Source organism: Lepisma saccharinum, chromosome 15 (genome assembly GCF_977018435.1).
Source record: "Lepisma saccharinum chromosome 15, izLepSacc3.1, whole genome shotgun sequence".
Taxonomy (NCBI): Eukaryota; Metazoa; Arthropoda; class Insecta; order Zygentoma; family Lepismatidae; genus Lepisma; species Lepisma saccharinum.
In genome coordinates, this window is record NC_139243.1 from 21,083,254 (window position 1) to 21,155,342 (window position 72,089).

General features: G+C 38.1%; 1 protein-coding gene across 1 annotated transcript; it reads left to right on the forward strand.

The window, feature by feature from the left end:
- The first annotated feature begins 9,831 nt into the window (after nt 1-9,831).
- Syx8 (syntaxin 8) lies at nt 9,832-39,122 on the forward strand. The gene is made up of 7 exons (XM_083136375.1): nt 9,832-9,899; nt 13,719-13,913; nt 18,749-18,835; nt 24,234-24,388; nt 30,375-30,467; nt 33,092-33,193; nt 38,762-39,122. Exons 1-7 carry the CDS (start codon nt 9,868-9,870, stop codon nt 38,818-38,820), a joined length of 723 nt encoding a protein of 240 aa, XP_082992501.1. The 5' UTR covers nt 9,832-9,867; the 3' UTR covers nt 38,821-39,122.
- The last annotated feature ends 32,967 nt before the right edge of the window (nt 39,123-72,089 follow it).

The window sequence follows — 72,089 nt, forward strand, 5'->3', positions numbered from 1 at the left end:
CTACTACTACTGCTGCTGCTACTACTGCTGCTACTGCTCCTACTACTACTGCTGCTGCTACTACTGCTGCTACTGCTACTACTACTGCTACTAATAATAATAATGTTGGTCCCGGGTTTGAATCCCGGCTTGGGCATCGATGATTGTGAGTGTTCATTCATCATATCATCACTCATCCCCATCTTCTCAAATTAACCAAAAGTGGCGCAATAAGCGAAGTAAAATAAATCAAATCAATAGTAACATTAATAATAATGTTATTATAATAACATTATTATTATTTGCATTATTATTATTATTATTACTGGTAAGTTTATACTGGTACTTCCCCCCCCCCAGACAAAAATACGTGGTTGCGCCTCTGGTCAGGCTGTGTCCGAAAGGTACAAAGTGCAGACTTGAAGTACAGTCTTGACGGAAGTGACGTCACCTAGTGCAGTTTGAAAGCGCCAAGCAAACGAGTCTAGAGCACGCAGTACACAAGCGGTGCACACTTGCGATTTGGGGCGCGTCAAGTTTCTGAGCGCTCACCGAGCAACGCTCAGCTACTTGACGGCCAAATAGGCGTTGCTCCGCGAGCGCTGCTCACTTGCTCCCTGAGCGAACTTGAACCTTGCTCGCCACAGGTTTGAGCCAAAGAATATAGCGTTTCTGCGTTACGATCTCGTGTGGAAAAAGGGAAGAAGAAAACTGTATGAGGATGGCGGGGTGGCGAGCCACGAGTGGCGTGGCAACCAATGAGGAAATATTTATGAATTATGATGAACGGCTTGCGATATAGCGTAATTAGAGAGGAAGTTCAAGTAACAGAAGGTGATGTAATATTCCAGTTTTTGAAATTGTATTAAAATGAAAGTGTTGATTATTCCAAAATATACATCGTAGTTTTGGAAAGTTGTGCAAGGGTGTGAAAATGAAAATTTCGACAGTTTTGTTCACATCAACTATTCTATTACCATAATTAACAGCTTTTCAAACACCAAAATCTTGTCCACTCGACGGAACCACATTGACCACAGATTATTCAAAGGCACTGATATTTTGATCAATGAGCAAACAGCGTTAAGTAAATGATCTGTCTGCTTAACGAGCGAAATTCTTGCTCAGCGAGCGTCGCTCAGACACTTGACGGGCCCCTGAGCATCTGTGCTTGCTTTTCGCTTGTTTAAAAAAATGGACGTCGGAAGTCAACCAACTGCTAGTTGTTGTAGTTCTTCCATTGCGTGGAAAGGTAAGTATAACAAGTTTTTAAAATACTATGTAATGTTTTTTTATTTGTTATATTCATGGTTTCTTTTTTCTGTAGTGAGAAGTAGGGGTGTGCGGGATTCCGAAAAGTCGGGACCGGGATCGGAAGAAAGATTTCCCGTCCCGATCCCGACTTCGGGGAATGAATTCCCGACTTTTCGGGATATCGAGCACTCGGGAAATACCGAATTGTCATTTTAAAAAGTCGTTAACTCTCGACCTTTTCTGCATTGTAAATGTCTGGAACTTAAATTCTTCGTTTCTGTACCAGAAACGTAAAAACAATCACTTAAAGTGAAAATGACGTGTAGAATTCGAGATTTTCAGAGCTTCGGGAAATTTTGAACATTTCCCGACTTTATCGGAAACCGTCCCGAATGTCAGGATTTAAAAAATTTCCCGTCCCGACCCAAAAAATTCTGTCCCGCACACCCCTAGTGAGAAGTTTTTAAAAGTGAGAAAAGATTTTTTTCTTTCTTCCGCAATCGCAAACCATGTTGCGGAATGTGTGAAAATTAACTTGGAAGAGCAAAGTTATTTTATATTTCTATAATTAATAACGTGCTATGTTATATAAACTTCACGCCGAGTCATGTGTATTGTTCACGGAAAACAATAGGTGGCGGGTGTCTCATCTCAAGCAAGTTGGTGTCGTTTTTTTTTTAACATCGCATGCAAAAAAATTAATCGCTAATGTTTTTGAGGAATTGATTAAATATTATCAATTCTACCTCTTTACCAAAGACTGGAATATAAATATACGGAACCACGATATATTATTTCGCGTAGTTGGATATATCCGGGATAGGGAGGTTATTCCTGAGTAAACAAAAAAATGATCAATCAGACAATTCGATTATTGATGGCGGGGAAAGAACTTCCGGTTTGGCGAATTTTCCAATGTAAACAAGTGGAATACAGTTCGTCACCGAGCTTATTTTCTTATAAAAGATCGGAAACAAAATGGATCACTTGAAATTTTTGAGTGATATAGAGAAACAAAGGTACCTAGAAAAGATCGGCAATTTCCCGGATCCTTTGGATGCAGATATAAGGACAACTAATATTTTCCAATGCAATGTTGATCTTCTACCATCAGTATCGTTCTTGAAAAGACTTCTCCAGGTTGAAATGAAGCTTACATTATTTATAAACATTGAAATACTTTGATTACAACAGTAAAAGAAATAATAGTAATTACTAAGAAAAAATATTGTTATATACTAATAATATATACCTAATTAAATAAATTTTATTCGAATTTTATTATTATTGATGTTGTTTATTATTATCATGCTATTCGATCCACAAGCCGAGTGAATATCCAGCACAACTATTTTCCATTAATACTTTTACATTTCATAGTTACTATACTGAAATGCACAGTTATTGTATTTTGTTTATTAACTTTTGCAATTGTCATTCAAGAAAGGACTTTAGAAGTTAGAAAAAATACTCACAAAGTTTATATTGTGTGACCTCAGCTAAAATTATAATTTTTCGAATTCTGAAAACTGTGGAACCATTTACTCTTTGAATTAAATGGTAGAAAATGAAAACATATCCTGGTTCCTGTATTTTTCACTATTTTTTTCGATATAATGTATATTTTACATTTACCCTGTTCGAATACTAACCAAGTGAACTTTATTTATGTTATTAACAATAAAAATAACAAACTTCCTGCTTATTTGCAACATGAAATGAAGGATGCCAATTTCCAGAGGGGGAGGAGGAGGGGTAGTCTGACCTACCGACGCCCATGGAGAGAGCGGCAAATGCGTTATAATATGATTATAAATAGTTTCAACTTTTAAATTTAATCAACACATGTGCGTTAGACAATTATAATTTTCGATACACGTAAAATATTTTCATTTGATTTGATGAAGTGCTGACCGCAGAGCCTACTCCCTCGTGTTTGTGTCCAATCTTTTCGCTTTACTGCCCAAATCCACTGATCGGGTTTGTCTGAAAACGAAGCTTCCCTATCTCATGTTGAAACCAAAAGCCACACAAATATGATCGCCTTTTCCGAAGACACTGCCTTTACACCTTTGAATTCAATGTTACTCTTTTCAAAACCGGAAGTGCAGTCCCCGCCAGCGCCAAAGAAGCACAGAAATGTAAACATCCGGTGAATAGCGCCCATTAGGCGCTGGAGTCGAAGTGTAGTTCGAAAGCTTTCCTCTTCCAGGCTTCAAGACCGCACTGCGAGTATGCTCCAGTGATGCCAAAAGCAGTGAAATTTCCCTCGGCACAGGGAAATTTGAGGGTGAAAAGGGAAAAGGGAAATTTAATGAAAAATAGCTAAAAAACATGCTACGCCCCTTGTGGGTACGTACTTACATGTTATTTACCACGGCTACAGATATCTTAATCTCAGGGGATAGGTTCTTTGTTTGAGAATTCCAAATAAGAAAGCGTTTTATAGCCAAGAGGATATAGTTAAATGCGGATCTCTATTCTGAGAACTATACAAAATACAGAGAAAAATATATAGCGACATTGAAATATATCGAAAATTTACATCGGTTACATTCTTCTTGAAAGGAAATCTTCTTCTTTCTCTTCGTAATTATGGAAAGGCTTCTTCTTCTTTTCTCTCTTGATTATAGAATAGGCTTCTTCTTCTTTGATTATGGAAAAGGCTTCTTCTTCTTTTGATTATGGAAATAAGCTTCTTCTTCTTTAATTATGGAAAAGGCTTCTTCTTCTTTGATTATGGAAAAGGCTTCTTCTTCTTTTCCTTTTGATTATCGAATAGGCTTCTTCTTCTTTTGATTATAGAAATAAGCTTCTTCTTCTTTGATTATGGAAAAGACTTCTTTTATTATTTCTTCTATATATAAGAAATCTAGTTGCGTCGTCTCGCTTCCTTTTCTTTATGCCCTATATATGTTTTCTTTACCTTTCCCGGTTTCTTTGGCAAACGATACAAGCTATACTTATATAAAGGAGTAGGGTCGACTAAATTGACACTAGCGCCACCTCCTATGTAACGACCAAAGGGGAATAACCAGGATCGCTAATAACAAGCGCTGCCAATGGCCCAGTGCGACTAAAAAAGAAGCGCAACCGTAAAGTGCTTCGGGGCATCTAATTGACCACAGCGCCACCGGGGAACGGACAAATGCAAAAGCTGACGATGTTCTCCTCGTCAGAGAATCAAAAACAAATTGAGATGAGATACATTTCTGAATTCATTTGCTCGCTTAATGACTTTCGTAAACATTTCATCTGCGGCCAAATTCTTAATTCTTTTAATTTACTATATACATCATTCTATTTACTTCTTTTATAGTATTTGAACTCTTCTTTTATATATTTCTCAATTTTCTATAATATATATAATTCCTCTTCTCCGCTCTAAGTGTTTTATAATTTCCTTCCCTCCTCTTTCTATAGCGTGCTGCCATCTCTTGTCGATTCCGAGAAACCATTCCTCCTTGCAACATTCATTGTGTCGTGCGAAACTGGCACGTGACAAACAGGGAAATTTAAACTCACATTTTTCTTTCATTCTTTTAAAAAGTTCGAAAATATTTTTTTCAGCGTGTATTTTTTCCAAATGAATAGTTAGCAACAGTGACACTTTTCAGTAAGCTTTCTTTCTCCCTGTTATAGATGACCTTGACCGGTCAGTCTTATATTTGTCACGTTTCCTAGAAAGGCCTCAAGGCACGAGCCGCGTTGAACCTGGAAATAATTTGGGACGCGATTTTCAATTTTTTTCTTGTTCCATCCATCATTTCAGAACGTGTCTTAGTGGCTGTGTGTGTGACTTTGTGTGTCATGTGTCGTTGCAAGGAGAATGGAAGAGGTGACTGATAGGAAGCTACCTGCAACTCCCAAAAAGGTTAAAGAAACGTCGTGGGGATTTATCTGCGGATGAAAAGTTATCTGGGAAACATGTAAAAAAAATCGTATTGAGTGGCTGCCCATTACTTCACACTTTTATGATTTTCATAAATATTTAATAATAATAATAATAATAATAATAATATTTGTTCCTCAGGCAAAACAGGCGTCAAAAGAAAAATATTAACAGCAGGCCCCTAGCTAAGCTTTGACAATGGGTGGGTTCCAAAGTCCAACAATCATTGCACCGCAGACGAAAATATTTTTGGTTTGTGGATTTTTTCAATACATTAGTGTTTTATTTTAAAATTTAAATGTTTATTTTAGGATAATTATATTATGAAACTATGATCAGTATTTAGTATTTTATTCAATGGGGGGGTTTGAACCCACTAAACTCCCTTATATACTGTCCCGATTAACACTTATAGTAATACAAAGATACAGCTTCAGATGTGTTTTGAAAATCGAGGGAAATTAAGGTCGAAAAAGGGAAATCCTGCATTCGGAGTTTGGCAACAAGCTGAACTCTCTAGCTCAAAGTGAATGGGATCTCTTTGCTGTAGCTGTTCCCTGCGAGAGACAGCGAATTCCTTTTCCTTCGAATCTTTGCTATGTGCTAAATTTTAATTGCGTCGTAGTGTTAGTTTTCAGTGTAGTAAGTCCATAGTTTCCTAATCTCATTGCAAAATTGCGTCTGTCATTCATAACGAACTGGAAAAATGTTCTAGAGTCCAAGCGTCTGCTAAATGCCTTGGCTAGATGCTGTGAAATAGCTTCCGAGCGAACAGCTCGCCCCCACCTGTTCCAACAGCCACAAGCCAAGACGCACGCAGCGGCAGGACAAGAAAGCGAATGTTGCGAGCGTAGGGTTGCGAATGTTGTATGATCGACCGGCTGAAGACGAAGACGAAATCTTTTAGTCAGTGACGTGCGGTGACGTCGGCACTTGGGGTAGCAATCAGTGGCGTGCTCAAGGGAGGTTGGTGTGGCTCATACCCCTCCCTCCCCCTTTAGGACACAGTGTTCCTAAAAATAGAACGTCAATAACAGGAAAAGATTGCAAAATGATGAATGAGTACTAAAAAAAGTACACGTAACCCCCACCCCCATTTGAAAATTAAAAAGATTTGATTTGACTACTAAGCCAGAGATCCTGGGTTCGAATCTCGGCTTGGCCATGGGTATTCTTTGAGTGTGTCCCTTCATCAAATATATTGTATTATCTTCGCGATTAGCCAAAAGTGGCGGAAAAGCGAAGTAAAATAAACCAAATCAATCAATGATTTGACTTGATTTTTGTTACTTAGCGTCGCTTTTTTCTCACATTTGGTTAATTGCGAAGATGATACGATAAATTAATGAAGGGACAAACACAAAGAACACCCATGCCCAGGTCGGAGTTCGAACCCGGAACTCCTGGTGTCGTAGCGGGCTGTGATAACCACTCCTCCACCGTTGGTTGATTTGGTGTTTTAACTCCACTTTATGCACAGAAACAAAACAGGTAACAAAACACTTTTTTGTAGTTTCTTCAATAATATTCATTTGGGTTCTTGAGTTCTGAGATACATTTTTCATTTCAAATTATTTCATTATTCACTGCAGAGTACAACACAGGAACAAGAATGTGCGCTCATGACGGGTTCGAATCCCGGCCTGGATTGTTCGAGGTCCCTTCATTAATTTCATCACAACATCCTCATTTTCGCGATAACCAAATGTGGCAGAAAAGCGAAGTAAAATAAACCAAACCAACAACAATATGAATGCGCGTTCTCTTGCCCAAATAAATACATCCGTTGGAGGCGAAGACATTAGTATATTTTTAAAAAAAAACACTACTAAAACGAGAGCGGGAGAGAGCCTGAGCACATATTTGTAATTTAATCATTATATATTCCATATTTGAAATAAAATAAGAAAGAAAGAAAGCATAACATTATTGTCTGCACATAACACGTTCCAATTTCATAAATAATAAAACTACATCCCATATTATACATACATATTGTACAACGTGTAGACAGTGGCAGATTACCAACTAGGCCCACTAGGCACGTGCCTAGGGGCGGCAACTCTTGGGGGCGGCAAATCTTTTTTCCAGAATATCAAGAATAATAAAAAGTGTCTTACGTACACAGTGACAATATAGACCTATGAAACCAATGTTGCAAATCAACGGTTTGCAACACTTTCGCTTCATACGAAAGAAACCTTGATGTATCGGATTTATGTGTTATCAAGAAATGTTTCGTTGCTCTGCCTCCTTCAGGCGCCAATCAATTTGTTTTTAACCCTTGCTGTGGCTTTTATTGCTTACAATGACAATGCAAGCCGGCCAGCCTTTGTTGATTTGTTTTTGTAAATACATACCCCTCGATCTTCCACTAAGCGTTTGTTAATGGCCAGGCAGGAAAGAAGACTGATTGTTTGAAACTCGCATCTGTAACAATGCCAGTCTTTAAAAAAAATAAACACATAAACACTGCTGATAAGTGAGTGAGTGAGTGCAGCTTTCGTGTGGACCGCAACTAGTTTTTGTCTTACTGGATTCTCTGGCTGGTGCATTCAGTTTGTTGCTAGTGCGTTTGCGATTTGGTGTTTTTTTTTTTTTTTTATGCAGCAGGCAGCATGAAGCGAACAAAGTTAAGTGGGGCGGCTTATCGCAAACTTGCAAACGAAAAGCGTGAAAGAGAAGCAACCTTACAGAAAAAGCTTGGTACAGTGGACACGTTTTTTTAGTCGAAAGGAACAAGTGATTTCCGAAAGCAGTCCAAAAATTGAAGTGGAAGCGGCTACATCGAGTGAACTCTGTGAAACGCAAAATGTCGAAAATATTGTGGGTTTAGTGGAGGAAGCAAGTGCACCTGAGGTAGTGTCCCCTCAGTTCGTAGGAGTTCCTGATTGTGACAGTGAGAGTGCAAATTTCGTTAGTGACGATCCTGCCGAGTGGTGTCTGAATGAGTCTACAATTGACATTCTTCTAAGACGTGGAATTAATCAGAATGCTGAAAACGATTTTTCTAAATCGCAAAGACTCATAGCAGGTAAGACAAGATTTTTAAATAATAGTGTTTTTTTCGTAAACTTGCAAATGGAGAATCAATTTTTGCGGAATTATTTGGTATATTCGTGCAGCACTGGTGCCGTTTATTGTGCATCATGCAGGTTGTTCAAGGGCAAGACTAACATCTCAACTCACGGCATTTCAGACTGGAAAAACATTTCAAATATTCTAGCATCACACGAAAATTCTGAAGAACACAAAAACTACAAGTTGGCACTCTTAACAAGGCAGAAATCCGTTGGGACCTTGGGGAACCATTTTCAATCACATATTCAGGCGGAACTTACGTACTGGGTCAGTGCAAATAAGTTACTACTTTTCTTTTGAGAAGGGCGCACATTAAGTTTGTGCCTAGGGGCGGCGAGGAAGCTTAATCCGCCACTGCGTGTAGAATGTTGTGTAAATACAGAGAACATAAGTACTGCAGAAAATTTTTCCTTGAGGTCTTTAGAGGATTTACAAAGGAATCGAATGGGAACCAATCCCCTATCTGTCCTATAGGAGATAGACTGAGGGACCTGAAAGCACGGGCTTTCAACCATTGCAGCGAGGGCAAGGGAGGTAGAGGCAGAAATCTTCCCTTTTCTTTCGGCCGGCCGTTTCTACCTGGAACTGCTAAGGCGGAAGAAGAGCGAGCTAGGCCAGTTTTGTCCGCGGATCACACCGAGCGACGAGAAGCGCGTGAAAAAGAAAGTGTTGCATATGAACTGTGGCTTTAACAAGACAATAAATATTGCGATTTGAAAATAATTAGAGATGTGAGATTGATTAATCTATCTCTGCTAGACTAGCTGCTCCTCAGTGCACGCCACTGCTTTTAGTTCATTGAAGTTTACAGGAAAGACAGCAAACCAACACTTACCTGGATTAAAAACTAAAACGAAATCGTACACAAGGCATTTTCAAACAAGTTACTACAACCATTGCTACAACTCTGTAAAAGGATTAACTGGATACTCTTCCAGCGGCAAATTATTGTTGTCCTTGTTTGTTTCTGAGAAGAGAGTTTGGAACAGATCGGGTTTTGTCACAATTTCTACAAATCTAGCGGACGTCATGAAAAAACTCGGCCATCTAAATATCATTATTGCATTGAGGACGTTTGAATTACAAGAATACTCAACTCTACAAAAAAAAAAGTCAACTTAATCTACAAATAGAGAGATGAAACAGGTTTCGACAAAACATTTTTTCCCCTCTGATCACTCATAAATTGCTTTCATTATTTTTTTCTTTGTTGTGCATCAACAATTTTGTTTTTAATGTTTTCTTTATATCATATTTGCTTTAACAATGTTATTGTCATAATTTTAACGTGCTTCATGTATGCCACTTCTGACAATTTGTAACATATGTATCGTATATCTATTTGGTTCATTTCAGTAAGGGTTGAATTTTACTTGGTTTACTTGGTATTACATTACAACAAGTATGAGAGGTGCAGGTCACCTGTTCCCCTGCTTGACTTAGCACCGCACGCCACTGGTTGCAGCTTTCGGACACAGCCTCAGTCTTCATTTTACCATCTTTTTCTCCCTTTGATTTTCTTTTTATGAAAACTGGGCCAAATGGGGGATTATGCCCCCCCCCCCCCAACCAACCACGCGTTGAGCACACCACTGCTTAAATCTTTGCTTCTGGCAAAGAAAATATATTGTTTCACTATCACTATCACTTTCCTCGCCAAAATGGCGTTAGTTTATGTTGATAGTGACCCTTGGTAAGTCTTTCGTAAAATTTATGTTTTAATTTATGAAATCTTCTTTTAAAACATGATGTATCATCTGTGAGTAATGCAAATATAAAACCATAACAGCGTAACACATTTTTGGGTGTTATGAAGATCTTTGTCAAGACTACCATGGCCTTGCGAGGGTTACGTACGAAATACATAGTTCTATTTTATTCATAATCATGTTGTCAGTCCACCTCACTAGCACGACTTGCTTGATGGTCGGTGATAAGCATTTTTATTTTGGGGTTAAATGTTGGAATGTTCAAGTCCACGAGCAAATTTTAATAAGTTCACTAGGTATGATATTCAATTTTGACCACGTCGTCGCCTTGTAATCAAGGGTTTCCGGGTTCGGTACCCGGCGGGGTCACATAGTGGTTCGGATCCCACTTTAAACTGTAGGTCCAGTCCCGATCAGCCTTACTGTGCATAAAGTGGACTTGGTTCCGATTTATGGTAACAGTTCGTTATATCGGGGACACATTAAAATCGGATATTTTGTGTTTCTTACGGTTCGTACTTACGAATTGGGTATTGCGGAACATCCCTTTTGGTAAAAATTTACTATAGTTCAAACACCTATCATTTCTTCGTTTCGTCAATTTTTGACATTCGTACTTACCTATCTGCTTCGTGGAACATTCCTTAACATGCAGTGTTCGAAAAATCTTCCTCAGAGCCAGGAAACCACCTACTAGCAATTGTGCGTACTATAAGAAGCTGAGCAGCATCATGGAATTCAAAACATGGGTGAATCATGTGAGCACTTAATTACGAAGTACTTGCAAAGACAAAGCGGGAAGATGGGGGTGGGGAACAAGAGTAAGAAATTGTGGTACTAGTTTACTATCCTTCGGACAGATTTCTTCATTTCTACAGAAGAAACTACTTACCGTAATAAGTTCCTGTAGTATTGTCTAACATTGGGAAGGTGTTTTGTGTGAAATTCCGGTAAGTTTCCCGTATCCTGGAAACGGATTTCTTCAAATTTAAAAGTTGGGGTATCATTTGGGGCAAGTGACTCCGGCCAATTTCTAACATGTAAAGTAAAAAATTATTTTCATTTGAAATTTTTGAGTCCAAATTTCCCACCGATTCCGGGCTCCGCCACTGGGGTAATTGACCAACCGCTACCACGGCCCCGTCTCTGCTCCGCCTCCCTGGCTTTTTTTTTGTTAGAAATTGGCCGGATTCACCTGCCCCCAAATGAGCCCCAAACTTTTAAATTTGAATTAATCCGTTTCCAGGATACGGGAAACTTACCTGAATTTCACCACGCATCCACAACACATCATATTAGGCATATACCCACAGCCCATTCCTTCTAACGAGTAGCTTACATTCACTGCCACATTTTTGACATTCCTTTCCTTTCTTCACGATCCCGTGTTCAATTAAATTAAAAAATCCACTGGATCTTCCACACTCAGTACGAATTTCACAACACATCCACGACACGTCATGTTTCTAACTCTCGTTGCAAACACAGACAGTTCGAAACACTGGATACCCAATGAACATGAACAAAACAAAATCATGACATGTGTGTGATGACGTAATCCCGGTCAATGTTTCCAAACACGTGTTTTTGTAACTGAAGAAGGTACGTTTCCGCAAATGGTTTGTGGGGCTATGCGAGAATGGTGTGTGGGGCTACGAATATTTTTTTCTAAACCAATTTTTAACTATTGTAACCTAAATGTGACCCTACCTAACCCAACCTTACCAGAAATGGTTTGTGGGGCTATGCGTCAATGGTTCGTGGGGCTATGCATCAATGGTTTGTGGGGCTACTTAGGTATTTTTTGGGTGCATTGGGGTGGAAACACTGCATGCCAAGTACGGCAGTGAAACTGTGCCCGCCATTTTGCATGTTACCGAAGGCAAAAAGAAACGAAGAAAACTTACTCGATATGTCGCAAATAGAGCTTATTTCCGTGAAATAAAAGAAATGCCACCATCAGCAATGTTTCTCAATGCAGAATAGGTAAGTACGAATATTCAAATTAAATGAACTAGCAAATTTCAGCCGTTTGTCCGATACGAGAAATTTACCAGTTTTTGTTATTCCTTTTTTCGCTTTCCTAACACACAATATGACGCGCACATGTTGACTACCGGTGTCTTTGTGCAGTGTTTCCAACATAATTCACCGAAAAATACCTACTATCGTGTTTCTCACATGTGCAAATTGCACATTATGCACAGGTAGCTGACGGATAGCCCGACAAACGATTTCTGATAAGGTTAAGTTAGGCAAGCATAGTTAAAAAAAAGGGGGGTTGGAAACACTGATAGGGGTTACGTCATCAAACGTTTGGAGCATCCGGTTCACGTAGGAAAGCAATGGCAATTGTGCGTCGGTGAGATATTTATCTTGCAAAATACATCATTTCCCTGTCAAATAGATTCCACGATGAAAGAAAATACCTCGACGAACGTTAGAAACCTTAGAGAAACTCATTTCCGTAAGTAGTTTCTTCTGTAAAAATGAAGAAATGTGTGTCCGATATACGGAAATTTTACCAGAAAAGGAACTTGGGTCAAATTTTTTGCTGTGTACGCCCTTTTCTTGGTGATAAGTGTTGAATTTCTAGTTTCTTAGGATTGGCTGTATGTCGCCAAAATCACATTGCATTACTAAGTGTGAGTAATATATCTCAAGTTTATGGATATGGTTATGAATGTTACCTTGCAATCAGAACGTTCATGTTTGATTCCTAGTGGGGCCCATTTTAAGTTGTATTGGACTCTCACGGTAGCCACATGGAAAATTATGACCCATTTTCTTATTTTGAAGAAACAGGAATGTATGGGGGGACATGCATGTAGTTTTAAAAGATTTGGATTTATTGGTCTTATACAGTGAATTGCAACTCAAAAGAATATTATATATTTCAAATTGCATGGTATCATCATTGCATGGGAAGAAAGGTGATTGGAAGTGGATAGATTAAGCACTCATTTGATAGAGCTTGATTGCACTAGGGAGACACTGACTGGGACAATAATAACAAATTATATCCAAGAACCACACGCTAGCCACACTGATGGTTGAGTATGTTGACTGCTGGACTCGTAATCCCAGGTTTGAATCCTGGCCTGAGCATGAGTGTTCCTTTGTAAGTGCACTTTCTATCAATCATTTTCATGTAATCATTACCTATCCACGTTCTTGTGAATAGCGTAAAGAAGTGGCAAAGCAACATAATAATATACTAACCCCATCATAATTCAACATCCTTAGAAAACATATTATCAAAAGATCCACCTTCAGATGTTATTGTGGTAGAAACAGTTAATCCGCAAATGGTGAAGACTTCTTGGAGAAATGCTGATCATTGCTTAGATTTCATACAACGTGTTGAAGTTGTGGGCATCTTTATTTTATATCCAGTTGAGTTGAGTTGGTGTTTTAAGTCCACTTTATGCACAGTAAGGCTAATTGGAACTGGACCTACAGTTTAAAGTGGGATCCGAATCACTTGTGCCTCCACTGGGTATCGAACCCGGGACCCTTTGATTACAAGGCGACGACACTACCATATTTTATATCCAGTTTGAAAACTGGTGACTGTAAAATTGTTGCTGTGATTTTAAAGAAATACCTGTTTAAAAAAGCAGACAATTTTATTTTGTATTCAATTTGCAAACTATTTGCCATAAAAATGTTGCAGTGTATTTAAGAAAAATATACATGCTTGAAATGTTTGTTTTACTTTGTAATAGCAGTATTTGCTTTGTACATTATTTTTGCAAGGAAAAATTCATAGTTTTATTCCTATTCAAACTTCCTCTTTGTAGGTTCAAAGAACATGAGGCATGCGAGAAGCTATATAGTGAAATCAGGGAGCAACTCACGGCCAGGAGTCGTGAGCAGAAAACTTCGCAAGCATATGCTAGTCTCTCCGCTGCCATTCGCCTCAGACTGAGGCAGTATTCCACAGAGGTCCAGCAATTGAAAGACAAATTAATCCAGGCCTCCAGATCGCATACGATGTATCCTTACACAGAATTGTATGCTTTTAACAAAACTGGGCATGTTCCAAAGCTCATTGTGATAAGTAAAAAATGAAAAGAAGTTGTCTCTTGTTCACCACAATGAAAAATTGCAGTTCGTGAGCTTCATCATCACACAAACCTCTTGAAGAGGTTTAATCTACAAAAGTAATCTATAAACGTGATCTATACATAAACAAAGTGCAAATGTTACAAAAAGTGATAAACTAGCTGGTTTCACAAAGTTTTTGTGATCAGTTCATCTCACTAGAATTTGTACTTTGTTAATCATTTTGGAACACGTCCATTCTGCTAGTCTTTTTCTAATTATGCAGATGTTGAATCAGAACTCATATTGACTAATAGTTTTTTTTCTGTATATAATGTCATTTGCATGTGCCTTATACCTGATTGTTACTAACTGCACTATTCTTAAGAGTAATTAGTAGTGGGTTATGGTTTGTCTTTTCTCCAGTCAACTTCAAATTTATGTAGACCATCATTTTTGTCAATTAATTTTCTTTTACATCAAATGTGTTTCGTGGATCGTTTTGTACTGGTGGTGTTGCAAAAGGGGGTTATGTCCCCCGCCCCCTTGCCTGCGGGCACGCCACTAATCCGAATGACTCAGTATGATCATATAGAAATGTCTGAGACTGTGCATGTATCTTTTAACTTATCGGTACAAAGATGATTTAGGAATTGATGAGGTGGGAAATCTTTTTACTGTGAATTCTAAATAGGTATGGATATGTTGATTTTTAGTTGCTAGAAGTGCACCATAATCTTAGAATGATCATGATATGTGAAGCAAAGCTGACTTTTAGTTCTGGTCTGTAGTTCTAAAACCATAGTATTGATAAGCATCTTGAGTGGTCAACTCATGATATTATTATTGTAAGTTTGTCTCTTACTTGTGTTTTTTATACACTCTGTAGTGCAGTAATTTTGTAACATTAAATTTATTGTGATTTTTGCCACATAAATGCTATTGTTACATTATACAGTGTGTCCAAGAAAAAATATACCAATAAAGAATTTAAATAACTCAACGATCGTTAACGACAGAAATGTCAAATAACGTTTATTTGGAAGAGAAAATCATAATTTTTTAAACTAAAGAACAAGAAAAAAAATCACCTTAGTAGATCTCAATGTGTGCTCCTTTGGTGGCGCGACAAACATCAAGGCGGTACTCAACCTCCATCCAAGTGTTCTTCAACAGTTGATGAGTGACGGAGCCACATGCATCGATAATTCTTTCACGGAGATCATTGAGGTCTTGCACAGGTGTTTGTAACCCATAGTCTTCACATAACCCCAAAGGAGACAAGTCTGGTGACCGTGGTGGCCATTTAATGGGTCCACCCCTCCCAATCCAATTACCAGCGAAATTGTTATTAAGGAAGTTAGTAACACAGCGGGCATAATGTGGGGGGGGGGGGGGTAGCCATCCTGCTGAAACATGTACCCATGAGGTATACGAGGTGCAGCATACTGTTGCAACATTTGCAGGTAACTTGCACCTGTAACTGTAGCTTCCTCAAAGAAAAAGGGCCCAATTACGGAATCTCGTGTCAAACCACACCACACATTCAACTTGGGGCTGTCGCGTTCATGTTCAACAACTGCATGGGGATTCTGCTCACCCCATATTCTACAGTTATGCCTGTGCACTTTTCCGGAAATGTGGAAGGTAGCCTCATCTGAAAATGTTATGCGTGTCGGAAATTCATTGTCATCATCAATGCGTGATAGCACTTCACTAGCATAATCAACCCTAGCAGGTTTATCAGTGCACTTTAGTTTCTGAACAAGCTGTAACTTGTAGGCTCTAAGCCTTATCCTTTTATGTACGATATCATGCACAGTAGAACGTGGAATTTGAAGTTGAGAACTAGCACGTCTCACAGATTTACGCGGGCTTCTCTGGAAAGCTTCCTGAACTGCAACCACTTTATCCTCGCTCACACGCTTCCGACCACTACCTTTCTTCCTCAACAAATACCCTGTTTCCAGCAATTGTTTATGCCATTTAACAATGTAATGACGTTCTGGCGCTTCCTGTCCATATTGTTGCCGGAATCTTCTTTGTACCGTTACAGGAGACTTCAATTCTGCAAACCAAAAGCAGCACTCAACTTTCTGACGAACAGTAAATTTCACCATTGTACAGACTACTCACGAACAAAGCTGCGCATGCACTTAATTATGTTACGATTTTTTCCCTTCTGGTGGTAAAAAAAATTCCGTTCTTCCCTCTTCCAAATAAACGTTATTTGACATTTCTATCGTTAACGATTGTTGAGTTATTTAAATTCTTTATTGGTATACTTTTTCTCGGACACACTGTATATAACACAACTAAGTAATGTTTGGTAATATTTCAATATAGAGCAAAATATATTTCAAATTAGCTTCATAACAACTCATGTCATGTTATGAAATGGAAACCATAAAAACAACAGCAGCAAAACCAGAAGATGCCATACAGTGCAGTCACAATTACTAAAAATAATCTTATCAGCTAAAATATGATACAAGAATAACAGTTAAGGGTATATTTAGAGCCAAAAATGGCCAGAAATTGGACCTTCGTGAAAACTTTTAGGGAGTTGAGAAAATTTTTGGTGTGTGTTATGTGATTGTTTGGATACATCTCAGTATAAAGAATGATTCGTTTAGCAGAAGTATACTATTTTATTTTATTGTATTGTATTGATTATTGTTAAACTAAAAGTGGGAAATTTTGGCTTCTCCAAAGTATTGAAGCAGGAATCTTAGAACTCCATTCATGTTCTTGAACTACAAAGATGACTTTTACTATGTCCCTATTACACTGCATGACCTTGAAACTTGTCATGTTCACTATAAAATCATTTAAAATGCATTAAAAACGAGTTAAAATTCCAATAACTGTACTCCCTTCCGACTATCTGAAAATCAGCTGATGTACTGCGGGGAATTCAGGAAGCACAGGCTATATCCCATACTGCATGTCTTCACCTCGGTTATAACTACGCTATTTCCGGGTGAAATTCACGAACCTCCTGTATGGCACAAATCACTTCTGGGGTTACCTGAAATCCTATTTCTTCCCTCTTGTGGCCTTTTTCCCATCTTTTAAATAGGTTTATCCATATTTTGTCAAGATTTCCATCTTCCCGATTGAGTTTATTGTCCCTATCGTTGCATATATTGGCTACTTCATACACGTTCCTATTAATAGCATGGTTTTCCCTTCTAATAACAACTTTCTCTTTAATTTTATGGGAGTTTTCAAGTACATGCTCAGATAAGCCTGTTCTGGGATTCCCGTCTTTGATGTCTGTCGTGTTCTTTCCATCGAACTTTCATGCTTCTCCCCGTCTCTGTCCGATGTATTCGTTATCGCAGTTACATTTAATACTGTACACTCCTTTTGCATCTTCGTCATTGTCTTTTTCCTTTCCTGCCCTTTTATATTCCGAGAAGTGCTTTTCTATATTTCGCGGGGGTTTCATTCCACTTTTAATATTATAATCCTTTAAGACTTTTTCAGTTTTCTCCGTGACATCTTTAACGTAAGGAATTCCTATGAACTTAAGTTTCTTGTTTTCTTTCCCCGCTTCATTTTCTTTGTCTGTAATTTTCGTATGCTTTTTTCTCTTTCGCAAAATTTGTAGGGATTCTTTCTCATTTTCCTCATTTCATTATTCTTATACCCATTATTTTTTCCAATTTTCAAAATCCATTCTTCTTCTTTGGCCAAAGTGTCTTTGAGGTTGCATAATCTGTTCGCTCTTATATAGAAATTCGGAAAAACATTTTTCTTTGTTCACCCTGCATGCTTAGATTCTCTTTTGATGTAGATTTCTCCCGCGAGTGCTTTGTGGAATACCCCAGTTTTAATTTTGCCGTTTTCATTAACAATCTTTAGGTCTAAGCGCATGTACTTGAAAACTCCCATAAAATTAAAGAAAAAGTTGTTATTAGAAGAGAAAAACCACGCTATTAATAGGAACGTGTATGAAGTAGCAAATATATGCAACGACAGGGACAGTAAACTCAATCGTGAAGATGGAAATCTTGACGAAATATGGATAAACCTATTTAAAAGATGGGAAAAGGCCAAAAGAGGGAAGAAATAGGATTTCAGGTAACCCCAGAAGTGATTTGTGCCGTACAGGAGGTTTGTGACTGACCTGGAAATAACGTAGTTATAACCGAGGTGAAGATATGCAGTGTGGGATATAGCCTGTGCTTCCTGCATTCCCCGCAGTACATCAGCTGATTTTCACATAGACGGAAGGGAGTACAGTTATTGGAATTTTAACTCATTTTTACTGTTTTTAATGCATTTTAAATGATTTTATGGTGAACATGACAAGTTTCAAGGGCATGCAGTGTAATAGGGATATAGTTTCATCTGATAATTTTTTCCCAATCCTACCCATCTAACCTTTCATTGTATGATATAACGATGCAGCATGGCTGTATTGCATGCTTAAAGAATGCCAGAAGGGGACAGTCGCTTCTCCAAAACATAGCTAACTCAAGGGGTAGATTCACAAATACGTCAGTAAAATAGCTTTTATATGATATTTTTATAATGTTTTAGTAGAAATGATCTTTAATATTTAATATTGTAAGTAATACGCACCAAACCCAATATGAAATGAATTTTACTTTGATCACAATTAACATTTTGTTTTTTTCCCTGGAGACTGGTGGCAATATATTCAAATTTATCCACATAGAGTTGCTTCCTACATTCTGGTCCTGATTAAGTGTAAAATTTTGACATACCTGTCATGTACAAAGTCTTCAGTAATGTAATTCCTTAATGCACACAGAACTCAGAGAGAGGAGGAAAGGCGGAGCCGCTTGGTAGAACTTCTGCAGAGCAAAGAAGTTCAACTGCAGCAGCTGTTTAATGATAGGTAAGGTGCTGATTATTTCTTGTATTATTCACACAGACAACGATATATTAATTTCAAGTCATGCAGAAAGCACAATATAAATATACGGAGTGGCCCTAAAAAGGTAACCAAAATTCATTCATTTATTTATTTTAGGGATGGGCTGATATGAAATTTTGGCTGATACCGATAATGTAACGATATAAAATTTACCAATACCGATATAAAATTAGAAATGGTCCTTGAAGAACCTGAAATGTTCATTGATCTCCTTAATAAATGTGTGTTTCGTGGTGACTGCAGTGCAAAAGAAGTTGAATATTTAGACATTTACTTGTTTAGAAAGAAGGGCATGGAGATTATCCATAAAAATTACAACACAATGCCAGAATTTTGCACTAAATTATCAGATATTTATAGATATATTGGATCAGTAAAATAATCGGTAATTTTACCGATACACCGATATGACTATATTGGCCGATACCGATAGAGTACCGATTATTCGCCCCATCCCTAATTTATTTAGTCTTGTGTACATTTATGCTATTTTATATACACAGTATGTTATCTATCACACAACTGTATGTTCTACATGTCATCTGCCATTATCAAGACTATTTCCATATGGTTGACAATCCTATTAACCATTGCTTCACACTGCTCTTGGTGAAGCACTGAACCGATTCTCTTGAAAGCTTTCACCTGTTGTAGATTAGTTTTCTTAGGTGGTGGGACACCCTGTAGATTGTAGCAGTGGGACATATTAGTCAGTACACCCTTAGGATTGACCAGTATAGGCATATTGGTGTACATGAAAATTGCCAATGAGATATTTGTACAAACTTTGCAAATTTCAGCCATTTTGTTATTTTATGAATATAATGGTATGATTCCTACATAAACAGGTTCTTTTTGGAAAGCCAAATATATTGCAGTCACCTGGTCACATGCAGTAATTATAAGAGGCGAATAAACTGCTCAGGTTCTTCATAGAGTGTTTGTAATTTTATATAGGACGAGTAGAATACTGATATTTTATATCTGAACTGGCAAAACATTCATATCAGCCTTTCCTTAATATATTGATTAATTAGAGTGGGCAGGTAGTGGAACTTCAGATTTTACAATTTCCCACATTATACATTCAGTCTTTATGGTCCAAATAGAGCAAAATGTTATCAAAATTGCAATATTTTACATTATCCTGCATTTTACGTTTTTTGTCTCGGTCCCCTGAAAAATGTAAAATCGAGGTTCCATTGTCTTGTTGTGTAAGCTTCATTCACATGAATTTTACTTCATATTTGCTCAATTATCTCCACTACTACCAGCCAGCCAGCCAGCTTAGTGGCTGCGCATGAGTGTTCTTTTTGTTCCCCGTTCATCAATTGCATCTGTTTTTCACTCATCATCATCTGAATTAGTCAAAAATGTCAGAAAAGTGATGTACATAACAAATATACATTTTTTTTTTCTTAAGTGATTTACTTCATATCATGCAACATCATAGGTTAGAAAAAGATTTCAAGGTGTTTTATTTTTGTTCGGCAAACGAAGCAGATGATTATGGTGGTGAGAAGTATTAACATGGACATAAGGGTGTAGAAAGTTATCTGAGGGCAAGTCACTCACGCTTTAACCATAACTTTCTTTAGGTTGGCCACACTGCTTTCAGCACTCGCATGCTGAAAGGTGGTACTCTTGTGGTTACGTGGCCGAGGTATTATCTTAATCACTCCATTTTTCTTTTTTTTTTTTTGTTACAAAGTATACATGGCCACTCCATTGGCATTGTACATTAGGGCATTGCATGTAGGTATGGAAAAAAAATATTTTTAAAATTATATGGTGCACCCCTCCTATGTTGTTTCTACTGGCAAAATATGAATGCATACCAAATTTTAGGTCATTTGGTGATGTTTTGACCCCCGCCCAACACGATTAACTGATTTAGTTTATTAATCATCGTTTTCCTACACTAAAATCATGACAAAAATGTTTGCAATGTAAGACAGTTTATTATACAGAGAAGACAAACTCCATATATAGTAACTAACAAGTATGGTAATAGTGAACACACAATCATTTGAAATCACTTTACTGGATTTATGGTTTTATGGAGGAGAGTGCTGTTAAGTTCTTTAATGTCTCTTTTTGAAAGTTGGGAATTTTTTTGCGGTTGATATTCGACCTCTTGCAATAAGAACTGTTTTTGTGTTTCATCATTGGTAACACTAGTTGAGAAGTCTTGGATTAGTTTCTCAGCCCGTTCCGACAGATCACTCACCACTTTGACATGCCGCACATATGTCTCAGCTTCTTGGTAATTGGGATCATTATGCCATTCACTAACAGGTTTTCTTAGCCAGTCGCCGCCAATTCCCATACTGTGAAACAAGAACCAGGATTTAGGCCCAATAAAGGATGATAGTTTTGTACTGTGGCTAAGAATAGGAAAAGTTGGATGGCCCCTTTCAAACTCTTTTGGTCGAGGAATTCGGAGCAATGTTCGAGCAATCTGCTGCCGTTCTGAAGAGGAAAGTCTGTTTGAAAATAGAGAGAACACAGCACATTCTTCGGTTAAGTACCAGAAGTGCCTTTCCATGGCTTTTATGGCTGCATTTGCAACTTGAGGATCATGCTTGCAATACTTGTTCAAGTCATGCCATAGCTTGAGATCATTATACACTGCATCGGCACCAATGGATGAAGAGAGACAGTTTTCAACGTAGAATAGTGCATTAAATTTGCATAGTGCTTCCAGTTTACTGATCATGTCCTTGTCATATCCTGCTTGAGCACTGAAAGCAAACATCTTTGCAGGATACAAAATGGATGGCATCCATCGAGCTTTATGGGCTGCTCCTGGTTTCAGCCAGTGTATTCCTCTTTCAGGTGTCTCACCCAGAAGTATCAACATCAATTCAGCACACTCCCGAAAGTCAGCGCGAGGTAGCAAGTTCTTTCTATTTGGAGTAGAAAGTATTCTCTTCAGTGATTGTATAGAATTTTCAAACTCCTGTCTTTGATTTCTAGGATGTTAAAACCAGCTTCTGTGTTAATAGTTGACCAAATAGAGTCTCTGAATTGAATGAAATTGGTGTTTTCAGGACCTGATGTTGCACCAAACAATTCTTTGTGAACTGAACTCAGAATTCTTTCAAATATGTGATGCCGACAAGCCAGCATAAACAACTTCTTGTCAAAGAGGTTTTCCAGCCTGACACAAGCTCAAATTTTCCATCCTGAGTTTGAAGCTGTAGTGTCCAAAACAAGGGATCTCACGTTATCTGAAATCTCCCACTCGTTTGCTAGGGCAAACGTAGCGCTTGCTTGTTCTTCACCTGTTGTGTTTGTAATTACAGGGATACCAAGAACTTTGCCTCCTTCACAGACTGGCATACCAGATACCAAAATCGCTAGTCTTTCTTTGTTTTCTTTTTTGAAGTCTGGAACCAGCTTACCATCCCAATGTAGTGTTGAGTGTTTCGGTGCTGTGAACGTAGCCTTAATTGCTTGCGCTAATGATTTCCTAACTTCCTTATCTGCTGTCCAAGTGCTTTTAATTGAAAGAGTTGCTTTTTCAGTGGAACTCCACCTTCTGTAAGAATTGCTCCCATGAATGCTGTTCGTTGATCAGCTGATAGATTAAGCCTGTCTCCCATGGTTGATATGATTTTGCTTGTAAATGGATTTCTTGGTAGATTTAAAGCAATTGACGAACTTTTTCTACGAAGTGTTGTACCTGTACCTGTTGCACCACTGCTAGTTGAAGGGAATACAAACTCAGGATCTTCAATTGCATCAGGTTCAGCATCAAAGCCATCCGAATCACTTGAATCAAGGCTACCAACTTTATCAAATTCTAGGCTAGTACTTGTGTTTATGTTTGTCTTGGTTGAAGCTCCTTCTTGGCGACGCTTCTCCCTCGCAGCACGCTCAATTTCTTTTTCGTTATGAGATAATTTCCTCATAACTTCTGCAAAGTATGTCTTATCAAAAACAAACTCCATTTTTCGACATGACTTTTGATCTTCTAAGAATTGCACATCTTCCAGAATCATTTTCCTAGTCCTACATCTGTCATGTTCTATAATAGAAATAGCATTGTCATGTGCTAAGTCAAAGAGTAGAAGAAGAGATTTGAGAAAGCTTTCACTCTCAGCTGGGAAGTTCTTCCTTGTTTTGTGTTTCCGAAGATTTTCGTATTGCACAATTAATCTATTAAGTTTTACTTTGGAATGTCCCGCTCTGACAGGCGTCACTGGAATGCCAGAAAGCTCCCAAAACTTTTCTGCATTCAGGATAACGAATTTTATAACATCATCCCTTTTATCTTCCTGCATGGGTCCACGATTGAGAAAAACAAAGTAGCGAAGCACATCCCCATTGGCGGGCAGTTGAGATCCTTTTTTCGGGGTCAAATCTTGCAGTAAATTACTTAAGAGCCACGCTTCAGACACTTCTCTATCATCCATTCTAAGTACCGGGCGGTTTGGTGTGGATGAAATTGAAGGAACTGCTTCATGAGGTGGTTTTTTTCCCATATTTACACTCATATCTGCCTTGGTTACAACCTATAAAAGAAAAATATAATAGGTTACAACTTGTTGCCATGTTGTTAATGTCCGTAAAATGAACAAAGTATATAAAATTACAAACAACAGATCAGACAACTATTTTTGAGGTGGGCGGGGGTCAAAACATGGCCTACAGACCTGAAAATTTGCAGGCGATCATGTTTCAATAATAGTAACAATATGGCAGGGGTGCACAAGAAACTTTCGAAAAAAAATTTTTTTGCAATGGTCTATTGTACATGTTTTCATGTAGAAATTTACTACGATAATTGTCTATTGTAATTTACCACTTTCTTGCTGCAATTTTTGAGTTCTGTTTGGTAGATATTAGGATTAATACATATATTACTAAATTGTACTATATTCATTATTTATGCTGTAAATGTTATTACTTGAAAACTTCCCCCCCCCTCCCCCCCCGATACCCCAATCCAAGTTTTTCTTTCCATTATTACTTTTAACATGTGAAGTCAATAAACCTAGTTAAGTGGAATTCTGAGTGTGCTGCTTAATTAAAATATAGTGACCTTCTTGCACATATATTTAAATACATTAATTGCCTGAATGACGTTGTCTGGAAAATGTTAGTTCTTGGTCTGGAATAGTCAGGGAATTTTGTTTTTACGAAATTGTAGACACCTTGTAATACAGTTTGTTCCAAAGAAAAGACCTTCTGTACTGGAGTAGCAGCCATTTTGCATTCTTGATTGAACATGTACTCAAGTGAGTATATGTTACGAACAACTACAGTCATAAAAACTTCAATAATGTGAGGAAAAAGTAATGTGATTAGTGTTGGTGCTAGATACAGATGATGTTCTATTCTTCCATTGCAGAATGTCCGCTGTTTCAATGGAGAGATCAAAGCTCATGGCAGGGTCAGCGTTCGCTGATGTTGGCACAACGGAATGGGGCACGGAAGACGAACCTGACGAGACGCAGCACCTTGGTATCTCCGACATCCGAGTGCAACAGCAGAGGATGATGCAAGGTAATAACTATTTAATAATTCTTACCGCTACCTATCTGGGTGGGGCTTTAGCTTCTCAAAGATTGGCTTTCGCTGTTTCCCACCACATATCTTATTTCTTCATCCTTTCACTACCATTTTCTTTAAGACCTCTGTTACATTGATGAAAACATTCTCTCGGGCTATCGACCGGGTGAGTTGTGGAAAAGGTTTCAAGTTTTCGAGACTAACATCACTCATCTTCAGGGTAGAAGTGACGATAGCTCTCAAAAGCTTGGAATCTTTTCCACAACTCACCTGGTCGATATCCTAAGAGAATCGTTTCATCATTCGTCAAAGGCACTCGAAGAAAAAGAAAAGAATTCTTGGCTGAAATGTCTCCTTTTGTATGCTCGATTAATACTGGAATGCCCGAGAAATGGACTTACCTAGAATGCCCGGTTGAGTCATTTTGATTTCAGGTGATGTTCTGTCTGTTCTTTGTTGCATTTAATGAACCCGTATCAATTCCTGCCATTATAGTGTTGTTTTAGTGTATTTAGAGGTATTTTTTGAATTTTGATTTGTAGTTCGGCATATTATAAAAATGTAATCAACAAGTATATTATGATATATTTGTATTATTATTTAGAAATATAATGAAATGTGAACATGAAAATAAGTACAAATGCTATTTTTGATCATTACAACACATTTCAGAGAGGACATTTCAGACAAAAAACTAATACAATTAGCACTTCACAGAACATTTCAACGCTGGACAGTACATGAAAACAATAATGTTCTTTACATGCATGTAGGGCTACAGAACCTTAATAATTGAACCAAACAATAATGAAGTTATGGCATGAGCAATACTTTGCACGGCAAAACAGGTAACTGTGTGAATGCATAAACAATATTCCCTACCCTTGCTGTCTGTCACAAATGAAACATGAACGCTGAACGTTTGAGGTACACTTTCCACACTGTTACACAGTTTGCAAAATACAACAGTGCAGGTTTTTTTTTCACAGTTACACTTCACTTGGCAGTATTTAGTTGTGGTGACAGAAGTGTCTTCCGAGTCCTCCTCCTCTTCTGCATTTCCTGGCACAGTTACTCTCGAGACCATATTCAAATGTACGAGTTCTGTTGCTAGCTTCTTGATGAATTCCTGGCGGCTAATGTTTATTCCTGTTAGAGGACCCAAGCGTTGATGGCTGCTAGATCCAGGGTGTTGTGAAATGAATGGACAGGCCATCTTCTGGTACCTGTTCACACAGAATAAATATTTCCTTGCCATCTGATCGACAATGTCCACACCGTACTTCGTGTCGTAGTAACATCTGACTGTGTCAGGAGTTTTCTTTGTGTTGTCTGCAATGTCAACATATGACTGCATTGTGCTCCAAGACCAGAACATTCTTCTTCGCTTTTCCTTGTACGCTGTCAGTGTTATTGCATCATACTTGCATACCACAGTGGAATACAAATCTTTCTCCCCACAAGACTGGTAGATTTCTTTCTAAGCTCCTTTGCGAGGTTAATAGAAGTGAAAAAATGAGTTGCATCACCACAGAGTTGTACAACCTTTCACTGCCTCTTGATTCATTTTTTCCTCCATACGGAAATCCATTTACGACATATTTGCTCTCCTTGTCTACTGCAAGCAAGTACTTTTGGCCGTACTTATCAGGCTTCGAAGCCATGTGTTGCGTGAAAGGGCATCTTGCCTTACTTGGAAAGAACTGTTTATCAACGGTCAAGAAAGGGCCAGGTCTGTAACAGGAGATGCAATTTTCAATGAACCTGTTCCAGACAGCTGAGAACAGGGCAGATTTGTCAGTTTTTAACTGCTCTGAATGGCTAGACTTTTTGTCAAAGCGTAGGTACCTCAGAATTTAACAGAAACTATTCCGTGACATGGCCATTTTACACAATGGTACGCCTCAAAGATCAGTCCACAGGCTATGCACCAGGGCATCACTTTTACCAAATACACCGCGTGCATACATAATACCGATGAATGCTTTCAGCTCTTGTAAAGTTAGACTGAAAGTGGAGTTTTGCATTTGTCTGTGGGCTTCCGTCACTGTGCAATCACGAATATGTTCGAGTATATGTTTGTCGATGAACAAGTGCCATGAACTGACAGGACTTCCAGGCATGACATTTTTCTTTGCATGTCTGGTAGGCCCAAGTAATTCCTTTAGAACATTATGAGAAGTTTTCCTACCTGGAGTATTGTGTCCGGTAGCAGCCCGTTCCCACACAGTTCCATCAGGAGAAACCAAGCTTTCAGCGTCAACACTAGAACTGGAATACACCGGGTCAGGAGCTGGAGCACTTCCAGCGACAGTTGTATCATAATGCTGGACTTCAACGTCTTCAGCTGTGTCACTGCAGTGCACAGTTGTGTGGACACTTCTCAGGAGCTCAACGTGTTATTTTTCTGCGTTTCGCACTTTCACCTGGTTTTGGTTCATCACTAGACTCGTCCGATGACCTGGAACTGGACGGCAGAACAAACTCTTCATATGATTCTTCACAGTCTGCATCGTCCAAATCCGACAAATCATCTGGGATGTCATGAAGGTGTGCAAATATCTCTTCCGGACTGACATACTTTGCCGTGACATTGCTGTTGCAATATGTATGGGCCAGAAATCTTAAACCAAGTGTGGCAATTGTTGATTCAACACTGTTCTCTCTCCTCGCACTCCCCTGACAGGAAGCAAAGTCGAGGGGAGGGAGGCAGTATGACTGCGTGACAATTCTGAAAACTACCCCTCGCATGATACATTGTTGCCACAATTCCAGGTTCATTTTCTCATAATCTAGCCGGAAATAAGAAACTAGTCAAAATGACTCCATCGGCCATTTAAGGTAAATCATGCAAAATATCGCCAAACATATAAAGGGGAGAGGGACAATTTCCCCTAGGTCCTTCTCTCTTCGGCAGCTGCCGATCACTGTTGCCAGCTTCACCCTTTTGGAGCTAGATCTAGCTCTTTCGTGCACTCGTTTGGCTGTGAACTATGGCACCTGCCCCTTGCCCCATATGATGCCATCACTGGCTCCGGCTTACATAGACAACTTCTGTCATAAGTATACATTTTGCACGAAACGTGATATTGTTATATTGGCTACGTCGCCCACCCCCTCTTACATCCCAGCTACTTTTCTTTATAGCGCCTTGGCTGACGTGAAGAGGGCGTAATATTGTTATCCGGGAATACTTTATTTTCGATTTCATATGACCATCGGTGGATTATTGAGATGGGTGATGCTGCCGGATCTAGAGGGTGAAAACTAAGAATAAATTGCCATCACTTGAAAGCTAACGGCAATGACAGCGCCCTCTCACCCACACCCCCACTAATTTGACACCTAAAATTACCCCAGGAGGCACTTTATCCAGTTTCGTAAATCTAGCTCTTTGAAAGTTTTTACTCCGTTTATGGTGAAATTTAGTTTTTTTGTGTGCATCAGGTTTGGCAACACTTCCAGGATGGCCTTAGGATGCAGGGAGAAATACATTGCTCTTATGGAAGTATTATTTTATTTGTTCTCTTGGGAATATCTTGCTTCCGATGACATAGAAAAATATATCAACGGAAAAAGGACAGACTGAAGTAGTAATTGACAGGCGGAAATGTCGAAACTTCATTTGATTAGCCATAACTTTTAAGTTGAAGTTGATTCCCAATAAGGAATACATGGTAATTAACTCTGATACACTTACGTAAGTGTATAAGAGTTAATTACCTATCTCCACATAACCGCCAAACTGATATCTTTAGATGCAATGGAATACATGGGTTTCTGAAAATTCGTATTCATCATATTTTTCAAAAATCGTATCTAGCTTAACAATCAACTTTAAAAAACACTTTCACTTGCAACATGTGGAGAAATTCATACTCCATTGAACACCAGCTTTTTCCCTCAGTAGCATTGCCCATTCGGACAATATTGAAATAAATGCACAACTGGTGCGAAATTGTCCCTCATCCCCTTAAACAACGTGCATGAAATTTTTTAGTCTTTTTTGAAGTACAAATGAATAAAAGTCACGGAAAGTTTTTATCTTCACTTGCATAGAAAGACAATTGTGATAAAAAAAATATGGAGAAGGAGTCAAAATGATTCCACTGGACATTCTAGTGTTAACCAATGTCACTTAGGTTCAATGTTCTCTTCTCTGCGATTATGATCAATAATTGCTTTCTCTGTGTGTTTGTAGCCCCCTCAGTCTAGTGGAGGGGAGTGTAAACACCCAAGGATTTACTCCACGCGACGCCACTGCAATACAGTGCTAATAAATTAAATGTTGTAAGATCATACGAGGTGTGGCTAGAAAAAAACCGGACTGTTGCTATAAAATCTTTTATTGGTTATTTTGTACAATACAAACATTACCCTCTTCAAAGTACTCTCCTGAACTATAGATACACCGCTCCATACGAATTTTCCATTGCTGGAAATCATTTTGAATCAATTCACCGATTTGCAATGTTTGACTCAGTTTTTGATGTGCAAGGCCGTCCAGGACGCAAGTAGTCCATGATCACTTCTCGTCCCTCTTCAAACCTTTGAAACCACTCAAACACTTGCATGTGTGATAAACACTCATCTCTGTATACTTCCTTCAACAAACCATTAGTTTCTGTGGCAGATTTTCCGAGTGTCATAAGAGACTTCAAATTAATATGCTGTTCCACTTCCACAGTTAACATTTTTCCGATGGAGCACAGATGTACGGTTCACTTCGTCCACAAGCTACAGCGGAACTGATCGCCGCGTACCCTGGGCAATCACACAGTCGATAGGCAGGATATCACGTTATACACTCATTCACCGCTTGACCTGCTTCCCGTTTGTCGATAGCAACATCAATCTGTTTTTTTTTTTCTAGCCACACCTCGTATTTCAAAGTGTGTATAACTTTATCTTAGTTGGATTCATGGCTTTCTTCGACCATATTAAACCTCTCCCCTGAGAAAAAGGGGCTGCTGCCTGAATTAGCTGTAGTTTTTTCTTTTCTACCTCTGGCTATTCATCCTCTTTTCAATCAACTTTGTAGCTGAGCACATTAAGTGGTCAACTTTCAATCTTATCACCAAAGTTCGCAGGTTAAGTCCCAGCTTTTACATGGACGTTCTTTGTGATTGTCCCTTCATCAATTACATCTTATCTTCACTGTTCCATTGTCATAGTTTGGCAAAAGTGGCAGAATTGTGACACTAAATAACAAATTACGAAAACCATCTCTAACAACCTCCATTTACAGTCACGCCTGCCTCTGCTTATAGGATGGAAGGAAGGTACTAGAATTGTTCTGGTCCTGAAGGAAGCCATTAAAGTACTTTAGCAAGGATGGACTGATAGATTAGGAAAAGAAAAACACCTTTGGACGTAAAATTTATGCAACCATGAGGGTCAGTTTATTTTCAGTCACTGAACCCCTGCCAAATTGGATTTTTAGGTCTGTGAAAAACAAACACATGGCTGTGGTTCTATTTCTAAGTTGTTCTAAGAGCACAAGCTGTAGCTAGAAATTGTTAACAGAAAAAGGGTACATAAAAGGGTTTTGAAAAAAGGAACCTGAATACCGATTTCAAAATCTGCAGGTCCAGTCCCGACAATATGATGTTCATGTTTGTGATTAAGGTTCATTCTTCATTTGCAATAGAGATGAGTGATGTACTTACAGCTGTGATAAAATCCTTTTTGTTTCATTGTAGTTCTAATTACAAGCATGCAGATTGTTGCCAACGACAACTTGAAAAACCAAAGACATGCATCATGTAAGCTATTATTTTGTGGCTGTGTATTCTCGGTAACAAATATTTGTGAAGTGCTTTGTGTCTGCTCTCCAAGTTTTGCTGTTATGTGCACAACCTCACAATAATCGTAAGAGAGATTTTTTTTTCTTGTGTCAAGCATGCATTTGGTTAATTTATTAAAATGTAAATCATTGGTAAAATTCTCACTAATTTCAGTTTCCTCATTTTTCTTTCAGAACAAGATGCTGGGTTGGAAGCACTGTCAAAGGTCATTTCCAGGCAAAAGGAGATTGCACACGTGATTGGCAATGAAGTAGATACTCAAAATGGTAAGCGAAAAGAAAGAAAAAGCACTTATTCCAAGCAGGGATTTTATTTCTGGGAGCCTAAGTTATTTTTTCTTTACGTGCAAATGTCTGTGTCCCAGTATATAACATGCTAGGATTCCCTTGTAGATAATTTGTAGCACTTTATAGAGATAATGATTTTTAAGCCACCAAATGATATTTCATGTTCATGATAGGTGAAACATTTTAACAGCCCCTCGCATCCATAAATATGCCACTAATTGCAAGATATCAAATTCGCTTCGTGCTGCATCATCACAAGTTTGGGTTCAAATTCTTTCATTCATTTTTGTCACAGCCACTTAAATTTAAACTCTGTGCAATTATCCATGTTACCACCTTCTACCATAATATGAAAATTATCAAGAGTTGCCTACAGTCATTGAAAAAATGTAGATTAAAACGTAATTAAAAATTGTGTGTATAAAGTAGAAGGGAGGTGTTAATTTTGTTTGTGTGAGCGCTCCCATTTTGCAACCATGTTATAATTTGCATGTTCTGCTAAAGATCCTGAGATGTTCTGGATTGAAACGTTGACAATTCTGTTTCTTCACATCATACATTGAATGTTTTTGCCTTCTCAAGAATCTTTCTCCAATCCTGTTAAAAACCACACAAAAGAAGTAACAGCACTGTAGAAACCTTGAACAGACTTTGAAAGTGCCTTATACCATGCTGTTTATTTATTTTGTGTGTGTGGTTTTTTAACAAAAATGTAGGTGGAACTTAAATAAAATGTATGTGTGTGTACATGGATGTATGATGAATTATGAACATACCATAATATTTAGAGTAGTTCTTATGATGAACAAAATAATAAATAATAGGGCTGAGCCGATATCACCAATACTTGTATAATTCCAACTTAAAATAACAAAGGTTATATTATATATATACATACCCATACATATAATATATATATTATATAAATTATATGTGTGTGTCTGTGTAATTATTAATATTACATTTTATACGTATGCATTTCTGACGAGGGGCGATGAATAATTAACCCACCAAACAATGCTCTGTTGCAATGATGCATCTCAACTTTACATTTTTCTTTTAAGTGACAATTGATCAGATGTTTCAAATATTAGAGAAATATTAAGTGAAGCTAAGAGCAAGGCAAGGGTGTGGTCGTCGTCCTCCTCTCCCCCAATGTTGAAAAAGAATCATGCCTCTTCAACCTGCTCTAAAACTAAGGGATCACTCTTCCCAAACTAACATTAAATCATCCGTGAAAACAAGAATAATTAGCGATTTACCAGCTCCGGACACGTCTTCTAAAACTAACAGTAAAGATGTAATGTGAAACCAATCTCGTCTCTTTTTTGTCCTTTAACAAAGAATAATAATTAGTAAACTAAATGTAACGGGAGAATGAAAACTTACCAGTCTCTTGCTTCTATATCAGGCGATTGACTTCAGTACAGTGATCTTCCGACGTGACTTTGCTTTCGATATACTTTCGGAAATAATTTCTAAGAAAAATTAAATGCATAGTTCTATCACTTGGCGTGAGAGGAAATCCAAACCCATCACTACACTTTCCAGAAACTAACTGCCGTCATCTGTCGTTCTAAGATAATTATTCCCCTGCCGCGTTCCTTGTGCTGAAACTCGCCTGCTGACTAAAACCTGATCGGGACAAACAAAAGTCTAAAGTTGGAAAGGAAAAGGGGGATTAGCCCAGGTATTTGAATTTCCAGGAAAATGCTATGTACTTTGTCTGAGACACGTCCACCACTTTCATGGGTGATGACTTTTCTTGACTGCAGGAGGTCACTAAAGAGAGAAATGTCCGCAAACACCAAAGAAAGTGGAAGGATTACCAACAGGTGCATCGGTACCTCATTGGGGTTATTGTTACGAGAGACTGCATCTGTATGAACAAAGGCTGGTAGACTTCGAAGATAACTAAACAGAAGCAGCCTACTCCTATGGGGATAATTTCACGTTACGCTTAAGTTGCAAGATACTTGACCGCGAGTCTTATCTGCGTACAGAACTTGCTGTTCCCGGAAACTTGAGTACAGGTTCATTTAACAAATGCACAACTATTTTTCATTTTTTTTCAGAGCCAAAGGTAAGTTGGAAAAGGTGAACGAAATTTTGAAATGGAAGAAGATAATTGCTTTTGGAAACAATGGTATCGGCAAGTATCGGTGCAAAAATATAAACCGATACTTAATGATACATCAGTATCGGCACAGCCCTAATAAATAATAATAACAAACCAATTTGTAAGAGTAGCGAAACCTTTTTTCCCAGATAAAAAGCACCAGTGATGATAATAAATACCATTAGTATTTAAATATGCACTTATTAGTAGTATCATCTATTCATTTGAGATTGGCATTCCGGCTATTAGCTGAAACCACTTTCAGCACTGACCGTGGGAAAAATGGTACATCGTATGAATTTTATTATTTATATTCATCCATCTTATAATTAAGGATAATATAACGGTACACACATATTTCCTTGTTACATTAAAGTTGTGACTGCTTTGGCTAACCAGTTAATGTTTCAAGTTGCATTTTTGTAATCTTCTTCAGGAGGCTGAAACTAAATCCCTCATTTTACTATTTCTCTGTACTCTACAGAAATCATTGATGACCTAGCTGACCATATGGATAGAACGGATGCCAGGTTGTTGTCTGAAACGAAGCAGGTTCGAGTGATAGATCGAAAAGATCGGACGTGGGGTGAGTGTTAACGTTTACAAATATATATGTCTGGTGACAGTAATTATTTTTAAGTGTATGTATTAATTGTGTTATATAACTTTTTCCACTAAAATATACTGTATTTCAGGGTGTCGACCAGTCAAGAAAGTCATGAAAGTAAAGAAATCAACATGTAGGTCATGAAGTCATGAAATACTTGTGGTCAGGAATTTTGCTTTCACAATGACTGACTGATTTAGTTTATTTTACTTCACTTTTCTGCCCCTTTGGCCAATCGCAAAGATGAGGATGAATGGTGGTAAGATAAAATGGGTGAAGGGTCAATCACAAACATATAGGAATGACACGAGCCCACAAAAGATTATGCTGGCTGAGAGTCCAGATGCCAGTGCCTCGCCAGTCTGCCAATTGCAGTCCTGAACGCATCTTAACTGGCCTTTTTGGTTTTGCTTTTTCATTAAATAAATACAGTGTGTCCGGCTTAAAAGTATACTAACTAACTAACTCCCTAGCCTTCTTAAACCTGAAGGTTCATGGCTGCAGCAACACAGGCCTTCCATTTTTCCCTATCTTGAGCAAGTTCTATATACTCTTTTCCATCCCTACCTATTTCCCTTAGGTCCATCTCAACGTTGTCCCTCAATCTTCGTCTTGGCCTTCCTACAGGTCTCGTACCATCAGGTTTCCCAACAAGAATCCTGTAAACTCCTCTTTCCTCTCCCATTCGTGCCACGTGCCCTGCCCACCTAAGTCTTCTTGATTTAATTATTCTAATAATATCTGGACATGAATACAAATTATGTAGTTCTAAATTATGTAACCTTCTCCACCCACCTGTCTCCTCATCCCTTTTAGGTCCAAAGATTTTCCTAAGGATCTTATTTTCAAGTACTCGCAATTTATGTTCCTCTTTCAATGTAAGGGACCAAGTTTCGCATCCATATAATACTACAGGCAAAATTACTGTTTTGTATATTTTAACTTTTAGCTTCTTAGATATTAAACGAGAAGACAAAAGTTTATGAAGAGAGAAGTAACATGCATTTCCTGAATTAAGCCTACTTTTTATTTCCTCTTTAATATAATTTTCATTTGTTAATATTACTCCTAGGTATTTGAATTTGGAAACTGGTTCAAACTAGTTGTTATCAATAATTAGATTTTGATTATTACCTAACACTTGGTTTCGGTCTGTAAGCATATATTTAATTTTCTCTTTGTTAACTTCCAAACCTATCTCTTTAGCAGTTTTGAAAAATATTTTAGCATTATTCTTAATTGTATTCACATCATCCCCCAGTAAGTCTACATCATCTGCATATGCTAACAACTGAGTCACACCATTTAATTTTAGTCCTTCTTTAGTTTCTTTTACCTTCCTAACAGCATATTCTAAGGCAAAATTAAAGAGCAATGGGGATAATGCATCTCCTTGTTTTAACCCATCATGAATTGTAAATTTGTCAGACATATTAATACCCACACGAATTTTACTTTCTGTTTCACTGGTGCATATTTTTATCATGCTAACAAGCTTCTTAGGTATTCCAAACTCTACTAATATATTATATAATTTATCTCTTTTGACCGAATCATATGCTTTTTTGAAATCAATGAATAGCTGGTGGACATTTTGATTATATTCCCACTTTTTCTCAAGTGTCTGTCTGATGTGAAAAATTTGATCTGTGGTTGATCTGTTACGTTTAAATCCACATTGATAATCACCTATAATTTCATTAGCATATGGGGTTAGTCTTGTTAAAATAATGTTTGATAATATTTTATATGTTGTTGAGAGTAGAGAAATTCCACGGTAATTATTGCAGTTCATTTTATCACCTTTTTTAAACACTGGAACAATTATGGATTCTTTCCACTGTTGAGGGATTTCTACTTTATTCCATATTAAACAAATTAATTTATGAATTTGACATATTAATGAATTTCCACCAAATTTAATTAACTCAGCTGGTATTAAATCAATGCCAGGTGCTTTGTTATTCTTTAGCCTTTTAATAGCATCCTTAACTTCAGTCAAGTTAGGTTCTGGAACTAAAGGTTCTGCTGTGTGGACTTCATTTACTTCTGATTTATCTCCTACATGGACATTTAAAAGGTCATTAAAGTAGTTCTTCCATCTCTTTAGAATATCGCTTGGGTCAGCTAGAAAATCACCGTCTTTATCTTTTATCAAGTTTACTTTAGGTTGCCACCCCTTTCTAAACTCATTTACACCTTTATATAAATCTCTGATATTTTTATTTTTGCTGTTTGTTTCAATTTCGTTAATTTTGCTTTTCAAGTAATCTATTTTTTTAATTCTAAACATGCGGTTAACTTCTCGCTTTACTCTTTTTCCCCCGAACCCTGAGTGAAATAGAGTCTCATGCCACCGCTGGAGAAAAGGTTAAAAGTATAATAAGATAAAAAAGTATATTGAGATATTTCCGTACAGTTTTCTTCTATCTATGGAGTAACTCAAAGTTTTTTTTAAGTACCTAATACACCTCGATATTTGCAACATTAGTACCATGACAGATGTCCAACATATATTCAAGCTCTCCTCATGTGTTGTACAGCATTACTGGCATCACATTCTGGATTGCAGCACAAATGCTCAGGAAGGTTACGATCTCGTGTTTGGTACACTTGAGACTTTACAAAACCCCACAGAAAAAATCAAGCAGAGTAAAGTCCACAGTAGTCTCCATCATTGGCACTTAAACTTGGACAGTTACATTACATACATGTGAAATTGTATCTTAATTTGACAATTTAGAAATAAAATATAACAAGTTGAAATCTTTCAAATCATTTTGAAACCTGCTATATAATGGGTGGGGCACCTAAAAGTACCACAGCGAATAGTTCTGAAACACGAAGGTTTACGGCAGTTCTGACGTCACCGATGTAAATGTGGTCAAGGGGCCCAGTGGACAGAGCATGTTTGGTCTCTAGTCGCCATCTTGAATTCAACTTCAGAATTTTAAATGGGAAGGGGGGGATATATCAAATCAGGCTAGAATTTCACGAGAAATGCAATGGTGAAGGTTTTTTCGACGAATCTTCAACCAGAAAAAAGTTATGACTGAATTCTTGTACCAATTTGATCCTTTTCGAGGTGTCAGAAGTTAACATTAAAATGTCTTTAGGATGTCAGTAATGCATCGAGATCAAAGTGACGTCTAGGGAGAGAAGTTCGCATGCCATTGCACACGATTTTAATCGGATACATCCTCGAAGAGCTGCGAATTACGAATGGTTATTTCGAACAATTACAGTGTGACGCTTCCATTGAATGAAAAGTCCTTCACAGTGACGGGGCTAATTTTCATGTTCATAAGGAAGTCCAAACAGAATATTCAACACTTTTTATGTGAAAACCCATTTTGGACAGATCACAGCCGAGTGGTTAGTGCTGGTAAGGTAATGGTGTGGCATGCTGTGTGGAACATGATTGGCTAGTCAATTTTCCTTCGACGGAACCTTAAATGCTTAGGGCTACTTGGATTTGTTAAATGAACAGGTTTTATCATCCTTGCGTGGGCCTCCCCCATGGCACAGTGGTAGCGTCATTGCCTTGTAATCAAGGGGTCCCGGGTTCGATCCCCGGTGGAGGCACAAGTGGTTCAGATCCCACTTTAAACTGTAGGTCCAGTCTCGATTAGCCTTACTGTGCATAAAGTGGACTTAAAACACCAACTCAATTTATCATCCTTGCTTACGGAAGAAGGTACTTTTTACAGTTTCTTTTTCAGTAGGGCGGAACACCAGAACACTGTGGGAACTTTAGTTATCAGATGACAAGTGTCGCATATTCTTTTTATTAACTTCACCATGAACATTGTCACTGTGGAGGATTTTTCATTCAACGGAAGTAGCTGTAATTGTTCGAGACAACCATTCGTAATTCCCAGTTCTTCGAGGATGTATCCGATTAAAATCGTGTGCAATGGCATGCGAACTTAAAGACATTTTAATGTTAATTTCGGACACCTCAAAAAGGAGCAAATTGGTACAAGAATTCAGGCAGAACTTTTTTACTAGTTGAAGATTTGTCGAAAAAATCTTCACCATTGCATTTCTCTTGAAATTCTAGCCTCATTTGATATATCATCCCCTTCCCATTTAAAATTCTGAAGTTGAATTCAAGATGGCGACTAGAGACCAAACATGCTCTGTCCACTGGCCCCCTTGACCACATTTACATCGGTGACTTCAAAACTGCCATAAACCTTCACGTTTCAGAACTATTTGCTGTGGTACTTTTAGGTGCTCCACCCGGTATATACTGCTGCCTAATTGTGATATCAATGGAAAAGAAAACTTTTATTCCATGAAATAATAAGATACAATGTGTAATCATTCATATTTGACATTCTACTGCCTAGCTCTTGAGTATCAGCTTCTCAGCATTGTCTGTGCGAACTGCCATTGCACTTGAACAAAACCCTGTAAAAAACTTTTTACTGTAAGTGAAACAGTACAGTATGGGTAACATTTTGAGGAAGTATGCCAAACATTTATAACAGAAATTTTGTATACACCTACTGCTTTTATACACCATACAGGGAATTAATATTATTAGGAATTTGAAACTAAATTTTGTTCACTTGTAAAATTAGCTATACTGAGAATTTATTCTATAATGGATGTTTGTGTTTGTCCACTCTTCAGTGGAAAATGTTTTACACATAAAGTACTTATTTTCTAATTACATCCACCCTGCCAAAAAATGAAAACCCTAATCTTTCCCATATGCTCTTTGAAAACCTTTGCTATTGTTGTGGATATTAGAAATGCAGCAAGAAGGAAGTGTTGTTACCTTTAGTCTTGCAACACATATGATTGCAATGATTATTATGATCAGTTAATTATTTTCTGTGCAGATTAATTCTCAAACTGTTACAGGGAGGTCACAAAGTGGGCGTACCCCCCCCCCCCCCCTGTATTTTCGACACTACGATGTTTGTCGCTTGATATGAACACATACCTGATGGTTTAAGTGTCCAGAACATCGGTATGGATACCGTCCTTTTCGTAGCACGGCCGAACTCTGCGTCATATTTTGACACACTTCGCGATGCAAGTGTGTATAAGACCTTTTTTCCGGGCGGTGACGTTCCCCTCAATAACGTTCTGAAGGGCCTCCAAGAAATCCCAGAGGTGGATAATCAATGACACAGGTGTGTGTTCATATCAAGTAATCCAACTATTACCATTGTAGTGTCGAAAATAAAGTGGGGTATGCCCACTTTGTGACCACCCTGTAGAAGCAGTGGTGGTGATTAGGATGGGACAGTTGCCCCCACACTATGGCCCCTTAATGATGAGCCTTGTGTACCAAGAGAAAGTAAACTGTCCCAACCCCCCAGTTTTGGTGCCCAGTCGCCACTGTATTGAAGTATGTAAGAATTAAAAACAATTTATTTTTAAGTAAATGTGTGGGGAAGGTGTTCACAAAAGGTGTTGAGATTTGGAAACTTTGCCCTTGAAAACCTGTAATCATCCTTGCATTTCAGTTCAGTTCGAAAATTTGCAACCAGATTTTACTGATATTTCTTATTTCTTCTTTATTTGCAGTGTACTGGGTGATAATTCTACTTTTATTGGTTACAATTGTGATAATTGCACTTGTTTAGTGAACATATGCCTGAAGTTTAACTGCCAAAGTGACACATAGCAAATGTCTCAATAGACTTGTCTCTCATACTTGTACAGACTGATACAATCATCACTAATTCCAGTTTTTTAAATAGGTAAGTGCAGAAGAATGAATGTGATTTTTATATGAAATAGGTACCATGATGTGAATGGTCAACGAATTCCATTTGGGATACACTGTAAAGAAATCTGTTTCTGTTATCTACGGGTAACTGTAAAATAAAATTGTAATATAATGATATTTTAGTACTTGTAAATAAAAACCAAAGTTATTAATCTGCATATTATTTTACTTTGGCACTACTTTTATTCATGTAACATGTTGTTTTCTTGAAACTTTGTCTCATGATTTTCTATGTAGAGATTATCCAGATGTTTTTCATCCATACAGTTGTAGGCGACATCACCGTATTCTTCTTAGTAGAAACCGGATGTTAGGCACCATCATCATCATCATCCTTCGCTGTTTCCTGCCTCTGGCTGGGTCAGCATAGAAGTCAAGCCTTTCCAATATTGTCCTCTTCTCCTAACTCTCTCCACTATCTGCTTTTTCTACAGACATCTTGGTCTCCCCCTTGGCCTTATTCCCACTCCTTGTGTATGGTAAGCTCTTACTGGTAGTCTTTCTGCACCCATCCTCTTCATGTGTCCGAACCATCTCATCTGTGCCTGATCTATTCTGTCCTGCAGCTTCACCACCCCCACTGTCTGTCTGCTCTTCTCATTCCTTATTCTATCCCTTCTAGTCTTCCCCAATATACTCCTTAATAATTTCATCTCCACTGCCTGCATCTTTCTTTTGTCTCTCTCTGTCATTGTCCAAGTCTCTGCTCCGTATGTAATTATTGGTACATCCCTGTTCCATATTAACCCTTTCGAGGCGGATGACGAAATATTAGTCATGCATGGAAATTCCCCAAGGACGGGGCTCATTTTAAGCAAAATGTAACATGTTGGAAAATGTTTTTTTTTTTAAAAAAGTTGTAATAACACGATAAATGCCAATGAGGGCTCATTTTATTCAGAATTTCCAAGGCTTTCGTTCGGTAAGGTAAACATATCAATGTGTACCCATTTTTGGAAGCAACAGACAGGAATTTCAAATATTCTTTTTTTTCAAAGTTTGGCTAGCTCCCGTCCGGTAGCACTCATCGATCTGGGCAAACCACCACTTGTCGCTGATTGCCCCAAGTTATGTAATGGCGAATAGATAGTATCAAAACGATAATACAAATAGTAAATTTTATTTTAAAAAACAGAAGAAAACTGAAGGTCAAGTAGAATGTTTATCACAACTGACCAGAAACTCCATCAGAAATTTGCCCATCGATCCGAACTGAAAGCTTGAAAAGGAGTAGGATTGTTCGCAAGGGCACAAACTCTTTCACCTGGCTGTCCAGAGAAAGGAAGAACATTTGATAACAGTCCACCACCCATTTGTCCTCTTCTGTTTACCTCCTCATCTATTCTTCTTCCACTTCTCCCAATTATGCTTCCTAGATATTTGAAGCTCTCCACTACCCTCAACCCTTCTGTGTCCATCTTTATTCTTGGTTCCTTTCTGGCTCTGTTTCTTATTGTTATTAGCACCTCGCTCTTTTCTGCACTGAATTTCATTCCTGCTCTTCTGATTTCCTCATTCCAACTATCAAGCTGTCCCTGTACTTCTTCTTCCCTGTTTCCCCATGTTACTAAGTCATCAGCGAACAACAGGGCCTTCATCTCTTCCTCTCCTATCTTATTCCCCACTTCTTCATTACTTACATCCATTGTAATTTATGAAGAGCAGTGGGGAAAGAGCACTTACCTGTTTTAGTCCATCACTTATACTGAACCACTCCGTTCATCCCACAGCTCTGGTTGACCTTGTATGTGCTCTGCACTCTACACACTATCTCTTCCTCGACTCCTTTCTCTCTTAGAACCTTCCAAATCTTTGTTGTGTCCATGCTATCATATGCATTTTCTATATCTAGGAATGCCATAATCAAATCATTTCCATACTCGTAGTGCCTTTCCTGCATTTGCCTTATGGTGAATATCAGATCTGTTGATCTGCCTCTTCTAAATCCATACTGTTCCTCTCTCATGTTCAGCTCTGTTACTTCCCTTATTCTTTTCTCTAATATTTTCTCATACACTTTTACTGAGTGGCACATAAGTGTTATTCCTCTGTAGTTTTTACATTCCTTTCTGTCACCCTTCTTGAATATGGGAACTATTAGTCCCTTTGTCCAATCTCTTGGCACTTCTCTCTTGCCACACTGTACACCAATCACTCCTGCTCCTAGTATAATTTCCACTGACATTTCATCTACCCCAGGTGTTCTACCTCTCTTCATTCTCTTCAGTGCTTCCTCCACTTCTTTCCATGTGACATTCATTTTTTCCCTCCTGTTTTCTTTCACTTCTTCATGTTCAGCAATTTCTCGAAATGATTTCTCCACATTCTCCTTACTTCTTCATCCTCTTCTACAACATTTCCCCTTTCGTCCCTTAGCTTACAGATGTTAGGTACTAAAAACTTGCTACGCAGTGAAAAACATTTTTTAAATCATGCTGTAAGCAGTTTTGTAGTTTGTACATGTTGCGAAACATGATACTTTTTCATGTAGTTCTCTTATGTTTCATGCAAACTTTGCAAAACAAGATTGATCCATCAGTCAAAATTACATCACCAAATCATTTCATGAAACTCCTCAGTTTGGGTTTTAATCCTGCCAGTTCTTTTGGCATGGTGAACAACTAACCATCAAACACTTTTGCACCACTTGCAGAGAACACCCTTCTGCAGTGGATGAGAAAAACGAACCGAGAGAAAGTAAGCCAATAATGACCCTGTTCCTTTGAGACTGACTACAGCAGAACATTCACATGTGTTTCCAGTTGAATGAAAGGAAGTTATGACAGCTTAAGGAAGGAATGGGTTTATTGATGGTGCTGTGCTGCCTGCTTTAACTTGAGTAGGCTACAAATTTGGAGAAACACTTCCGGAAAGAAGTTTTGTGTTGCAGGAAACTTAATGGAAATGTGAAGGGATTTTTATGATACAGAGTGAAAGTGTAACGCATTCAGAAAATACTGACTAAAGTATTTCCACGCTTAGAAGGGACTGCACTGTAAACACATGGGCAAACATATTACTCTGGCTTCAGCGATTGGATGATCATAAAGCTTCTGCTGCTTCCACCACATGTGAGAGAAAGTTGGCGCGAAAGCAATGTTACAAGGTACGAGAAATTAAGTAAAAAGGAAAACTATAACTATTCACAAGATAAGCTGAACTTCTGTACTTAAGAATTTAATTTGAAGATATAAAAGTGTTTTACTTGCCTAAGCAGAGTCAGATAGAAAGTCGAATCCTTCCATAGATTCCTCCCCTTCACTGCTGGTGCCGCCACTACTGCTATCAGCTGGATTGATAACAAGTCGGTCAACAACAGTGTCGCACATGTAATCTGATTCCCAGAAGCGTTCCTCTTCTTTCTCCACATGGCGTATAAACGATTTCCACATTTCAGCAGTTACCAGCCTAATACCATCATGAAGCAAAGTTCTGACGTCACTCAATTTGAATGTTTTTTTGTTCCGAGCAACATGACCCTTTACCTGGCTCCAAACATGCTCTATAGGATTCAGGACACAATGATAAGGGGGGTGTCTTAACACCTTGTGACCTTCCTGCTCAGCCATTGAATCCACAACAAACTTATCATAAACGTGGTGAATGTTAGCCTCTTTTATCTCGTTTATGAGTTCATCTTTCACCATGTTTGGCCGGCGTTCGATACGTTTTGCATCCATCCATTCAATATGATGTTTAAGCCACTGCTTGTTAGGAATACGTTCCAACTGAACACAGTGATAGGATGCATTATCTAATATGATCACACTGTTCTGTGAAAGGAGAGGTAAAATTTTCTTTAACCAGTTTTTAAAAATGTCACCTGTCATTTTTTCATGGTAATCTACAGTTTTTTTAGATTCCATAATGAATTCCCCACCCTCTAAAAATCCAACTTCACTTCCAATATGCAATACAATAAGGCGTTTGCCTTTGCCGGTCGGGTTTCTTAGCCCTGTGGTTAATCCTGAGAGGAAAGCCTGTTTTTTAGATTTGATGGCAGAATCTACCCACACCTTAGAAACAGTATGACCTTCATTCACCCACGTTTCATCAAGGAAATACAACTTTCGCCCCTCCCGCCTGTATTCACATATTTTCCTTGGGTAGTTCCGGTGCCACAACAGTATGTCTTCTCAGTCAACAATAATATTTTTTCTGTTGCGTTGCACAAACTCGAAGCAGATTTCTTTCAGAAGTGTGTGGAAACTTGTTTTCTTAATGTTCGGCAGATCCGGATCACTATTCACACTCACCAACACTTTATTTATCGTTGGCGCTTCGTTCCTCTCAAAAAAGTGATGAACCTTACGACGGATGGCACTTCTCGCAAACTGATCGCACTCAACTTGTAACACAGGCTTTTGACGTTGACGCTTTTTCCCTGGTGTTGTTAAAATGCCCTTATTTAGAACCTCACTGCACGCAGATTTTACAATCTTAACAGACACACCAGTAAACTCAAATGTCAATTTCATCACGTCCTGGATAACCATAGTTGGATATTTCTTGCAAAACTTTGCGAAAACATTCCATACAATTTGTTTCTCGCCGCTTTTCAATGGTTTCCCGCTGCAGTGTTTAACGTAGCCAACGCACACATCCTTCTCGCACAAACTGAAATTCCCTCCTGCCTGCCCAGCCTATATGCATATGTGTTGTACCCAGAGTAAAAATTGTCACGTCTTGTGTATTTATGACAACCTGGAGTTCATTTACATACTAAATTTAGTGCTAGGCCAGCGGTATGCTAGTATTGGTTGCACGATTGGGTCAGTGTACTGTGTGAAGAGGCGATGTTCTAACGTTTGCTCAGTTTCCCTCATCAATATTATAATGCCCTGAGGCAAGTTTTTTTCCAGTTTAGCTTTTATTTTAATCGCAGTTGGAAAAGAAAAGTAAGCGGTGTGGGAAAAAACAGAAATATCTCAATCTGTTTACTTTGTCAGTGTCCTTTGAACTATCTATCTGACAGACAGAAGACTATTGCAACATAAGATATCCTGAAGTTTATTAGGTACATTTAAGTTTGAAGTTATTTTAAAATTAAAATTTTTCGTAGGTTAGTATATCCCGTAACATTTGGGAATTGTGTTTGTAGAATTCGAGTTTGAGTATGTGAAATGGCACTATTCCGTTTAATTGAATTAGAATTTCTGGATAAACTGGAATTGCACAGACCCTTTATATTGTTAATATATTTGTGTGTGTGGGAAAGGGGGGGGGGAGTGAGAGGTGGTAATACATAAGGCTAAATGGAGAACACATCTGCTTGTACCCTTGAATTTTTGTAAAGTTCACCTTGGAAACCGGGAATTATACTTTAATTTTATCAAGGTCCTAGAGTGGCCACTCTGTGTTTGCATTAAAATTCAAATAATATACATAATTAAGTTCGAAGGTATTTTGCATATTGTTCGTTTATTTTAACTTTTTGACTTACTTGTGTTTTGTATTGTATTGTGTCTCACCCGTGACACCAAAAAACAAATAATTCCTCCTCTAACTGGTACATTTCCCCCCTCACTAACATTCCTCCGTCGCTACTGGGTTCGGCCGCCTGATAGAGGTAATCAACCCGATGGTAGAGGAATGAAAACCTGCCGGGTCAACACATTATGACGGGGAATAAAATGTCGCCTTTGGGATGAGCACGGTAAGTGCCGCAAGCGAGTTGAATCACAGAGGACGGCTGAGGCGAGACGAGACGGCAACACCGGCATGGGCCTGCGGGTAGCCATGGGCCAGGTAAGTGTGGAGAGAGCTCTGTCTTCTTCATCTTCCCTCTTCTCGGCCAGGTGGGCCAACAAGTCAAACTTAACCTCTCGCTTTTCTTCGAGCTATATCCTTGTGTCTCCAGCGATCCCCGTCACTAAATGGAGTCACACTTCAATATGTAAATTGAATGAGATTTGGATTAATGAAAGTTGCAAGTTTTCACGTCTACAGAGAAAAATTCATGTAGAATTCACACATAATTCCCGGAGCCAATAATTCACGCATAATCCCTGGAATTCCCAGTGAGTAGCCACCCTGAAATAACAATTGTAGATTGTTCACTCACAAGATAGGATTAAAGTTACAGAATTGCATTTAATTTAAAAAAAATTGAGGTTCAGGGCCACTTTCTCATGGAATGCCCCATTATTATTATTTTGGCTGGAAATGTGGTTGTGACTCAAAAATATCAGATGGTGTACATGAGTCACAACAGAACAATGGTTGTAATTGTAATTTTCTTTTTAACATGGGGTACCCATACTACATAAGATGTGACTGAATAAGAAATCTGCGATTTTTTAAATGTTTGCTAGTGTTACTGGAGGGCACCAAACCGTGAACTTTCAAGCATTCCTTGGTGTATCCATATGGGGTAACTAATGGTGGTGTAATCATTGGTTCTGGGCAGCAGCAGCTCACACACACACACACACACACATATATATATATATATATATATATATATATATATACACACAGTCAGTTGGAACAGCTAGCATATAGTTTTTTTTTTTTAGGGGGCTGGAATAAACTATAAAATATTTTGCAATCACCGCTTTTAACCTCTGTATGTCAGTTTTTGCACCATGGCTGATGTGAGCGGACAATAGTTACAGTGTTGATGAGTGGCTAATGATGTGTATGTGGGTGCCTGAATGGTAATGCATGGGGCAAATTATGTACTGTAATGTAAAGTTCCCAAGTATGTTATAATATAAAATTTAACAATACCAAAATTATCTCTCAAGTTAAAAATTATGTTTTTAGTCTTACCTGTGCCTGCTTCAATAAACTTCACTCACAAGATCATGCAATCCATTGCTTTGAATAGGCTCTGAATAGGGATAATTTAATTAGTTCTCCTTCGAAGTCTAACAGGCTTTGTTCATACAGGTGGGGTCTCATGTAACAGTAACCCCAATGAGGACCCAGTAGCCCAACGAGGCACCTGTGATGTGCAGGAACTTTTTGGTTAAGGATACATTGACAAATCCTGCCACTTTCTTGGGTGTATTGACAAATCCTGCCACTTTCTTGGGTGTTTATGGACATCTCTCTTAGAGACCCCTCATAATAAAACTGTCATCACCCACTTTCTTGGGCATTTATGGACATCCTCTGTTAGAGACCTCTCGTAATAAAACTGTCATCACCCACTTTCTTGAGTATTTATGGACATCCTCTGTTAGAGACCTCTCGTAATAAAACTGTCATCACCCACTTTCTTGAGTATTTATGGACATCCTCTATTAGAGACCTCTTGTAATAAAACTGTCATCACCCACTTTCTTGGGTGTTTATGGACATCCTCTGTTAGAGACCTCTCGTAATAAAACTCATCACCCATGAAAGTAGTGGATGTGTCTCAGACAAAATACCCAGGCTAATCCCCCTTTTGCTTTCCAACTTTAGAATTTTGTTTGTCCAGAGTAAGATAACTAGGTTTCAGCAGGCATGTTTCGGCACGGAATATTTTCGTCGAATGACTGTTGATGGTAGTTACTTTCTGGAAAGTGAAGTAATGAGTTTCGTTATCCTTCTACGCCAAGTGATCGAACTATGCATTTAATTTTTGTAGAAATGATTTACCGAGAGTATATACCGAAAGTAAAGTCACGTCGGAATATCACTGTCACTATACTAAAGTCAATCACTTGATATAGAAGGAAGATACTGATAAGTTTTCATTCTCTCCTTACATTTTGTTTACTAATTTTTATTTTCTTTGTTAAAGGACAAAAATTAGATGCGAGTACATGGGTACATTACAGCTTTACTGTTAGTTTTAGACATAGTGTCTTCTTTGCCAAACTGTAACCAAAGCAGGTGACCTATAACTTGCTAAAAGATTTATTTCTTAATTTCAACCTCTGAATATTGGTCTACACAGACAGGGGAAAAGAATAATTACTCTCAAGCAGTGGCCGCTCGTGGTGAACCAAAGTGGAGGGGCGATAGCTCACAAATTTACTCTATTGATTTGCTTTATTTTACTTCGCCTTTTGTGCCACATTTGGCTAATTTGCGAAGCTGGGGATGAGTGATATGATGAAATTGATGAATAGACACTCACAAACATTCATGCCCAGGCTGGGATTCGAACCCGGGACCCCTGGCGTCGTAGCACGATGTGCTAACCACTACGCCACGGGGGTCGGCACAAATTTGCTGTACTAGTAATGTGAGTTTAAATGATGAATTTCGAATAACAGCCAACGTGATAAGAAATTGATACGTTCGTGTTTACCGAATATCATGTTTTACACGTTTGCACATATTATAATAAATTAATAATTATTTAACAGTAATGCGAAGGAAATGGAAGAAGAAATAGAATTCTAACAGATTTAGTTGTTTAACAGAGGGTAAAATTCAGAAGGGATATTAATTTTTACACAACTTGATAAGCACAAAGACGAATATTTACGTGCATTGATCGTGAAAATTTCTAGTAGAAAGTTTCCTATTCAACATGACTAATTGATATGTGAAATAGGGCACCAAAATAAATATCTCACTGGAAATGTGATATCTGCGTTACCAGAAGTTATAAAGTAAAAACTTCAAACTTACCAGAAATATTCAGACATGCTTGTAACTGAAATTCAACCTTCTGTCTTTCAACGCGAAATTTGCGAGGGGAACTCACGACCTCCCTTCTTTGACACTTGTATATTCAAATTCGGCCTAGGTTTTTTATGTTTATTTTTTCATCCAGACTACAGACTACTGGTAGAAAAACTTCGCACCAACAATTTCTCCACACTGTTCATCCCGATAAATCAAGGAATATAGACAAATGCACAACTACAGCACACAAGTACCGAAAAAGCTTCACTTTTCCATGGAAAACAAAGAAACAAGTGTCAATAGCTCAATACTATAGTCTTCCCATCCAGTCGTTTTATTGCTTCGGAGTTGCCAGACAGTTTTGCCACATTTTCAGAAATTTGTAGTTCACAGGTTCCTGTAGTGGCTCTTGGTGAGTTTAGATGACGAGTTTCTAATTTATTTAACATCCGCCTTGAAAAGAAATTTGACAACTTTGTCACATTATCAGGATTTTTTTAAACGTGCTAATCAAAACATGTAATTAAATCTACATAGTACTCCACATCATTGTAATCCAAATGTACTTTTCACTAAACTCAGAAAAAATACAACGCATATAGGCTTTATGATAATTTTGCATGTAACAAAAATCTATAGCCGACTTCCGTGGCTAGCATACCGCATTACAAAGCCAGGGCTCCTGGTTTCGAATCCCAGCATGGGTATGTGTTCTTTGTGAGTGCCCCTCCATCAATTTCATTATATCATCACTCATCCTCGTGATTACCGAAAAGTAGCAGAAAGCGACGGTAAATAACAAAAAATCAAGCAAGAGTCTGTACATTCAGTTCCCGATATTTTCTTTCCTCATTGGAAATTGCGTTATTTATTGCTCTACTCTTATGTCATAAGTGAATAAGATTATCGAATACAGAATGTTTTTTTTTCAACGGTTGGTAATTTAATTTTCTTTCTTATGTTAACTTCAATGCTTCTGGCAACTCTTCATTGTTTACCGTTCTCCGGAGAGAGGGCCAGTTTTGCCTAGGGGTGTGTTTCGGACGACAAACCCTCCGTCCTCCCAGCCACAGATCCCGCGCATGTTATTCCTCCAGTTCCCTCGCCTGTTACCCCTACCTGCCGCGCCTGAGAATGCTCTACGTCTCGTAAGGTGGGAGGACGGTGCCCCGCCACATTTCTCTCCAAGTTGCGTATTCTTCCGCACGGTGGCGTGCAAACTTCGCAATTGTCGCAGAAGAATGAATACAGAATCGACTAACCAACTATCTATAAGCAACGGAATATTTGCAATTCAGACAATGTAAAATCTAATATATAAATGTTAATGAAATGTTTGTTCACTTGTGGTTACACACGACAGTGCGGCGTCCGTATCATCCTTATGAGCGGCCGCCCCTGCTCTCAAGAAGTTCTTTTTGCCCATTATCTTCAAATGCTTTAATTGATTTCATTCAAATGCTATGACAGGTAATCGATGTATCCAGTAGCAATATGAATTTCAGCTTAAAACCTCCAAATTTCCTACATTTTCCGTTCTCACAAACTTGCCACCTCTTTTTGTCCCTCACAAAGGCATATCATGTTTCATCCCAGCAGTGGTGCATCATTTTCAGAAACTTTAACTCATTCACCAGAAAAGAGGAACTAACGATGGACACTGGGCGCATGTGTTGCACGATAATGCACCACCACACGTGTATCACAAAGCTAGAGCTGCTGCAAATGAACAAAGTTATAATCAGCTACCCCCTCATTCACCACACCTGGGTGCAAGTGATTTTTATCTGTTTCGACAGATAGAGGGGCAGTGATATGACAAGATCATGTGAGCAGTGAACTCCTTTCTTTGAGTCTCATGATGAATCTTTCCTTCTACAACACTGGAATTATGAGCTTGCCATCCAAATGGAAAGTGTGTGTTAATAGAGGAGAATACATTGAAAAATAAACCCATTGTTTCTTGCACCACTTGCTCTTTTGCGTGATTTTCTAAATTCGACTTGGACATCATATCACTGCATCCATTCCTGTTTACCAGGAGGACAGTGCATTTACTTTCAGCCAAAAGCAGAAAATTACACATTTTCTCCTTAATCCTGCATATTTCTAGCTTTTAGAAAGGTCTTAGTAAAATTATATTAACTTCTAGTTTTGCATAAATATATTTGCTTGTTCATGATGAATGCGGTAAATGTGGTTTAAGTATTACGTATGTAAAGTTTCATGTTTCCGTGTTGCACAATTGGATAGGTTATTTTTTCTGATTAATTTCGAAGGCTCACTGTTTTCATTCACTACCATACCCTTAGTGAATGAAAACAGTGAGTCTTTAAAATTAATTTGAAAAAAATTATATACAGTCAAAACCGGTTATAACAACTCCGAAGGGACTGTCAATTTACGGTCGTTATAGCCGATAGTCACACAAATCATTTTTTTTCCTGAACATTTCAAATTCGTAAGTTTTATGTTTTAAACTTGCTGTATATGCTATGATAGTCACGAATGAAACATCCTTGTTCCAGTTACTTTATTACAAAAATGTATTACAGTACAAAAATGAAAATACAGTACAGTACTCTATACATAAATTACTGTATGTACTCTCCTACAATAAATGCAAATTTTCCCGGCGACATTATCATGACGAGCTCGGAAACATTGTATCCAAGAGGATGAACAATTGAAGTTCGGATTGCCCAACAATGTGCAAATTCATTGGCTTTCGCTTGAAGAATAGGTCCATTGATCGGCACATTACTTGTTCTTTGCTGCTTAAACCATCTAAGTAAAGCTGCTTCAATATCTTTGTGCTCAGATGATTTTGCCCCCTTGATTTTTAGAGCATTTTGTTCACGATGCTGACGTTTGTTTCCCCATTTTCTAATTGCCATATTATGTGTGACTTTTCTTCAATATTAAACACTTTCCTTTTCTTTGGCGACATGTTGACAGCGATGCTTGCCTCGACTATTTAACAGACATACTGATTTGAAATCTACAATATACTGAAAACAAGAGTTTGAAAATAAGCATTACATTATTGTCGGCAATCCCCAAAAATGTAAAAAAAAATCAACATTGGACGTTATAGCCGATACATTTTTACGAAAATATGATTAAAATACATAGTATTATGCGATATGTCGTAATAAGAGATTTTTTAAATACAGTGTTTATATAGGATTTAGACGGGACTGCTAGATTTTGCATTATACCCAATACGTCGTTACAAGGGATGTTGCTATAAACTGTTTTGACTCTATATATATCCAATTGTGCAACACAGAAATGTCGCATACATAATTATTTGCTTGTTGTTTTATGAATTGAGAATTATCTATTTACATTAAGCATAGATTTGAAGGGTCAGAAGAAAGGGGGAAAACAGTCCACACTTGTCAAACTCCAGAAAAATAAAATATTAATTGCAAAACGTGACTGAACATATGCATGAAAAGGTACAAAAAGCATATGCTTTGATGAATGGAATCGTCAAATGTAAAACAAAAGAAAGCATTTTGTGTGAAGTCCAGCATAGGGTGGCAGGAACTACCGTGCGTTCATTTCGATCTTCGGCCGAGAGATCGGGAGAAGGGTGGCGGGCGGCGCTGACGGAGATGCCGACATTTGCGGCCTGTAATGCCCGCTTATTTTTATGGACATATGCAGACATTTATATAAATATTGCAAAACGAGCACTAACCTTTGTTATAAGAGTACGGTTTTAATTTTTGTACCTTAGTGGCTGTATGTGCTGATGATTTTGACACGCCCATCTCGTGTGAAACACGGCGTAGAGGTTTGTTTGGAGAACGTTCTAACGCTGCACCAATTTTATCGAGTTTTGCTTCGGTTAGAATCACTCGTTTTTGCTTAGGTGTTTTAAAATTTAACGATCCAGTTTATCGTAATTTAAGGACAAGATGTCTAACCGTATCTCTATGTGGAGGTGAAACGCTTGGGAATTTATGTACAAATTGCCTACACACTTCCCGACACGAGTCTGTTTTCACGTAAGTGTCATACATAAAAAGTGAAACTTGAGCTGGCATTCCAATCGTCTCACTGACACAACACACACACACTGCAATAACACAAGTAACGATAAGTAACCAAGAATAACACTCTTGCGCACAGTACGAAATTAACACGCTCTTGGTATACATCTGCTCGCCACTATATTCACAGGTCTGTCTTAATCTAGTCGTGAAGGAACAAAAACTCGAGCTCGGAGATTTCGGATTGCAAGGAAGCTCACGAAAACCATTGACTTTTGACGGTTTCGTCTGCAGCGTAATCTTGATACAGTGTTGCACATTCGAAACCTCCAAACGATCCCCATCGATACAAAACTTTTTCAAGGATATAAACTTAAGCAGGACGTTACTGGTCAAAACTGTGATTAAAATGTTTTATTATCTGTGGCTCTTAACATCGTTTCTAAAGCGTATTTATTTGTGTGATGAATTACAGAAGAACTTTTGCGTGTTATAACACAGGTTAGTGCTCGTTTTGCAATATTTATATAAATGTCTGCATTAGTCCATAAAAATAAGCGGGCATTACAGGCCGCAAATGTCGGCATCTCCGTGAGCGCCGCCCGCCACGCTTCTCCCGATCTCTCGGCTGCAGATCGAAATGAACGCACGGTACTTCGCTTATGACAGAAAATTAACTTACTTTTCTCCCCCTGAGGCTTAATTTGTTATCATAGGGTGCTGCTACACAACCACAAAGAGCTGCAGCAATGAATATAAAATACAAAAAAGTAGAAAAGATACCAAATAATACCAATACTAGATCTAAAAAGTTTTAACACTGCAATAATACAATGCTCATATTGTCTTGATTTATTTCATATAAATTGAATATTCTGGACAACAATTACTAAAATAATTTTTATTTTACATCAACACAAATAAAATATTTCAGAAAATACAAAAAAAAAAACTTTATAGTTAGGAACATTGAAGCTGATACGAAAATGAATACTTCAATACATGCTCATTAGAATACAGAACATAATGATTACAAGCTTCATTAGAATACAGAACATCATGATTACATGATCATTACAATACAGAACATAATGATTAAAGGTAAGAGTTTAGGTAGAAAGTTGGCAAACATGCCTCACAATACTAACAATCGACTAGATCTTCAATAAGCAAAATAAAAGGAGAATTTACAAATGCATATTTCTTTGCAAAATCAATGACAATATACACATTGAAAATTACAATAGTGTAAACACTATGTACAAAAAAAGAGGATTTGCAATATTGATTGTTGATTTATTTTTCATGGTGAAGTTACGGTATATTAATATTTGCATAATGAAGTCCTTCCATCTAGATTTTCAGGTGATGACTAGGGTAGCCATCTTAAAAAATGATTCACACATTCACCGACTGAATATATTACTTGGAATGGTGTGATAACATCTCAAGGAGTTCCAATACTGCAAGCAACAATTTTCTTAGATACTGTTTACATTCTACAAGCAATGCACATATTCAATATTAACTGAATAAGAGATGAAACAAATTATTTGACAAAAATAAGAATACTTTGCTTCATTGTACTACAAAACAAACTAAAATACTTTTACTTTATATTCCAAAACACATTAAATAGTTCTTGCTGCAGACAAAAATTAACCAAACCAAGTACAGGGTGCTGCAAGTTTCAGCATTCAACATAATTAGGGTGACAATACAGATAGTAAGGGCAATTACTATTTCCAAAGATATGCCCAACAGGATGTTAAAGTCCTTTAAAAATTATGGTCTTGTAAACCCAGAAACGTTATATTGAAATCTGAGAAGATCCTGTTATCGAAAATATATATCTGAACTTTTTTGGGCATGCTATTAGCTTATTTGCATGCATCCCAAAAGATCTGAATCATTCTACACATAAGGCACCATGATTAGTGAACTGAGAAATATAAAAAATAACTTTTCTGATATCATATTTGTCTATGATTTTTTATTTCATAATATTTGTTATTTATATTTATTATTATGATTTCATAACTCTTTTTCTCAACCCCCTAACCTTCATTACTTGAATGAAACATGTGCAAAACTATGTTGTTGCAACATAAAATACCTTCCAATAGTTTATACACAATTCTGAACTGTCCAAAACAGCAATATTTCAGAATAAATCATTTAAAACTTAAAAAACTAAATTTTCCTCCATATTTAATTATCTTTATGTTTTTCATAGAATTTATCAGAAAACAAATGAAATGTAATTATTCTTAACTATTCTTCTCAAATAAACAGTAATCACTAATGAGATATCATTATCATCTCGAATGTGTCTTTTCTGGTATGGCAGTAGATATAACTATACACAGTTAAACATAAAACACATTTGAAAGAAGTCGTAATCAACTTTCTAGGAGGAAAAGAACTATCTCAGACAGTTGTAATAAATATAAATTGAGTGTCTGGAATTCAACAACTATTTTCTGGCTGCCCTGCCTTCCTCACAAATTCTATAAACACAATAACATAAATGTAGCTCACTGAACTAAATCTATCCTGAAAATTTGAAATACTCAACAAATACACACATTCTGATTGTTTTTTCTGCTATTAACGAACAAACTTCACATTTAAATGTAAATCACACCTGATTTGCAACATTTGCACAACTATATTGCCGAAACATTTCAACATATCCATGTGACAAAACATTTTACACTATGGTTATGTTATCAAATCCTATTTCTGTTTCATAGTCCATGCATTCCATGTTCTCCAATTGATGCAACATCTGCTTAAGTTTCTTGTGATCACCTTCCATCAAACAAGCTTTCAATTCTTCTCTTTCTTCGGTAGTTGCACCATTGTGAGCTTGCACAATGTGAACAGCTGTAGTGCACAACTTTCGCAAATTAGGGTTCATTTCTTCACAATTCTGTAAAGTTGCATCACCAGACTCTTTTACAATATATTTTGCTATTGTAGCAAGCACCTGTAATTCCTTCCTATCGAACTCTTTTAACTTATCTTCAGGATACAAAAGTCTGCAAAAGTTAGCGATATCGCCAAAATCGGCAAATTTCCTGCAGGCCAGTGAAAGAACACAAACTTCTCTTGAAATGTGTTTCCAATACAGGAGAATTGGGTTCTGTAGTATTACATACTTGTGAGCCAACAAAAATGCACCAAGTTCACATCTCCGCAGCATTTGAAATACTATCTCAGCTGAGCATCTCCAAACAGAGCGTTCTTTACAATATGTTTCCCGTAAGCGATGAAATATAACATTCCGTAGATTAAAATTTAATGCATCTTGAATTGCACAGCAGAATTTCTCTGATGGTATAATGCAGTCCCAAACAGTTGAATCACAAAACGAAGCAAAGGATTCTTTGCACTTACTGATCCATCTTGAATAATCTGTTTCTAGTAGTGGTTTTCCTATTAAACTCATAAGAATTCCAAATATTGCTGCAATTTCTTGAACTTTGAAGGAGTCGAGATTGCTTAAATTGGCAAGATCAACAGTTTTCAGGCTTTCTACTTCCTTTGTCCATGTATCAACTAATTCTACATCAGTGAACAAGTAGCCCATGTTGTATAAGATAACCCCAAGGGAAGCTGCATTATTTATCAAATCTGGCATGACTATTTCCAAGAAATTCAAAAATAGTATCAATGCTTGACCTTTACTAAAATTTTGGTTTTGGTTCATTATTTTCACTAATTTCTTGGCTGACGTTGCTTTTGACCCTGCATCTTCTGACTTAATGAACCTAGGAAATGGGGTTCGTAACAGTCTATCTCCAACTGATCTTACTTCAGAGACAGAAGCATGATTAGTTAGTTTCAAAAATATGAGATTATCTTCTTCTCGCACAATTTGTGTTTCTTGTATAGACTTAGCTAGATGCATCAATTTGCTTATCTTCTCTGAATCCATTTTAATGGCTTACACAACTTACTGAAGGAAATACACACATAAGAATTTATGATAAAATCTTCAGTTCAGTAAAAACAAGTTCAAATATTTCAGACCATCATCTTGGTCCGAGATGTATCTTTTAAAAGAAAACTTATGATGTAGCACATTAATGTCACAGTATTTTTGTTTCAAAATTTAATATTTTTCAAAATTCAAACAAATAAATTTCCTCTTTGCATGAAGTTTTTCTCAGCTTGACAAAATCACTGTTCCTTCATAACAGCAGGTTTCCAATAACCTGGAAAGTCAAGGAAATAGACCTAGAGTAAAAAGTCATGGAATATGACACAGATTTTTCTCATATTTGTAAGCATAACGTACTAGGAAGCTTAAGAAGCATGTGAAAGATATGGCATCCATCACAACTGGGGAATTTCAAATGTAACCAAAAATGAGTAAGCTGGGCTTTTGTCCTTTGAGCTTGACCATTCATGGTTACATTACACTAATAACCCAGCACCTGGAGAATTCACATAGTGGTTCGGATTTCACCTTAAACCGTAGGTCCAGTCCCAATTAGTCTTTCTGCGCATAAAATGGACTTAAAACAAAAACTCAATGATCTACATAATCATCTAAAATATATTACAATGAAGAAATGCATTGAAATGTTATATTGTGTAATTTACAGCAATAAAATGATTTTTGATCTTAACTTTACGTTCAGCCTGGGGTGACTGCCTCCCCTCTGTAGCTATAGTTCTGTTGTTAGCAAAAATTTACTACCATGTTTTAAATTCGGAGGGACCTAATTCAGTTAGTGCGCACACACACACACACATACATACATACATACATCATTGTCTCCTTGTTCCAAGCATGCTGTGTGTCAATATTCAGTGATTTACCCTCTTCCAGATGAAAAATTCTAGTTAAATCCTTGGCAACATTCATCTTGTATCCCCTACACAAGAATTTACGATATCTAATTATAATATTTAAGGAAATTTGATTTCACTAAAGAAAATTCCATGCATCTCACATAAACACCTAGAATAATGACCCTAAAGAAATGCAAAGTTAAAAATAGGTAATGCAATGTATGGCAAAATTATGAATCGATACATACATTACCATATGTGTGACTCAGAGTTTACCTTCGGAACTTTTAAGTTGATCAAAGAAATGTCAACACAGGGTAGATGGCATTATCACTTCATCATTGGGGAGGCCCTCGATATTTATTATTCTGCATTCATAAACATTGATCAATTTCTGTTGAAGTGGGGGGGGGGGTGAATGTTGTAACGAACCTGTGTTTAAGGTTCGATATTCTTAAAATATTAAGATTTTTAAACATTTCTTATTTCTAATAATGTACAGGATATCGCAGACAACTATAATTAGATGGATAAAGGTGTTCATTCAACGAACATATATTCTGAAATGCATCATAATCTGTCAGTGTTGATGTCTCATTTCAAACTCGCCAGAGGAAGTACATGGATCCACCTGAATATTTCACCTAACGAGGGGCTGAGTTGGAAAACAAAAGTGAGAATCAACAAGAACATGGCAACATAAAGAGAATGCCAGAATAGTGTTATTGGTTTGCATTAATTATGTTTCTCTCTGGCGATACACGAAAATAATAATTATGTACAGAAACTTTCGTGTATTTTCGTTTGTCTTGTCCAACGTTAATTCTATATGCACTTGCATTTTAGTGATCGTGATTTGATATGCTACAGGAATTGTCCTTTTCTTCACCTCTTCCGGCATCAAATGACAAAACTAAAGACACGTGTATAAATATGTACATTTCTTGTAAGTCCACATAGATAGGAGCTATAAGTAATTATAAAACTGTCTAACTTTGAAAACTGTGTTGTTTTAAACCCAGCAAGCCCTAGAGAATTAAATAGTGTCTCATGTTCCCGACACAAGGAACAGCTAACTAACTTTGTGACGACTAGTGTCCAACTGGAGAACCTTGCAATGTTATAGTGTTATTTTGCTTATAATACGGGAAGTTCATGTTAATTTTCTGAGACTTTTTCTTATCATGATAGTTACCCTTTTAGTGTCTTCCCGATCAGAGATGTTTCATTAGGATAGACATAACAAGCAGGCAGGTCGAGGAGTCTCTAGTCTGGAACCCCACCATGTGCATTCAGAGGTGAAGACACTGGAAAGGAGAGGGGGGGGGGGGTTCCAAGCAGATTTTACGAGTCAAACTCAGTACCCAGAAAGATAAATTCAAAGAATTAGAATTGTAGGAAATGTTCTCAAAGTAACTCTCCAGTTGCAAGACACTGCTTACCTTTGCACTGAGATGTCATAACTGATTTTGTCAATGGAAGACAAGAGGAGATAGAATATGAAAGTGTCGGATGCATACAATTTGTTCAGTTGAGAAGAACCATGTTAAGTTTGTGAGAATATACCCCAGGTGCAGGAATCTCTAGTAGCTAGGGATCTGAATATACTTATGTTAATTTCACTACAATTTTCTAGTCAGAATAAGACTATTTTCAACATTTGGAAATATATTTATTTATATTGTAGTGTACAGTAGTACTGACTTTAAATACATTATTGGGTGACAAGATTGACAAACAATATTACACACATGCTCCCCCTCCTCCCTATACACACACACACACACACACATACAAGGGTCGTTCAAGGTTGACCGGGACATTTATTTCTGCAGAGGAAACAGGTAGCAGAAGAAACACCAAACTATGTCAGTTTTTCAAAGTATTCTCCGTGCGCGCCGAGGCACCGTTGCCATCGTTCTGGCAGCTCCCGAATTCCTTTGGCGAAGAAAGAACTTGGTTGTTGTCGTAGCCACTGGAGGACATCGCTCCGCAGTGCTTCGTCTGTCCTGAATTTCTTCCCTCCCAGATGGTCTTTAAGGGGTGCAAACAAATGATAATCACTGGGGGCTAAATCCGGACTGTAGGGGGGATGGGGCAGAACTTCCCAGCGCATGTCGGCCAGAGTTGTTGTTGTCACATTGGCCGTGTGAGGGCGGGCATTGTCATGGAGAAGAATGACATTTCCAGACAACATCCCAGGTCTTTTCTTGCGAATGGACTTTCGTACAGCACCACTCAACAATGTGGAGTAATACTGGGCATTAATCGTGCTCCCTTTGTCCAGAAAATCCACATGGATAACGCCCTTCATGTCCCAGAAGACACTTGCCATGATCTTTCCAGCGGACGCTGCATTTTGCTTTTCTTGGGGGGTGGGGAACCTTTATGCCGCCACTCCATGCTGCGTCTTTTGGTCTCTGGGGTTGAATTGTGCAACCATGTTTCATCACACGTGATGATGGATTGCAACAATTCATCACCTTCTGCTCGAAACCGATTCAGAAGCTGATCACAGACCGTCCTGCGTGTCCACTTCTGATCGAATGTCAGCTGGTGGGGAACCCACCTTGCACAGATTTTGCGGAAGCGTAAGTGGTCGTGAATGATTGTCTCAACACTCCCGACACTGATATTCACCTCGGCAGCAATATCCCGCACTGTTACTCGCCGGTTCTCAAGAATACTTTGCTCAACACGTGCGATATTCACTGGTATGACTGCAGTCGGGCGAGTGTGTCCATGCGCTTCATTTGTCACCAGCTCCCGTCCTTCGTGAAACTGCTCACACCATTCGTACACTCTTGTCCACGACATCGTTTGTTCACCATACTGTGCTTGCAATCATCTGAAAATCTCAGCTGGTTTCACTTTCTCTTTCACGAGAAATTTGATTACACACCGCTGCTCCACAGCCACAGACACACTGCTTGCCGCCATGTTCGCTGCAACTGCTGCGCATGCGCGAAATACGTCATGCCGGGCGCTAGTTACTCGCGAAGGAATACATTACATCACCCGCACGTTTCATCATGATCCGGCTATTCATCGATTTTTTACGTACGAAAATCCCGGTCAACCTTGAACGACCCTTGTACAATCAACAGCAAATGAATTAGGAAAAAAAAAAGATTTTCTCGATGAAAAATGAGTTGGCAATGCTGCGAACACCGAGGCATTTGCGATAAGACGCTTGAGGAGCTTCAAGCAAAGTTTTCTCAACGCACAACTTTAGTACCGAAGGTCATGTCGATTGGCAACTTTCGGGAGTATGTTGTCTGTCTACCTCTACACAGTTCTCCCCAAATGCCTGTTTGAAAATGAACTGGTGTTCACTTTTTTTTGCCAACGTAGTTCTGACATTGCAGTAATGTTACAATATTTTTTTTCTTATTTTGCTTTGTTTTTACCATGACACATTTATAATTTGTCGCAACTATGAGGATGGATGATAATTACATTAAATTGATAAGGAAACACTGCAGAGATAGAACTCCATGCTGAGACCAGGAAATGACAATTTTTCCATCCCATGAATAAGCTATAGCGTCCCTGGTAGTGTTGCCCACGAGACGAGACTTTGGCCTGTCTCGTCTCGTGGAAATGCTGTGAAATGTTGTCTCGTCTCGAATTTTTAAAAGCCTGTCCCGTCTCGTCCCGTGGGCAACACTAGTCCCTGGGCTAGTGTGCTGCATAATTTCTACATTTAATTTGAGAAATCATTTTAAAAGATCTATGTTCCTCAGGACCCAGGAGCTTAACAAAAATATCCTTAACTAGTAAATGTTAACAAACCTGAAACTTTTGGGGCCAAGTGTTCCTCTTTCAGATGCCAGAATTTGAACCCTAAAATAATAATTCTGAATTTACGAATAGTAGCGTGTTGAATGGCAGTGGGTAATTAGAGGTGCTGTGCGTATTATTGCTTTACGAATTCATTTTCGTTCTGAAGAAAGTTGCCATTCCGATACAGACAGAATATTTCAAAAAGTCTTTAATCATTCTGAGTCTGAGTTTTATGCACAAATAGGCAAACCGGGACGAGATCTACAGTTTAAACTAGAACCCGAATCACTATGTGCCTCCACCGGGCATCGAACCGAGAACTCCTTGATTACAATGCGGCGACGATTTCCTTGCGCCATCGTGGAGGCTCTCTGAATCAGTTGCATATGCATAAATTAGTATAAATTAAAGTATATTTCTCATACTACATAGAATTCATTATAACCACAGTCGGGGAAAATAGTTTTAGAGAAAATTGAAAATAGAGGAATATCTATCGCTTTTCCCGTTTTACTATTTCTTATAAATAAGAAGTATTTCACGTCACTGTCACAATCTAGAGCCGCTATTGAATGCAAAAACAGCAATACTTCAAACTTTGAAATCGACACCGAGGGTGATATTTTTGTTATTTCACATCACTGTTCTAACAGTCTCGGATAATCGCAATGATGAAGGTTGAAGATGTGATAGATGGAAGTGGGATGCAGACAATGACACAGCTTCACCTTCCTTCGAAGCGCGTGCGCTAACCAATTAGCCACGGGGTTGGCTTGTTTGTGTTTATCATTTTACCAAATTAATTTATTCGTCATTCAAGACCCAGAGGTAGAAAAGCAACGTAAAATAACGAAAACAGAAAAAATACCATTCACTTATCATCACCCAACAATTTCATCCTGACCAAATCCACACACGAACCTCTTTTGGCATTCGTTTTGCAGAATGGCCTTGGGGATTAAATATCGCCCATTTACTGGTTCAGCTCGAGACAATCCAGGTTACCATCTTATCGAAGCTTATCTTCAATCCTTCACACAACTTTGCTATTTGCTTCTTACAGGTTTGACATCTTAACAGAACTTCTATCGAACATCGCTCATAGAGTATATTTTACCTATGAGCTCTTAATTAACCTCCTAATTTTCACATATTTTTTATTTTTATTTAGCGTCGCTTTTCTTCCACTTTCGGGCAATCGCGACGATGAAGATGAGTGAAGATAAAATAAATAGAACATTCAGAAACAACACCAATGCCCAGACCGGTATTCGAACCTAGGATCCTTGACGTAAAACCGTCTAGTGCTACCACTCAGTCAATTTTCACATAGAAACTTACACTTACACACCTCTTCCTTACATATGTGTTTTGTTTTACCTGCTGCACTTCTCTTATGGTGAATTCTAACCCCTCATTTCAGGTTTATCTCATGTTTATAGCTATTGCTTTGTAGTGAATGATAATCCTATTACGCCATGTGAATCTTACTCCAACAAAAACCCTGTTAGAGGATGGAAACGTTACGTGTGTAATGTTGTTAAAAGTCTGCTTTGGTTAGCTTTTTTAGTGTATTGAGTGAATATTGCATTTTCATTTCGTGTTGAGGCATATTTTCGTCACCTAGATTTTGCATTTAAAATATGTAGGTCCAGTATATATTAGTCATTGTGAATTCGAGTCAATTAAAACATTTTGCGTTGTTGCGAGATTATCTATGAGGCATAATGAATAAGTAGAGAAAATGCAACTTGTATATCAAAATTGCCATGTCCAACTGATCTCCGAAAGTATTGTTTAGCACGTCACATTTCAAGTATAGTCCATGATTGTATCTAGTATATGAACGAGATGTGTCCCTCCTCTCAAACAATACGTGGCTTGTCCCCACCGAACGAAGTGTATCACTTATTAATTAAGTGTCCGAAAGCAGGTATTAGTCATGAACAGAACAAAAAATACTCCTGAGAAATTACAAATTTTATACTCCAGTTCATGGCCGGGAGTTATTGACGGTCACCCCACCTTATCCGCTTTAGGTTCCGGGTTCGAGTCCTGGTCCGGCAATCTCTTTTTTAAGTGTCTCTTCATGAATTTAATCTCATTATCATCCATCTTCATAGTTTCGATTAATTGTAAAGGTGACATAAAAGCAAAGCAAAATAAGAACAAATACAAATAATTGTAAAATGACTACAACGTCAGAACTACATTTGAAAAATAAAATGCGAGCAGAAGGTTCATCTTCAAACAGGCATTTGGGGAGAATTGTGTAGACAGACAGCATGCCCCCGAAAGTTGCCACTCCACGTGTGGCATGACCTTCGATACTGGAGTTCAGTTGTGCTTTTCAGGAAAGTTAGCTCGACGCTCCTCAAGCCTCTTATCAAGATTGCCTCGGTGTTCGCAGCATTGCCAACTCATTTTTCGTCGAGAAAATATTTTTTCTCCTAATTCATTTGCTGTTGATTGTACAAGATGAATACCCATATAATTCCTTCAGATATTACAGGATACAAATGAACCATATGCAGTATTTAGGAGACCAAGTACATGCTCTGTCCACCATCTTGGATTCAACTTCGTTTTTTTCAAATTGGAATGGGAGGAACTGGCATATGAAAATCACATTAAATTGTCTGAAAAACCAAATGGTGAAATCCTTTTTAAGATATCTTCAAGCATTTTAAAGTTATTGCATGTGACATGTTATATTAAGTATGAACAGGAATTTACAGAATGTTTCAATATATTGACCTTGCTCAGCTATATACAGTTGCATGTCACTCCCAGTCTATGAGTATGTCGAGCAGGGTGGTGTCACACACTAGAATAATACTGTACATTCCCTGAAACTGTCAAGCATCTCTTAACAAAGTTGCATAAACTTGACTTTTTATATAACACTCCAAAGAGTGTTTCAATTGAGTTAAATCCTGTGAGCATGGTGGCCACTCAACTGGTCCCTGATGCCCAAACCAATGACTAGGAAATTATGAGCTCAGATGCACACAAACAGGTACAGTTGTGACGTTCCTTTTCGATGTTCGCCACTGGATTTCTTCGTCACGGTAGGTACCCAATCTCCTTGCACTTTGGAGTTATGAGACTCTGCTGTACATTATTGCTACACTGAGCATCCTCAGGACGTGCAATCATAAAAATAAGTGACTTCTTGCCATTTGATACACCTTGTTTATTTTGGCTATATGTAATATTTTATTTGTTTTCTGTTAATTTCATACAAATCTGTTTGATTTATTTGTTAGTTTCAATACTGTTGTTTGTGTTGATTTAAATTTGTAATTTTTGCTGTATATTTGTTACACGCAATATCGGAAGCGGAAGTCATTTCCGGTTTATACACATTTGTAGATTATTGATTCCTTTGCCGGGACAACAGTGCGTGAAAAGGAAAAAGTACGTCGAGTTGCGTGAGATGATGTTAATTTTGTGAAAAACACTGTTATAAAGGAAAAGCCGCAGCTTAATTGAAATGTGATTGTGTTTGTGAATATTGTTGTTATTTTGCAGTGATTTCTTAAAGCTAAAATGTGTTATTAAATTTGTAAAATGGTAAGAAGCTATTTCTTTTTCAAATAGTTACGTCCTGAGAATGCTCATTGCACAGGGTGGCTACAAACAAGCAGAAATGAAATTCCCTGACTTTTCCAGGTTTTCCAGGACAAAATTTACATTTTTCCCTGACAATTACAAACTAAACTAAATCGATGTTTTTGCAAATTGAAATAATAAACTCGTACAGATCCAGGTATGGATTTGTTAAGTACCAATATTATCTTCTATTAAATTGACTCAATTTCTCTATTCTCTATGATTTGAATTCAAACTGCAAAATAGTGAATTTGGAAAATTATTAGAATTCACAAGCTAGGGAAGGATTACGGAATTTTGTCATACGCAGTAAGTTTAAAATAAAATACTTGATTATTTTTAAAGTTACGACTAAATGAAATTAGAGTGAAGAGTGATTGATTAAGAAATACAATTTGTAATTTATCAGTATCCTTATACATTCTCGGTATTATATGTTGATATTTCCACTGAGGTTTGGAACCCTCTGCTTGCAAGAACCATGAGTGCAGACTCATTTTTCAATGCAGAAAGCTCTCTTCTCTGTAAAGCAAGCAACTTAACTCTTGCATATAAGTGAAACAATTGAATCGAACAAAATAAAGTGTCATATTTTCTTACATTATCAATGGGATTTCTGCTTCAGTACAGTATATCCAAATGAAGTACTGTGAAACTGACAACATGCAGTTATACCATTAATGCTGTCGAAAAGGGTATGTAGGTATTAGAAATTTAACGCAAGGAATATATAGAATTGCATTGCATAGGTACCCGATTTAGCTAACCATACATTAAAACAGGAAAACACTATTAATGAAAGCTTCTGAAAGTTCATATACGAGGGGCATCCAGAAAAAGCTCCAATGGTGCCTATACGCAGCACTGGTGGTCAGAGATAGACACACACCAATGCAGGCAGGAAGAAGTGGCATGTAGCTGTAATCTGGTACAGTTGCAATGCAGCCGCTTTAGGACAGTTCTACGTTAAAGATTGCAGCTATCATACAGTCTCCCACCAAGCCTAGCCTACAATGCACACTTAGAATTTGGCACAGAGCCACCAGCAATTGTGTGAGGTGTGCAGCCGGACGTCGTGTATGGTCAGACGATGGTGCAGACAATTCATGGAAGGCCAATCGAATGTACACAACCCCATACAGCTGAGTACACACGGGCTCTTTGCATCACTTCAGGTGAGAGATCTTGGACCACTCCCTGTACAGCCCTGGCCTTAAACAAAGAGATGAAAGTCGGTACATTCAACTGAAGAGGTTTCTGGCAGGGCAAGGATTTGACAGCTACACTGCGGTAGAGATAGTTCCAGTCTTTGCTGTCCGACACATATACCATGGGCATACAAAATTTAGTGCCATGCTACTGCAAATGCCAGACTAACGGTGGTGATTCTGCCGAAAATTAGGTTAAGACTCACTGTTACTAATGCAATAAATTACAACTGATATTCTTGTTTTATTTATGCCTATTCAGTAGGGACCTTGATATTTTGTTATTTTTTTTCAAATTGGTGTATTATTTCCTTATTTTTTATGTTTTACTATACGGTGTTATTTTTCTCAAAATTCACATTTTTCATTTTAGCGCATTTTCTGGCAAATATCTGAAATTATTCCTTCATGGTGTTTTTAAACTACTGTTTCAAATTGCAAGTCACATGGCTTACGCCTCTTCGTGAGAGTTTGGTATCTTGAAAGTTCTTTTGGGAAAGTTATTTTCCATACCCCTTTTTTAAATTTTAAGGTAAGGATTTTAGATAATGGAATTTTCCCCGTTTATACTGAAGAGTGCATAATGACCATAAGTGGCGACAAAAACAAAAAATTAAAATCAATCAATCTCACGTGACAGATACTGATATATTATGGCACCAAAAATTAGCATTATCTGGTGGCTCAGTCGGTAACGCATCTGACTACCATTCTAAAGGTCCCGGTCTCGATCCCCGGCCGGTTCAAATCCAGGAACTTTTCTAACGATGGAAGCGGCCCCGGTGCCCACCCAGCGTCGAATAACATGGGTACGGGGGGGGGGGGAACCCTGGGGGGTAAAGGTGGTCAGGGACGTGATGCTGATCACATCACCCCCACTCACGACCGGATCAAGAAAGTGTGGGGCGTTACTCCCACACCCCCTATACGCCTTCATAGCGTGGTGCTATGCACAGGGGAGCACTTTACCTTTTTTGACTTGTCAGTATTACGTTTCCCAAAATTCGCGTTTTTGTTTTAGAACATTTATCTGCCAAATATACCGAAACTTAATACTCCATTGTGCTTTTAAACGATTATTTTAAATTGTAGATCACATGGTCTACGTATTTTCGTGACAGTTTGATATGTTGGAACAGATTTTTGAGGAAGTAAAAGTAAAGTGCTCCCCTGCACTCTTCCATGAAGGTGTATAAGGGTGTGGAGTTAGGGCCCCACACTTTCTTGATCACGGCTAAAGGTGGGGGTGATGTGATCAGAACCACGCTCCTGGCTACCTTTATCCCTCAAAGTTTCCTCAAGGTACCAGCTTCATATGATGCTGAGTGGGTGCCCCTGCAGAGGATCGACCCCGGGTCTCTTGCATAGTAGTCAGACGCCCTAACGACTGAGCTACATTATTACTCGCTCGACAAATGCCGATGGTGCACACTTAGCTTGGTAATTCAAAACATATCTCGTGCGACAAATACAAAGATGTGGCTCCCGTGTGACGGTAGATACACACTCGATCGTCTGTTAGAACCCTGCCACTTTGCTCTATGATGCAAATGGTTTTGATAGAAGTTGAAAAAATCATGGGAAATACATGATTTAATGTGGCTGTCGGAATTATTCCATGTATGTATAACTATAGTTTACTCTTGAGTAAAATGTTGGAAAACTTGCATGTTCTATGTACACAAACATGGCCTAGAAAAGACAAGAATGTTGGATTTCATGGAATTTTTCGTTGTTTTAGGTCATTTCTTAAAAAAAAAAGCTAAAAACGCCAACAATTCACATTTTATGCCAAATTTGCATTATTTCGATATTTAGAAAGGGCTAAAAATGTGTCCAGACATCACTGCACATTCCTAAACATAACTTCGCAGCAATTACCATTTTTCACGGTTTTGGCGTTTGCGAGAAATCAATCTGAAATTACTTTCTGGCTACCCCTCGTATAAATCAGTAGATGGAAAGTGAAAATTTAGCAGGGCTGGCAGAGAAAAGTCAATTCTTGAAGAATCTGATTTGCTTTTATGATTGAATGATTCGAGTAAATATGATATTAAAATATTTACGTATTTATTATTAGTATTTTATTTCATAATATTGGACATTAATCTTACTCAGGAGTTTAAACAGACAGGACTGAGAGTGGTGTTAATTTCATTGCAATACTAGTGTTGCAGTAAATTTGAGGTTGGGAGCATGTACTTGGCAGCGAGAGAAGGGGAGGGGGCAAACTCCAGATTTTTATGTTCTTTTATTGAAATTCGGTGGTAACGCCCCCAAATCCCCCTTCCTCGGTTCGGCGATCTTAATTGTACACGATTGCATGCTATGATGTTTTAGCTGCAAAACAAAGCTTATCCGAAGTAGATTGTTCCCATAGTGCCCGAGTTATAACAATTTTCCTCCAAAAATGCAAATTACCTATTTTTCGTAAAAAGAAAAAAAATCACATTTTGGCTTATTATTCAACTTGTATGACACCCAAGAACATGAAACATGTTTCATTCTCTTGAGAAGAGAATACTAAAGTTCGCGCCTTCTTCCCAAATAGCGGGAGAAGAGGGGTCAACCTCCAGATTTGTATGGTTTTTTCATTGAAATTCGGTGGTCGCGCCCCCCAAACCCCCTTTCTCGGTTCGGCGTTCTGAATTGTACACGGTTGCATGCTATGATGTTTTAGTTGCAAAACAAAACTTATCCGAAGTAGATTGCTCCCTTACTGCCCGAGTTATAACAATTTTCCTTCAAAAATGCAAATTACCTATTTTTCGTTAAAAGAAAAGAATCACATTTTGGCTTATTATTCAACTTGTATGGCACCCAAGAACATGAAACATGTTTAATTCTCTTGAGAAATGTCCATTCTTTGAAAAGAATACTAACGTTTGCGCCTTCTCCCCAAAATAGCGGGAGAAGAGGGGCCAACCTCCAAATTTTTAGGTTTTTTTCCATTGAAATTCGGGGGACGTGTCCCCCCCCCCCCAAGCCCCCTTCCTCGGTCCGTTGTTTTAAATTGTACACGGTTGCATGCGCTGATGTTTTAGCTGAAAAACAAAAGTTATCTGAAGTACATTGCTCCCATAGTGCACGAGTTATAACAATTTTCGTCAAAAGAGTGTTCGAAGTCAATGAAGACGATATTCCCTGACATTTCCCTGACTTTTTTTCTCACCTCAAATTCCCTGACTTTTCCCGGTTTTCCAGGTTTTCCAGGTCTGTCGCCACCCTGATTGCAGCATAACATTAAGGAGTCTCTCATAACTCTGCCGCACAGGAAGATTGGGTAACTACCGTGGCGAACACCAGAAAGGAACGTCACAGGTAAATTTGGCGACCAACGTGAAGGTACCGATGATGTAAAAGGATAAATGTAACTGTAATTTCATGTGAAAAAAAGTGTGTTTTGTGCAGTGTGAAGTCATTATGAAATTGTCGAGCGTTACAAACGCTGATAACACATAGATGTAAGTCATGTGATTGATTTTGCAGAGATGTCAAGGTATGAGTAGGAGAATTTTGAGAAGCCAGAGCAAGAAGAAAATTGATAAATTGAGTTGTTGTGATAATAAAGATAAGCCCTTGGACGAAATAGTTCAGTGCAGGAAATGCGAGGCGTATTTCCATTTAGGGTGTGCAAATTTGCCAATATCCAGAAAATTTCTTCCTGATGGTGACTTAGTTTGTAAAAATTGCAAATTGGATAGTGCTACTTTAAATATGGAGGTACCTTGTGGCTGGTTAAGGAGAATTGAAGAAGGAAGGAAAGAAGATAAGAATGAATTGAGGAAGATGATTGAAGAAGGACGGAAAGAGGATAAGAAGGAATTGATGAAGATTATTGAAGATGGAAGAAACAAAACTAAAGTAGCTTTCAGAAACTTAGAGGAGGTATTTAGGAATGATAAGGAGGAAATGATGACGAGAATGAAAGCAGACCGAGAAGAATTGATGAAGAAGATTGAGGATGAGCAGAAAGATGATAAAAATGAAATGATGAAAGTAATAGAAGACAGAAGACAAGAAAACAAAGAAGAATTGGAAGTTGTGTGATGTGATTTGTTAAAACAAATTGATGAAGGGAGAGATGCACTAAATAAGATAGAAGAAGTCAGGGAAGTAGACACACAAAAAGTAATGAATGAATTGGACACCGTAAATACAAGGATAGAATCCGTCGGGGATCAGCAAAGTACTTCAAGGAATTTGTGTATGCAGGACAGTGAGAAGATGAATAAAGAAATTAACCAGAAGTTCTATTTTATGGAGGAATTCCATTTAGGGAAGTTGGAGAGATTACATTTAGAATCTGTGCAAAGAAATCCAGGAATGTCTGCTGGAAATACTGGCAGATCTGTGGAAAATATTCGATGATAATGGCCCTTTGTTTTCCGGTATATTCTCAAGAGAATCTGTATCTTCTGCTGAATTGTTGACTAAAAGAAACCGTATCCAAAGTACTAACGACAGTGATGAGTGAAGGTAAAGTCAGGCAATGGTGCAGAGAGTTTCGGGAAGGGCATTCAAATGTCCATGACAATGAGCGTAGCGGAAGGCCTAGTGTTCAGACGATCTGGTGGAACATGTCAACGAGAAAGCGCATTCCAATCGACAGTTCACAATATCTGAACTCCCCAAAGAGTTTCCATAAGTGTCTGCGAAAACAGTGCATCGAATTGTGACTGACAACCTGGGTATCACAAACTGTGTGCAAGGTGGGTACCAAAATGATCACAAAGAGCAAAGGACAGCTGCAAGTGTTTTTTTGGCCCGCTGGGGGGAGGATGGGGATGACCTCATTTCTCACATAGTGACAGGGGATGAAACGTGGATATCGTACATCACTGGGTAGTCGAAGCAGCAGTCAATGCAATGGCACCACTCTGGTTCTCCTAAAGCGAAGAAATTCAAACGAACACCATCAGTTCACAAAATCATGGCAACCGTGTTTTGGGACCAAAAGGGTGTGATTTTTGTGGAATTCTTGGAATCAGGACCAACAAGTACAGCAGAGGTGTATTGCGAAACACTGAATAATCTGCGACGTGCCATCCAAAATCAGCGGAGAGGAATGTTACGCCCTGGAATTTTTCTGATCCATGACAACGACTGCCAACACACAGCTGCTCATACTGTTGAGACAATTCAAAGATTTCGATGGGAACTATTCAATCATCCCCCTTACAGCCCCGACCTTGCTCCCAGCGACATCTTGATTTCTTTATTTTTCTTCACCTGAAAAAGTGGCTTGCATCAAAGCGATTCAACAACAGTGACGTGCTCAAGACATCAGTTCTGGACTAGCTGCACTCTCAGGCGGCAGATTTTTACGCAGAGAGTATACGGAAGTTTGTGCCATGCTATCAGAAATGTCTGGAGGTTAATGGTGACTATGTCGAAAAATAGCCAAGGTATGTAGTTGTTTATCAATCACAATAAATTTCTTCTATCATTTTCTTGTTTTTTAAAAAATATCGGCCCTTTTTTTTTGACAAATGTAAAAATTAATTCTTCAGACTTCATCCTGGATGGGAATGGCCACATTACTTCAATATTTTTTACAAAACTTCACGCATGCAAGAATGTAATTGTTAAGAAACATAGCAAAAAAAATCTTAACCACAACTCAATACAATTTACATTTCCACATATTCAATTTGATCAAATCCCAGTGCAACTATATAACAATGTAAATTCACTCTACTGTCAACAATTCTTGATCACAAGCATAATTTGTTGACTTTCTTGACCTTCGTGCGGATTTTTTGACTGGTCGACACCCTTAATAACATTCAAGCACGTGAATATTCTTTACACATTCAATGATACTGCACTTCCTTAAACATTCACAATCCTACTCACATTCTAAATACAGACACTGCCAAATACAGTTGTATAAATATCAGAAAAGAATGCTAAAATCTGATTCAATAATTTTTAAACCATAAATACTGTGAAAAAGCAGTACAAGTTGTTGGAATATATAAATTGTAAGGGAGCTTTCAGAATGTTAAAACACTGCCATGCGGTTGCATATACTGGGTTGAACACTTGTGCAATCTCATAATACCACGGTGGTCAAATGAACAAAAACTTGGTTGGAAGTTGGGGAAGGAGCCTGTTTTTTGCTATTTTTTTGCAATTTAAAGTGGTGTGACATGAGACCTACATGTGAGGATAAAATTATAACATAGTATAAACTTTAAGGCACCTTGAATACTTCATCTGAATAAGAATTCCAGTCTTCTTTCCTTTTGGGTAAATTTCATTGTAACGTTCACATAAAGTTTCCTCTGACTACTTGTTTATTTACAGAACAATGCATAGTAATGGTTCCAAATATTTAATGATTGTTCGCAAGTTTTATATAAGGTGCCATCAAATGAAAAGGTCCATTTGCATGTACAGAGTTTATTACTGACATTGACTACACATATTCGCCATATGAGGTAAGGCACTTATCCCACTTGGGTACCAACAGATGAATGCTTTGGTAGAAGTAGTCCCTGGGTTGTGAGGCAAGCCACTCTGTCACTGCACCCTGCAGATCTGCGTCCGAACCATAGAGGCATCCTCTGAGGTGTTTCTTCATTGGGCCGAAAATGTGGAAACCACATGGACTCAAGTCAGGACTGTAAGCAGGGTAGTCGAGCACTTCCCAACCGAAGGAATTCAACAGGTCCTGCGTTTGAATGGCGACGAGCATTATCGTGCAGTAAAATTATGCCTGTGCTGAGCTTGCCGGGTCGCTTATGCTTTATTGTTGTCCACAGACGAGGCAGTGTTTCGCAGTATGTGTTGGCATTAATGGTGTCTCCTCCACTACCAGGGGACCAAGGTCATCGAAGAATACGGTCACCATGATCTTGCTGGCTAATGTTGTTGCCTGACATTTCTTCAGTTTGAGTGACCCTGGGTGCTTCCACTGCATATTGTCATGTTTTGATTCCCAGTTGGTAATGCAGGCATTCATCTCCCGCAATGATCATGGACACGAAATCCTCACCCTCATTCTCGTATCGCACCAAGGGGTGTAAGGGGTGATTTTACACGTAGTACACCCAACTGTCAACCTCACTTCCACGTTAGTACACCCTGGACTGCATTTTGCAGACGAACGAGGCTCTGGCGACTAG

What these genes read in the sequence shown, in the direction of transcription:
- Syx8 (XM_083136375.1), top strand. Translation starts at nt 9,868, where the DNA reads ATGGCGTTAGTTTATGTTGATAGTGACCCTTG. An exon ending in TATGTTGATAGTGACCCTTG is followed by an intron (nt 9,900 to 13,718) that starts GTAAGTCTTTCG and finishes TCCTCTTTGTAG; the next exon opens with GTTCAAAGAACATGAGGCAT. An exon ending in TGAAGTAGATACTCAAAATG is followed by an intron (nt 30,468 to 33,091) that starts GTAAGCGAAAAG and finishes TGTACTCTACAG; the next exon opens with AAATCATTGATGACCTAGCT.